Source organism: Triticum urartu, chromosome 2 (assembly GCF_003073215.2).
Source record: "Triticum urartu cultivar G1812 chromosome 2, Tu2.1, whole genome shotgun sequence".
In the NCBI taxonomy this organism is placed as follows: domain Eukaryota; kingdom Viridiplantae; phylum Streptophyta; class Magnoliopsida; order Poales; family Poaceae; genus Triticum; species Triticum urartu.
Window position 1 is genome coordinate 669469426 of NC_053023.1, and position 72089 is coordinate 669541514.

Sequence of the window (72089 nt, forward strand, 5' to 3'; positions counted from 1 at the left end):
GTCCAGCGCCTTGGTCAAAGTGACTAGCCTCGACTCGAGGGCGGTGTTGGAGTCCTTGGCGGCGCTGTGCTCTTCGCCATATGCCTTGCGGTCAGCCTCCAGCTGCACCACCTTCATCTCCAACACCTTTTTGGCGGCCTCGGCAGCGGCGGCAGCGTCCTCCGCCTACTTGAGGGCTCCGCCCAGCTTCTCCTCGCGCGCGGCGAGCTCCTCCTCGTGAGTGTCGAGGTTGACCTTCCGCTGCGCCTGCTCGCCCACTTCCGCGGCTAGCTTCATGGCGGCAAGTCGCTGTAGCTCTTCGGCTTCGGCCTTCACGAGGAGAAAGGCCTTCTTCGCCTCGGCGAGCTACTCCCGCTCCTCTGCCAAGGATCGGACGGCTTCCCGGTGGAAACCCACGAGCTCGTCTGCGCGCCTCTCAATGTCTGCTACCGCCTTCGCGACAAGCGCCTCGCGGGACTCCAGCTTGGCTTGTCGCGCGCGGTAGAGCGACATCAACCTGCGCAGCAACCGCTCCTCTTCGGGCTCGTTGCTACTGCTGCTTGGCGCATCGACCAGCTTCAGACCCGCAGAGGCAAGCACTTCCCCGTCGAAGACCTCCCCCTCGACCGACGCTCTGGAGCTTGATGCCCAGGGGAGGTTGATGAAGACGCCTTCGCCGGCTTTCAAGTAAACACCCGGCTGGGGCTCCTCGATGCTTGGCGCTGCGGCTTCGGCGGACGGGACGGCGGTCGGTGCAGCGCCTGGCGCTCCTGCGGACTCTGGGCCGTCAGTACGATCGCCAGACCCCTCGCCAGCCGCCGCGGCGCCAGCCTTGGCGGCCTCGGTGCCGGCGGCGTCTCCAGCACCGGCAGCTTCGCCGGCGGCGGCCTCTCTCTCCATCTGCTCCCCAGCAGATGGATCTGACGGCCGGCCAAGGGGAGAAGAGTCAAGCAAAATCCGGCAAAAACTCAAAGAGACCAGAAGAAGAAGAACCCAAGGGAAGGTTTGAAGCAAGAAGATTACCTGCGCTGGGCTCGGTGGCCATGGTCTCTGCCGCTGGGGGGATGCTGGTGCCGTCCCTTGGCGGAGAGCTCCCCCTTGCCGGAGAGCCACCCCCTGCCGGAGAATCTCTTGCCGGAGAATTTTCCCTGGGCGGCGTAGTTGAAGTAGGTGGCATGCCGGGGGCTGTCTCCGGACGCTCCTGGTGAGGCTGCTCTGCTCCTACGCAAGGCAACAAGCGGATATCAGCAAAGACAAGTACCCATGCGCGCCTCACCGCGGCAAAAAGTTCACACACTTACGCTGGGGGCTGCCATGGAGGAAAGTCGCCAGGTCCGGCAAGGTTGTCTCGGGCGCACCACCTGTTGTTCTGGTGGGCACGTCCTCGATGATGACCGCCGGAGCCTTAGCTCTCTTTGCCGCTCTCTGGGCCAGAGTCCTAAAAAGGAATAGGCTCGGGAAAAAGGAATTGAGAAGCAAGAACAACCGCAAAAACCGAAGAAATGCGAGTGCAGCAAGAAAAGCTTACTCTTCTTCATCCTCCTCGTCGGAGCTCAGAGCGGAGAAGTCGAAGCCCGGCGCGCTCCCAGAGCGAGGAGGCGGAGGAGAAGCTTCCCTTGGCCGCTTAGCAGGAGCGGTGGTGGCGGTCTGAGAAGACCCCGCTCCGGCTGTCGGCGCGGCACGGGAAGCAGCAGGAACCGAAGCGGCGGTCCGGCTAGACCCCGCTCGAGTTGCCGTCGTAGCATGAGGCGCTCCCGCGGCAACGGTGTTTGCCGCAGTCGAGCGCGTCACGTGGCGTGGCGACTGTTGACCCGCTTGCCGCCCCGCCTCGTCGCCAACCTTGTGGAGACGCCTCATGGGCGGTGCTGGGGGCTCCGCTTCTGGTGGGCTGTCCGGAGGCAAGGAGGAAGAGGAGTCGACTTGCCGCGAGCTGCCCGTATCTTTGATAAGCTCGCTCGGCTCAGCACCCTGCCCGGCAAGCCCCTCCTTGCCGGCAGACTCCCCTTGCTCGCCGCAGCTCGCCACTTCTGCCGTGTCTGCTTCCGCGGTGGTGAACCCAAACTCGCCCGCGGCTGCGGCTACCACCGCCTCCTCCAGCCTGGTGGCGATACGCGCCATCTCCACGTCAGTGGTGTCGCGAGTGAGGCCGTCTTTCTCGTCGGGGCGGACGGCCACTTCCACCAAGTTGTCGAAGAAGTGCTGCACGACCTCGTCGGCAGGCTCCTGCCAAGTTGGCACAATCCCGTGCGAGTCGTATTCCGGCATCATTGCGCGAATGCGATCGAGCGCGGAGTTGTTGCACAAGGGCACGACGCCCCCCGGCAACCTGAACACCTCGGGATGCTGGGGGTCATACCTGAACAGCTCCTGCAGTATCGCGTGGAGTTCCAGAACTGTGAAGTTGTAGTTGAGGCCCGGCCGCAGCCTCATAATGTCCGCCGCGTTCTTGAACTCCCAAGTTGGCCTCCCCCGCTCTTGCAGGGGGGCGATGCGGCGGCGAAGGAAGTCTGCGCCAACCGCGCCGACAGTAAGCCCGGCATTCCGGAGACGCAGGATCCTGGTGACGGCGATCCCCAGCCTGTCGTCCTCCGGGGCCAGGTCGCTCCAGTCATCGCCGCGCGCCACCGGGGTTTGGCGCCGGGCGGTGAAAGGCTGCGGACTCTCCTCGACAATCCAGCACCAGTCAGCCCTCCACTCCTCCCACTTGCCGCGGAACTCTCCCTCCAGATAGGTCTCCTTCTTGCCGGGCCTCGAAATCCAGGCGATCCCGCCGGATAGAGGCTCTCCTCTCTCTACTCGAGGAGTGAAGAAATGGCGGAAGAGGGCCACATTGGGAAGAACTCCGACAAAGTTTTCGCAGAGATGCGCGAGAACTTCCATCGTTAGAACGGCGTTGGGGGTGAAGTCGAGGAGGTGGAACCCATAGGTGTTCATGACGTCGCAGAAGAAATCAGAGAAGGGCGGGCAGAGCCCGCAATAGAAGAACAACGCGAAGAAGGCATACCCATTTGGGATAGTCTCACAGGCGGCGGCGGGGAGAACTCTTGTGCGCGGATGCGCGCGCGTCTCCGCCGACCAGAATAGAGAATAGTCCGCCTTCAGCTCCATCGCGCCGAGCCTGGGGGGGAAAACAGCCCGCGTCTTCCGCAGCGCCGCGAGCCGATGCGCCTCGGTCGTCTTCACGGTCTTCCCCCTGTCGGCTTTCGGAGCCATGGCGGAAGCAGTGGAGGGGGTCGACGGCGTTGGTGGTGCTGGCAGCGGCGGAGGGCGGAGCGCTGCTCTCTCTCTCTCTCTCTGCTTTGGGGAGGCGAGAGGGCGGCAGAGATTTCCGAGATTGGGAACGGCAACGGGCGAATGGGCCAACTGCCCCCGCTTCCCCTGCTCTTAAAGGGGGAAGGGGGCGGACGTTCCACATTTCGAGAGAAGGAACCCCCATGACCTCCCCCACGACGCCGCATCCAACGCGTGCCATTCGGGGGGAGGGCGCGGGGGGAAGCGGAGGAAGGTGCGGCGTGACCTAGGCCGCGCGTGCCCGTGCACTGTTTTGGGCCTGGCCCAACAGCGCTCGGCACCGTGTCTGGCCCAGGCCCGGGGGCTCCTGTCGGTGTACTAGAGTAGGGGTACCCTTGTACCCCGAACTTGTGCACGGGCAGTTGCAGCGTCCCGCGGCAAGGCCTGCCAGGTCACCGCCAAGATTCCTTGTGGTCCCTCTGAAGACCATTCAAGAACAAAGTACCCAAGACAAGACCCCGGCAAGAGGAGCTTGCCGGGAAAAAAGCAAGACCCCGGCAAGAGGAGCTTGCCGGGAAGGCCATCAGAAGCGTGCCAAGACCCCGGCAAGAGGCGCTTGCCGGGAAGGCCGTCCGAGGCATTCCAAGGAACTTGCCGCGGCGCGCTACGCGCCCCGACAAGGCCCGGTGAGCGACAAGCTCCCGGAAGCGACAAGTCGACAGCCGCGGCAAGGCGCTTGCCGCGGCAAGCCCTCACTCCACGCCCGCGCTCCAGCACATCCACCCACGTGTCGCTCCGGGGCCCCTCCCGAGCGCACGTGGCAGAAGGCTGTGCAGCTAGGGGCGTGCGGTGGCACGAAGGCGCTGACAAGACAACCACCGTGGCAAGACGGAGGCGTCCCTAGCGGTCCCTTTCGGTGCTGTCTAGGCGACACAGACGGGCATTTAATGCCCTTGTCCCCTGCCGTCAGGGTTAGGTATGATAACACTGTAGCAGCTAGCTGTGCCTACTACAGCACCTAGCTGTGCCTACCCACGGCACCCTTTCCACTTTTGCCCTTGGCCCCCGTTGCTCTATGTCGGTAACCCCTTGAGTATAAAAGGAGGCCCGTGTGCAATGTAGAGGGGGTCGGCCACCTCGAGAGCCCTCGCGAGGTTTGGCATTTCCACACTCACGCTTGCTCTCGCTCCCGGGCGAGAGATCAATACCAATCCACAAAGCAGGAGTAGGGTTTGACGCATCCTTGCGGCCCGAACCTGGGTAAATCGTTCGTGTGCTCCACCTCGATTTACCCCTCGGGCGATGCCGGGGTTCCTGATCCACGGGCAGTGCTGAACACCGCGTGGGGACACTCGCCGCCGGTGTACTTGTACCATACCTTCCACGGCTTCGCCTGTGGGTCCCATAGCGTCATTGTCCTACTCTCTTTAGGGAGGAATGTTTTCACGAACTTGTCCAAGATGATTTGCAGTTGTAGGTTGATAACAATCAGTCTGAGATCAATGTAATTTTAGAATATGAGTATTGAGAGAAGAAACTAAATTGAGCAATTACCATGAAGTACAAGGCATAGACATTGTTGTGCTTTATTGCCTTGACGGTCGCGCCCTCTCCATGGAGTCTTCCTTCTCCCTTTGAGTTACTGGACACCTCTGCGATGTTAATCCTGGCCTTCTCGTAACCTTGATGACAACTAGTATAAAAAGATGCAGACTATATATATCAGGATAGTTGACTTCAAGTTTGTTCTAATTAGTACTAGAAGGTTGGTTTACAGGAAGGAAGGAAGAAACAAGATTTACCTCTGCCAGGTTGGTTTTCAGCATTGCTCTTGGTGAACATCGTGAACTAAGCCTCCATACCATATTTGTTACCAAAAGATTTGTGCCTGCACATGGATTCTGGCACGAATACACATGTATGAACTATACGCGGGCTCATTAGCTCAATGACAAGAGCATATAGATAGGAATTATTTTATAGTACAAGACCAGTGCTATATCTAGCTACCAGAGTCAAGACTGGCACACCATCTAAGCCATCTCAACCAATATGTATGTGTGCGTACATGTAAAACAAGTACTACTCATTTTGAAATAGATTCTCGATCAGAGGCTTCCTCTTAGTTACCTACCAAATTTCCACTTCATGCTGCCCCTTTAGAAGCACTTTTAGATGCTGAAACAACAGACCTAGTATAAACAGTTAAAGGAGCAGTAGAGCTTTTACTCTCGGCCTTGAATTCCTTGGATGGTCGATTGGCAGACTCTTCTTACAATGGACGTGCACATAGGTTAGGTAAATAACAAGAGCCTATGAATCATTTGACAACATTTATCCATCATAGCAGTTAATTTGAATTCTATCCATTAGATGGTTATTCTTAATTACCTACAAAATTGTCACCTGATGATGCTGCCTTAGAAGCTGAATCACCAAATGGAGACCTTATCTCCTTAGCCTTGGACTTCTTGGGTGGACGATGCTCCGATTCTTCTTACAGTTTGATGTGCACACGGACAATGGTTAGCTCAATAACAAGAGTATGAGAATCATTTTAAAACATCAAGCCAACTCATACCAATATATACGTAAAAGTACTAGAAGTCTTAATAATTTTGAAATAAGTGGATCGGAGGGTTCTTCTTAATTTCCTGCCAAATTGCCGCTTGATGCTGCTCCCTCAGAGGCTGGATCACCAGTTGGAGCTTCAGAAAATTCCCCCTTTGCGAGCTTGGACTTGCTGGATTGATCCACTTCTGCCATGATATCATTAACCTTCCTGACCCTAGCCCTCTTCCTAACCACAAAGCCATCGTCGGTCTTGTGTCGATACTCCTATTGTTGTTACGTTGGATCCAGCGCACCATCGCTGCACATGCGAGATTCACTGTCTTCCTCATTCTCCAGAGATTCTGATAATGCATCTTCTTCTTCCTATGCCTCTTCTTCTTTTGAAGCGTATTGTTCTTCTTCTGAAGCTTCATTTTGCCGTGTACCAACTACACTAGTGTCAGTATGAGCGTCTTCTTGTTCTGGGGCAGTACCATATGCATTAGTGCTCGTGAGATCTTTCTCTTCCTCTTTGTCCACGTCGATGTCCTTGCGATGCAGCTAGGCGAGAGACGCATATGGATCCTCACAGGACCATGGCAAGAAAACCGTCACTGGGAACTGTGATTGCCCGTCGTAATGGAATACTAGCAGCCAGCTGTACCCGACACAATGGTCCAAGAGGAACTCCTTCAATCCACGCACAAAGCGTATCTCCCCGGAGATTTTAGCCAGCTCTACGGGCCATTTATTCCTGCTTCGACCTCTCAGGGAAACCTTTCATCTACACTCTTCCAAGTATTTGTGGAATCCTACTGGAAGTTTCTGCAACATACTCATCATACAAATTAATTAGTAATGGGTGAACATGTCGAGCACAACCCAAACATGCATATATGGCTTTTTACCTTGCCATCCTATAGTCCAATCCAAGCTATCAGTCATTTCTCAATTGGCCTTATATTTTGCAGAAATGTTATATATGTCTCTTTTATTTACAATCTATATGTTTTTGTAAATACAAAAGATATCAACTTTCATGAAGTAGTTTATATTTTGGATATGCTACCTCATTTATCCTTCTCAAAGGTAGAAAACATTATATAGTCCATGTTTGAAACATATGAATCACTAACTTCACAAACAATCTATTGGGTGAAATATACTATATATGTAACTCTATCAAATTAGAGAGCACCATTCCTAAAAGTGAACCACAATGGAAAACATAATCGTCACAGGAGTCATGCAAAATATAGTAGGTAAAAATAGAACAGCTAAAATGAATTAATCTCTTTGTTTATCGATATGATGAAGAAAACCTACCACATGTTCCATAAATGAATGGGATATAAATGCCCTAAAGAAGTGGGGGTAATTATTTTATCTTTCTGGTCCTTCTCATCCCTTTTCTTCGACTCCTCTTCCTCTTTACCAACCTCCTTCTTTCCCTTCTGCTCATTTATCTCCATTGGCTCCTCCAATTTCTCTTTCTGAATTTCTCGCTGCTCCTGCTCTTCTTTCTCATTCTCATTATCCTATCTTCCCTTATGTGACTTCACATTTCCTTTTCTTTTCCTCTGATCCCCCCTCTCCTTCTCCTCATCATCCTTCCTGACAACTCTCGTGTTCTTCTATTTCTCTCCTTGTATTTATCCATCTTCCTCTTTGAGGAATTTTTCTTCTCCTCTGTTTTCTTATCACATTCATCTTCATTTTTCTTCATTTTCTCTTTTGTATTCACATTTTCATCTTCCTCTTCCTTTACTTTGACATTTTGCTTATTATCTACCAAGCCCATAGTGCAATACCGTTTCTTATGATGTACCATGATTGGACCTTTACTGATGGCAAGTACTCCTCCCTTTTCCATACAATATAAGATGGGATAATTAGATTTATGCCCCTAGTTGTGTCCCACTCATCTGTTTTATCCCTAATTCCCAAAAGTCACCGGTTCTGTCCAAGTCACTTTGATCCTCTTATGCTTTCGCCCTTTGACCATTTGACCGTCAGTTTGAAAACTTCATAACCAATTCATACAAAATCAAAAAAATGCAAATAAGATACCAAAATGTTCAGAAAAACATCACCTATATGTCAGTGTCATTTGCATTCATGAAAAAAGTGTTGGAAAGTGCACATCCGAGTTTTAGCTCTTTTGATACCACCACGAATAGTAAACTCCAAAAAAATTCAAAAAAATATGGTGGAAAAGAACGACAAGTTTTCTAAGTGCTTGCCAAGTTTCATTAGGGAACGACATTCGTGGAAGTCGTGGCAAAAAAATAATCTATTTTGGAGTGCTGACTGTTTTTTTTGCTGCGGCACCCACGAATGTTATTCCCTGATGAAACTTGGCAGACACTTAAAACATTTGTCATTCTTTGCCACCAAATTATTTTTGAATTTTTTGAACTTTTTTAGATTTTACTATTCATGGTGGTAGCATAAGAGCTAAAACTCGGATGGGCACTTTCCAACACTTTTTTCATGGATGCAAATGACACTGACATATAGGTGATGTTTTTCTGAACATTTTGGTACCTTATTTGCATTTTTATGATTTAGTATGAATTAGTTATGAAGTTTTCAAAATGATGGTCAAACGGTCAAAGGGCAAAAGCATTAGAGGAGCAAAGTGATTTGGACAGAACCGGTGACTTTTGGGAATTAGGGGTAAAACAGACGAGTGGGACACAACTAGGGGCATAAATCTAATTATCCCATATAAGATATATGATACATTAGAATAATACTTTCCAATGCTAACAATGGCATATAAGACCACTCAAGTTTCACTCGAGAGTTGAATCTATGTATGAAACACTTTCCAAGTTTGGATTTTTGCTATGACTATTCAATGATTATTCCATAGTGTATTAGTTATTTTCAAGAACACTCCATCAAAGGTCCTTCTGTTATAGATCTAACAACCAACATAAATAAAATTTCCATATAAGCTCTTTGGGGAAGAAAGCAGAACACTATTTATCCCATATTTATATTCAAATGTTTGACACACAAGTACACATCATACATCAATGCTAGGAATATATATATAGAGAGAGAGTAGCCACATGCACAATATTTTGGGGAGGCACACTTGCACATTTGTATTTATTCATCTAGCTAAGCAATTTTGTTTTGATACATTATCCGATCTGTCCACTAATAGGCCTTCATGTGCTCCCCATGTTTATCCTTCTAGAGGATTTGCCAAACAAATATTATTTTTTCTTGATGAGGTTTACAAATTTGATGATTCCATTATGAAAATTTAGTAAACCAAGAAACATGCGCATATTTTGTTGATATATTACCATCCCCTTCTTGAGACAAGAAAGGTATGGACCAACAAGTAACCCAACAGTTATCACAAGAGAAAATGTGGCATTGTAATAACCTGCATTATTTCAATAAAACTAAATATACCATTATGAACTAAAAATATAGTTTTCATAGTGGGGTTCTTTCTTCCATATATATAGGGCATTAGATCATTGTTCCCACAAGGCCAAATTTCTAATGCGACGATGATGACACCAACACCATTATTGTGTGTTGCACAAAATATATACCCCCTCCCTCAAAGTGACAAGACGGATACATCAACCTTATCAACAAAACCTCTAGTTATATCCCACATGTTGTTCTAACTACGCTAGCATAGATCGAATATACTATAAGGCTTACCAACATTGTGAATCGATTTAAATCTTGATGGATCTGAATATCAGACCTCTTCAAGGGGCATCCGTTTCAACGAAGAAGGCGAGAGTAGATGACGATGTGATTTAGATGAAGGCCAGCATGGTTGGTTGCGGTGGCGGTGGCTCAATGGACTTTGCAAGATTTGGTGTTTATAAAGGGGGTCGGAAAGGGGAAAACCCTAGGTCTTGAAAGGGGTGGGACTTGGGAGAAGAAAGGAAAGATCAATATTAATATTCCGAGGCCCATCGTCATCAAATGGATCAATATCAATCGCTCTAGGCCCAATTCTAGGCCCGCCAGATTTTCCTTCACATGTCAATGGTAATACTTCTAACGAGGGTCTATTTTAGGCCCGTTGGTTGAGAGTCTTCCATAGAGGGTCAATCTATAGTGTTTTATTTAAAATCTTTAGGCAACATAAGTTGATATACGTTCATCTAGTATGTCTTTTCAATTTTTACTATTGGTTGCTAAACTGAGTTGTATTTAAAAAGGCAAGCTTGTTTTTATGACATTTTACAAAATATATTTTGATATGGGATCGTGTTCTCTAGCAGAAATTACAGAGCGTCGATCAAACCAATAGAAGTTTTGTTGTATTTTCCCCCACCGTTTTTTTATTCTTGTGTAAAAAAAGGAGGGTTGATGAGAGTTATTTTTCCATATAATCAATAGCGTGACATTATGACGTAGTGTACAATACACTTTTATGCGAAAGTGTTTTAATGTATAGTGTTGCCGAAAGGTTACATTGGTAATGATATTATGTATTTAAAAATAAAATAAGACCAATTTTTATAGATAATGATGGCTTGCAAGTACACATGTTTTTGTTGTAGCCTTTACGAAGTAGAAGTGTTGATCCCATAGGGAGCACTTTAATGGGACTCTAGTCCCTCGTAGATACTCATGAAAATGTGCTTTTAAGTAAATTGTAAACTCAAAGCAAAATGTGGGCGGAAGTATAATGATTCTGAGTATAGTGTGGATTAAACATGAATGACACAAAAGAGTGGCACCCCGGCTTAGAGGATCCGCAACACTCTGTATTCTAGCCCACAGATCAAGTCTTCTGGAATACGGCACTGCCTTGCATAGAATAGAACAACTCTTTATTAAAAATAATATGGGTACCAAGGTTCTGATATTGCAAAGGTTACAGGGGCATGACGACACTACACCTGCTAAGGTAGCTCTATGCTAGCAGCGGAACAACTTGTAGCAACGAAACAACAACAATGGTGATTAACTCCACTCCATAGGGACTCTGGCTGGGACACATACTAGCTTGAAAATTTTGGATCCTCGACAAGCAATCACTCACGGCATCACCTACAATCCGTGACGCGCCAGGTGAGTACTTTGAATATACTCACAAGCTCACAGCAACAAAAGCAATCAAGACAACACTACTAGGAAAAGGGCTATAGATAGGATTGATACTAATGGCGCACCATGGAAGCAGTGCGCCACTACTATATACTAATGGCGCACTGGTTGGTGATGCGCCATTAGTGTGGAAGACACTAATGGCGCACCAGAAACAGGGTGCGCCACTAGTATTAAATTATTATTTTTCCATTTTCCCATACATACTAATGGCGCATCAGGTCGAAGTGCGCCATTACTAGTTCTAAGTAGTAATGGCGCACCAAGTAGACAGTGCGTCATTGCTGTAAAAAAAATTATTCTTTTTTTTGCAAAACTACTAATGGCGCATCGTTTCACAGTGCGCCATTACTAGTTTAAACTAGTAATGGCGCACTATTACCTGGTGCGCCATTAGTATATTTTTTTTACTTTTTTGCAAAACTACTAATGGCGCACCACCTGCAGGTGCGCCATTAGTAACCAGGGTCGGGAAAGAAGCGAAAGGCGCCAGAGCCGCTGCTGAAGGTATGGAAAATGAGGTCTATTTTCTGGGACTTGCCGTACTGGAAGATCCACCGTGTGCCTCACAGCCTTGATGTCATGCATATCACGAAGAACGTGTGCGAGAGTCTGCTTGGTACCCTGCTCAACGTGCCAGAGAGGACCAAAGATGGGCCGACAGCAAGGGCAGACTTGAAATCAATGGGCATCAGGCAGGAGCTTCACGCTAATGATGATGATGATGATGATGACGAGGCGAAGCAGGACACAGAAAGTCGTCGCAAAGGCAAAAAGGCCAAGAAGACTGGAAATGACTACCCTCCCGCGTGCTTCACTCTAAGTCAGGAGGAGATCGAGTAGTTTTTCACCTGCCTCCTAGGAGTAAAACTTCCTTACGGTTACGCGGGGAAGATAAGCAGATACCTAGACCCAGCGAAGCAGAAGTTCAGCGGGATGAAGTCTCACGACTGTCACGTGCTGATGACGCAGATACTTCCAGTTGCAATCCGTGGGATCATGGATGCGCACGTCCGTGAAACGCTATTTGGCCTATGCAACTTTTTCGACGTCATATCTCGGAAGTCGATTGGCGTGAGGCAAATCAGAAGGCTACAGGAAGAGATCGTGGTGATACTATGCGAGCTTGAGATGTACTTCCCGCCCGCATTCTTTGACGTTATGGTGCATCTGCTGGTCCATATCGTGGAGGATATCATCCAACTCGGGCCGACGTTCCTGCACAGCATGATGCTGTTCGAAAGGATGAATGGTGTCATCAAAGGATACGTTCGCAACATGTCACGTCCAGAGGGAAGTATAGCCAGGGGCTTTCTGACTGAAGAGTGCATCTCCTACTGCACGAATTATCTAGGCATCGAGAACCCCATTGGTCTGCCCGTCAACAGGCACCTCGGCAGGCTCGCTGGATGGGGTCACCGTGAGGGTCGCCCCGAAATGCATGTCTACTTCGAGGGTCGATTCGCCAACTTTGAAAGAGCAAACCTGTCGCGCTACAACACATAGACGTGGTCGATCCTTGGGTGGTAGAGCACAAAACCTTTATTGAGAAGACATACAATGACCGAGACCAACAGAGGACGGACGGAGATATACTCAAAGAGCACAACTCATGTTTCACGCGTTGGTTCGAGCAGAAGCTTCTGTCGTACCCTTTACATGAAGATTCTTCCGCGGAAGAACAACTCATATTCGCCTTGTCATAGGGCGCCGAGCACAACCTGATGACCTATGAGGCGTACGATATCAACGGCTACACATTCTACACCGAGGACAAGGACATGAAGAGCGATGGTTATCAGAACTCCGGGGTAACGATGGAATCCTACACCGGTAACGACAAGGACAGATACTACGAAAGGATCGAGGAGATCTGGGAGCTGAGCTACGCTGGAGAGAAGGTCCCGATGTTCCGTGTCTGATGGGCCAAGAGCGTCCTAAAAGAAGACCGGTATTTCACCACCATGGTTAGACCCGAAGCCAAATCCAAGACCGCGGGTGCAAACGTCACCGCGAAAAATGAGCCATGGGTACTGGCTTCCCAAGTGGACCAATGCTTCTTCATTACCGACCCATCAAAGCCCAGTCGTGTTGTCGTGAGGAGAGGCAAAAGGAAGATCATCAGAATGGATGGAGTAGCCAATGAGCAAGACTTCGACAAGTACGGCGACCCGAAGATCGAACATGACGACGACGATGAAGTAGCAGCACACACCACAAGAAGAAGCAGGACCACCCTACCTAAAGGACGTCCATTCCATAGAAGAACTCCATTTGCAAAAAAGAAGGACCCACCGCAACCCTCCCCCGCTCCACCGCCGCCGACGAGCACCCGGCCCCCCGCACCCTCCCCCGCTCCACCGCCGCCGATGATGATATTTTCAAGTAACAAATTTGAACATATTTTTTAAAAAATTATTACTGTTTTTATAAAAATTTATTACTGTTATGATTTAAACAAGTTTGAACATATTTAAACACAAATAAATATCAAACAGCATTTAAAATGCATAAAAAAATATTGGGGAGCCTAGGAATCGAACCCAGGACCTCCTGGTGTGTGTGTTGCGTGCTAACCAGTCGAGCTAGTGGGGGGCTTCTGTTGTAGATAGGGTTAGGTTGTAGCTAGGGCTAGTGGGCTAGATTAAAACAAAATTCTAACGGTGCACCAAGGGGTGGTGCGCCATTAGAATAGTCGTACTTATGGCGCACGAGGGGGTGGTGCGCCATTAGAACCCTCCCCCACTCCACCTACTGCCCTCGCACTGTGTCCTCCCTCCCTCCCTCGCCAGATTCCCCTCGATCGACCACCGCCATCCGCCGCCGCCGCAGCCGCCCACGCGCCCCCGCCATCCGCCGCAGCCGCCCACGCGCCCCCGCCGCCTCCCTCTCCCCTTCCTCCCCCTCGAGCACCGCCTCCCCCCGAGCCCCGCCTCCCCCGCGAGCGCCGCCCCCTCCGTCCCCTCCGTCCGCCGCACCTGCACGCCCTAGGGTTCCGGCTCCAAGGTGGGTGGCAAGGTCGACACGCCGCCTCCTCCTCGACGCGACGCCTCCTCCTCGACGTGCCTCCTCCTCGACGCATCGCCTCCTCCTCGACGCGCCGCCGCCCGCCGCCTCCTCGACGCCGGCGCCCTCCTACGGCAGCCTGCCGTTATCCCACAGGTGATTCCTCACCTCTCCCCCCTTCCCCTCCTCCCCCTAGGCTGGTTGTTGCTCGATTCAGGTCCCTTCTGGAGATATGTGTTAAGGCAAGTGCATCATATATATGTTCAGTGACATGGGACTAGTGGATGGCAATTCTATCTTGTTTTCCTACCGTGTTTTTATTTAGTTGTCTTAATCATGCAATGCTCTGTATGTTCGTGACTGCACAGTCGAGATAACTACTCCTCATACGGGTCATGTACTTATGTACAAAGTCTGACACCATGCCAAAGTACTAGTGCAGAGTTTTATAGTTCAAAGAGGCGGCATGAACAAGTTGTAGTGCAGCTTATGCCTATGCTAATGCACCGTCACAAAGGGTGTTAATTAGTTGATGATGAAAATTCAAAAAAAATGATGATGGCGCAAGAAAGCTATGCATGTTTGGTTCAGTCACATAGGACTGGTAGATGGCAATTCTCACTATATGTTTTGCTACCATGTTTTTATTTGTTTGTTTTGGTTGTGCAATGCTCTCTATGCTGATTTGTCATGTAAGATAGTATGTATATGGTTCAACGTGCAGTATCAAGTATACTATGTGCCTGAAGCAGTGTCTGTCAGCCATAAGACATGGCATTATAAATCTGGACACTGGGACTGGGAGGGTATATCCAGTTTAGCACCACATCAGCTATGCTTTGTTTATGTCACTGGTCTTAGTACAACATTAGTCATGTTTTGTCTTCGATGGGTCTCTTGTATGCCTCTTTTTTATATTTTGGCATATTGGCACCCAGTGAACATGTGTTGTTATATTTACATTATTCTTATTACTGTGCATGCTGTGATGTTCTAGACAGTTAAGTATTTGCAACCTGCTGCTAAACTAGATCATGAATATGTCTACATTACTGATCACATTGAGAAAGAGATGCAAAGATGATGATCAAAGATGGGCTGCTGTAGAACTGTTCTTCATCTTTACAGTGTTGTTGTATAGAAATATGCTGAATTTCCTGCTCTGATTGTTGCTCAAAGAAATTTAGCAAAAAAATGGGGTCCTGGGAGACGCCGCTGCTGCTTGAGGCCCTTGAGAGGCCCTTCGTGTCGTGATGATTTTGCAGGTACCCCGAGAGGCCTTGAGTTTGCCGGAATGTCGATTAACTTCCGTTCCGGCAAATTCGGGTACTCCATATGTCCTATTTTCAGCAAAGGTCATGCTAAAATTTTGGTAATCCTGACATCAACCAAGACAATATGGACATTTGGGTCCTTGTTGATACGCCTCCAGTTCTACCGCTATGTGAGTTTCTCAAACATAGTTATTAGCTAATTTATATTGTTTATTTCAAAATAGTTGACAGCTTATTTTTACTGTTCAAAGAATGTGCGGGAGATGGTAGACAAAACCCACTACACCGATGGCTCCGAATTAACAACTTACAAGGAGAAAAATCATTTGGTCGGATTTTGTACTGACATTGAGAATTACAATATCTGCAATCAAACTCCTCAACATTATGGTAAATACGTGCCACTAGTGCATGTGTTCAACTACGGTAACTACCATGGAGATACCCTGGTAAGATTTTTACTATTACGACATCCGTGCATCTTTTGCATACTTCTAAAACTAGTACATCATTGCTAATTATGAAGTTATTACTATGTTTTTCAACTGATAATCCCAGAGAATTGTGTGCCTCATATGATGTATCTGAAAGGTAGTGTTAATGTTTTGAACATACAGCCAGGTCGTCCTACGAATCTCAACTGTCCATACGAGATTTCTAAAAGAAGTGGAGACATGAAAATCAAAGGATGGAAAAATGTATGGACAGTCGTAAGGAGCTTCTTGGAAGCAAAAGGAAGCGAAGCGCAAGAATTGGAGATAGGATGTTCTCCATTCTCCATAATGGAGAGTCAGGGTCTATATTGTTTTATGCTATTTTAGCTTAAATAGGGTATTTAGGTCCTGCCTAATACTGATGATCATGTGCTAAGAAAAATTAAGTAGGGTTGGTTCGAAGACTATCAAGATGATGATCGTATGACTTGTTATGAATAACGAGTAGAAGTTGTATGATGATGATTAGTAGGACTTGTTAGGATTAGTATTACTTCCGACAAACTCGATACTCGCGGTCTTGAGACATGTAATGTTTTATCTTTGTTCGGTCTTTTGAATTCGGAGACTAATATGATGAATTGTATTCGGAGACTAATCTTCTATTGTATTCGATGAATCTGATGTTGCTGTGTGCTGCTGTCTATATTCTGTCCAATAATATATTTTGTAACCTGTGCAAAAATCAGAAAAGCAAAAAAAAATAAAACCTAATATTCATACTAATGGCGCACCACACAAGACACTAATGGCGCACTGTGATCATCACACTAATGGCGCATTAACTGCTGGTGCGCCATTAGAATGCCAAAGCACATGGGTACATATGCCCCCCTGGGAGGCATTCTAATGGCGCACTGCAGGCTATACTAATCGCGCACTACGTGGTGCGCCATTAGAACACCAGATACTAATGGCGCACCGGTGGTGCGCCATTAGAATTTAATTCTAATGGCGTGATGCCAGTGGCCCACCGGTAGTGCGCCATTAGAAGGCAAATTCGGTGCGCCACTAGCATGCCTTTTCCTAGTAGTGCAAACAACATGATGGCATTTACATGTTTATTATCAATGAGAAACATGATACTACTAGAAAAATATGAGGATGACCATGGCATATACATGTTACGCATGATATGAACGTGATGATGCTATGACTAGCAAGAGAGGGAGTCGATGTTTAAGGTCTCATGGACGAACTTACTCATCACGGAGGTTATCTCACAAACACCATATGTATCAATCATACTTACCGTTGTGATCATCACATGATCACCTCCTAGTCAACCAACATCGGTATCAATGATACTATCGTAATCATCACATGACCACAAGGAGCTTGATCATCATCACATGACCACATGAAGATCAACCAATTTCTTTCCTCATGGAACCGGGGTTGTTTATGATTCACGTTATTATTACAGTTGACCTATAGTGTGACCTACTACGAACTATGCCTAGAATGGATCTGGTGGTTCTGGAACTTACGGCGGCTGGAATTGTGTTTCATCGACTCCCCTAGGGTTTTTGGATTTTCTGGGTATTTATAGAGCAAAGATGCGGTGCGGGAGGTGGCCGAGGTGGGCACAACCCACCAGGGCGCCCTTGGGCCTCCAGGCGCGCCCAGGTGGGTTGTGGTCCCCTTGGAGCCCCCTCGGGTACTTCTTTGGCCCAACAGGTGTCTTCTGGTCCAGAAAAATTCTCCAAAAAGTTTCGCTGTGTTTGGTCTCCGTTTGGTATTGATTTTCTACGAAGTAAAAAACAAGCATATGTCACTAGGCACTATGTCAATAAGTTAGTCCCAAAAAATGATATATATATATATATATAGTTGCTATAAAATGATTGTAAAACATCCAAGAATGATAATATAACAGCATGGAACAAGCAAAAAATTATAAATATGTTGGAGACGTATCACTGATCTATGCAGAACTAAAACGTTCAGAAATAACTATGAACATGGATACACCATTTGTTGTGGTGGGAAGCAATACAAAAGCAATATATGCACCATAGATTTATAGAATCCCAAGCCGATTGAGAACCATAATAGTGTGAATGGGCTAAAGATTGAATTGCGCTAGCATAGATCGAATATACAGAATGTAGGGCTTACCAAGCGTAGTGAACAAACTGAGATCTTGATGGATCTTCAGACGACCTCACCAAGGGGCCTTCGATTCAATCGAGCCCTAGGATGGTTGGTTGTTGGCGGCGGCGGCTCGTGGGATTTTTGCAGGATTTGGGGGTTATATGTAAAGGGAATTGGGCAACGGGAAACCCTAGGTTATGAGGGGATTGGGGCCTGGACAAGAAAGGAAAGTACAGACTACATGCTTATATTATGAAGGGGATTGGGCAACGAGAATCCGGTAATTAGTCGTAGCAACAAACATTATAATTCTAGATGTTATGTTTTAACAACGACATGATGGAATGGTGTGCCTCCCTTGTCAACAACACAAGATCAAAATGTCTATGCATGAATTATCACTCATCTATGCGAGGTTTTTGGGAGAGGACACATGGGGTGATCATCAAGAAGACCTTGTGGACGTGCAACTTGATGTTATATTCTTGGTCCAAGAGCTCGAACACGCACATGTCCCACTTCTCCAGGTTGTTCTCCATGGCGAGTGCGCCCCACCCCACGCTCAACACCGCGTGGGGACACTCACCACCAGTGTACTTGTACCAGACCTTCCACGGCTTCGCCTGCGGGTCCCATAGCGTCATTGTCCTGCTGTCTTTTGGGAGGAATGTTTCCATGAACTTGCGAGATGATCTGCAGTTGCAGGTCGATCACAATCAGTCAGAGAGCAACACAATTTTAGAATATGAGTTTCGAGAGAAGAAACTGAATTGATCAATTACCATGAAGTACAGGCATAGACATTGTTGTGCTTCATTGCCTTGACGGTGAAGGGCCTCATGGATTTTAAACTCCGTGCCCTCTCCATGGCATCGTCATTCTCCCATTGAGTTACTGGACGCCTCTGCGACGTTAATCCCATCCTTCTCGTAACCCTTATGAGAACTAGTATAAAAAGATGCAGACTATATATATCTGGATAGTTCACTTCAAGTTTGTTCTAATTAGTACCAGAAGGTTGGTTAACAGGAAGGAAGGAAGAAAGAAGATTTTCCTTTGCCGGGTTGGTTTTCATCATTGCTCTTGTTGAACATCATGAACTGAGCCTCCATACCATATTTGTTACCAAAAGATATGTGCCTGCACATGGATTTTGGCGTGAATACACATGTACGAACTATAGGCGGGCAAAGTTCATTAGCTCAATGACAAGAGCGTATAGATAGGAATCATTTTATAGTACAAGACCAGTGCTATATCTAGCTACCAGGGTCAAAACTGACACACCATCTAAGCCATCTCAAACAATATGTATGTGTGTGTACATGTAAAACAAGTACTACTCATTTTGAAATAGATTCTTGATTGGATGCTTCTTCTTAGTTACCTGCAAAATTTCCACTTCATGTTGCCCCTTTAGAAGCTCTTTTAGATGCTGAAACAACAGACCTGGTATAAACAATTAAAGGAGCAGTAGAGCTTTTCCCATCAGCCTGGGAATCTTGGATGGTCGACTAGCAAACTCTGCTTACAATGGTTCTGCACATAGGTTAACCAAATAACAAGAGCCTATGAATCATTTGACAACATTTATCCATCACAACAGTTAATTTGAATTCAATCCATTAGATGGTTATTCTTAATTACCTACAAAATTGTCACCTGATGATGCTGCCTTAGAAGCTGAATCACCAAATGGAGACCTTATCTCCTCAGCCTTGGACTTCTTGGGTGGACGATGCTCCGATTCTCTTACAGTTTGATGTGCACACGGACAATGGTTAGCTCAATAGCAAGAGTATAAGAATCATTTTACAACATCAAGCCATCTCGTACCAATATATACGTAAAAGGTACTAGAAGTACTAAATATTTTGAAATCGCTGGATCGAAGGGTTCTTCTTAATTACCTGCCGAACAGTCGCTTGATGCTGCTCCCTCAGAAGCAGGATCACCAGTTGGAGCTTCAGAATTTTTCCACTTTGCGAGCTTGGACTTGCTAGATTGGTCCACTTCTGCCATGATATCATCAACCTTCTTGAACCTAGCCCTCTTCCTGACAAAAAAACCATCCTCGGTCTTTTGGCAATACTCCTGTTGTTGTTGTGTTGGTTCCAGCGCATCATCCCTGCACATGCGAGCTTCACTGTCTTCCTCATTCTCCAGAGATTTTGATAATGCATCTTCCTCTACCACTACCTCTTCTTCTTCTGAAGCATCTTCTTTTTCGTCTGAAGCTTTATTTTGTGGTGTACCAACTGCACTGGTGTTAGTGTGAGTGTCTTCTTCTTCTTCTGGGGAAGTACCATATGCATTGGTGCTTGTGAGACCTTTCTCTTCCTCTCTAGTCACGTAGATGTCCTTGTGTTACGGCTAGCCGAGAGATTCATACGGATCCTTGCAAGAAGATTGGAAGAAAACTGTCTCTAAGAACTGTGACTGCCCGTCATAACGGAATACTAGCAGCCAGCCATACCCGACACAATGGTCCGAGAGGAACTCCTTCCATCCACGCGCAAAGCGTATCTCCCCTGAGATTTTAGCCAGCTCTATGGGCCATTTATTCCTGCTTGGACCTCTCAGGAAAACCATTCATGTACAGTCTTCCAAGTATTTGTGGAATCCTACTGGAATTTTCTGCAACATATGTTATCATACAAATTAATTAGTAATGGGTGACCATGTCGAGCACAACCCAAACATGCATATATGGCATTTAACCTTGCCTTCCTATAGTCCAATCCAAGCTATCAGCCACTACTCAATTGGCCTTAAATTTTGCAAAAATGTTACATATGTCTCCTTTATTTACAATCTATATGTTTTTGTAAATACAAAAGATATCAACTTTCATGAAGTAGTTTATATTTTGGATATGCTACCTCGTGTATCCTTCTGAACGGCAGAAAACATTATATAGTCCATGTTTGAAACATATTAATCAATAATTTTACAAAGAATCTATTGGGTGGAATATACTATATATGTAACTCTATCAAATTAGAGAGCACCATTCCTAAAAGTGAACCACAATGGAAAAGATAATCTTCGCAGCAATCATGCAAAATATGGTAGGTAAAAATAGAACAACAATGAGTTAGTCTCTTTGTTTATGAATATGATGAAGAAAACCTACCACTTGTTCCATAAATGAATGGGACATAAACGCCCTAAAGAAGTGGGGGTAATTTTTATCATTTTGGTCCTTCTCAACCCTTTTCTTCGACTCCTCTTCCTCTTTATCAATCTCCTTCCTTAACTTCTGTTCAATTATCTCCATTGGCTCCTCCTATTTCTCTTTCCGAATTTCTCGCTTCTCCTGATCGTCTTTCTCATTCTCATTATCCTCTCTTTCCTTATGTGACATCACATTCTTCACATTTCCCTTTCTTTTCCTCCGATCTTCCCTCTCCTTCTCCTCATCCATCCTTCCTAACAACTCTCGTTTTCTTCTCTTTCTCCTCCTTGTATTTAGCCATCTTCCTCTTTGAGGAATTTTTTTCTCCTCTATTTTCTTATCACCTTCATCTTTATTTTTCTTTCTTTTCTCTTTTGTATTCACATTTTCATCTTCCTCTTCCTTTAATTTGACATTTTTCTTATTATCTACCAAGCCATAGTGCTATACCGTTTCTTATGATGTACCATGATTGGACCTTTACTGATGGCCGGCACTCCTCCCTCTATAATACAATATAAGATGTATGATACATTAGCATAATTCTTTGCAATGGTAACAATGGCATATGATACCACTCAAGTTTCACCCGAGAGTTGAATCTATGTAGGAAACACTTTCCAAGTTTGGATTTCCGCTATGACTATTCAATGATTATTCCAAATTGTATTAGTTATTTTCAAGAACTCTCCTACAAAGGTCCTTTTGTTATAGATCTAGCTAACAACCAACATGAACATAATTTCCATATAAGCTCTTTGGGGAAGAAAGTAGAATACTATTTATCTCATATTTATATTCAAATGTTTGACACACATGTACACACCATACATCAATGCTAGGAATATATATAGAGAGTGGCCACATGCGTAATATTTTGGGGAGGCACACTTGCACATTTGTATATATTCATCTAGCTAAGCAATTCGGTTTTGATACATTATCCGATCTATCCGCTAATAGGCCTTCATGTGCTCCCCATGTTTATCCTTCTAGAGGATTTGCCAAACAAATATTAGTTTTTATTGATGAGGTTTACAAATTTGATGATTCCATTATGAAAATTTAGTAAACAAAGGAACATGCACATATTGTGTTGATATATTACCATCCATGTCTTGAGACAAGAAAGTTATGGCCCAACAAGTAACCCAACAGTTATCACAAGAAAAAATGTGGCATTATACTAACCTGCAATGTTTTAATAAAACTAAATATAACATTTGAACTAAAAATATATTTTTCCTAGTGGGGTTCTTTGTTCCATATATATAGGGCATTAGATCATTCTTCTCACATGGCCAAATTTCCAATGCGACGATGATGACACCAACACCATTGTTGTGTGTTCCACAAGAATCTATACCCCTCCCTCAAAGTGTCAAGACGGATACATCAACCTTATCAATAAAACCTCTAATTATATCCCACATGTTGATCTATGCTCTACTAAAACATTTACGAACAATGAACATGGATACACCCATCCTTGTGTTGGGAATAACAAAAGCATGATGCACACTAGATTTATAGAATAATAAGGAGAGACATAATCATACCAATGGGCTAAAGAACTAACTGCGCAAGCATAGATCGGATATACTATAAGGCTTACCAACATTGTGAATCAATTTAAATCTTGATGGATCTGAATATCAGACCTCTTGAAGGAGCATCCGTTTCAATGAAGAAGGCAAGAGTAGAGGACGACGTGATTTAGATGAAGGCCAGCATGGTTGGTTGTGGCAGCGGCGACTCGATGGACTTTGCAAGATTTGGTGTTTATAAAAGGGGTCGGAAAGGGGAAAACCCTATGTCTTGAAAGGGGTGGAACTTCGGAGAAGTTAGGAAAGTCCAGTCTTAATTTTTCGAGGCCCTTGGTTGAGGGTGTTCCGCAGAGGGTCAATCTATATTATTTTATTTAAAATCTTTAGGCAAAATAAGTTGATTTATGTTCATCTAGTATGTATTTTTAATTTTGACTATTGGTTGCTAAAATGACTTGTATTTAAAAAGGCAAGCTTGTTTTTATGACATTTTACAAAATATATTTTGATATGGGACCGTGTTCTCTAGCAGAAATTACAGAGCGTCGATCAAACCTATAGAAGTTTTGTTGTATTTTCCCCCACCGTTTTTTATTCTTGTGTAAAAAAGGAGGTTGACGAGAGTTATTTTTCCATATAATCAATATCATGACATTATGATGTAGTGTACAATACACTTTTATGTGAAAGTCTTTTCATTTATAGTGTTGCCGAAAGGTTACATTGGTAATGATGTTATGTGTTTAAAAATAAAATAAGACCAATTTTTATAGATGATGATGGCTTGCAAGTACTGATGCTTTAGTTGCAGCCTTTACTAAGTAGAAGTGTTGATCCCATAGGGAGCACTTGAATTGGACTTTTGTCCCGCGTAGATACTCATGCAAATGTGCTTGCCATTAAATTGTAAACTCAAAGAAAAATGAGAGTGGAAGTATAATGATTCTGAGTATAGTGTGGATTAAACATGAATACACAAAAGAGTGGCACCCCGGCTTAGAGGAACCGGAACACCCTGTATTCCAACGCAGAGATCAAGTCTTCTAGAATACGACATTACTTGGGATAGAATAGAACAACTCTTTATTAAAAGTAATATGGGTACCAAGGTTTTGATATTGCAAAGGTTATAGCGGCACGACGACACTACACCTGCTAAGGTAGCTCTATGCTAGCAACGGAACAACAACAATGGTGATGAACTCCACTCCGCAAGGACTCTGTCTAGGACACATACTAGCATGAAAACTCGGGATCCTCGACAAGCAATCACTCACAGCATCACCTGCAATCTGGCATGACATGCCAGGTGAGTACTTTGAATGTACTCACAAGCTCACAGCAACCAAAGCAATCAAGACAAACAATAGCATGTCATTTATAGGTTTATTATCAATGAGAAACATGATACTACTAGAAGAATATGAGGATGAGCATGGCATATACATGTTACGCATGATATGAACATGATGATGCTAGCACTAGCATGAGAGGGAGTTTATGTTTAAGGTCTCGTGGACCAACTTACTCATCGCGGAGGTTGTCTCACAAACACCATATGTATCAATCGTACTTGCCGCTGTGATCACTACACGATCACCTCCTGATCAACCAACCCTGGTATCAGTGATACTATCGTAATCATCACATGACCACAAGGAGCTCGGTCACCATTGCATGACCACATAAAGATCAACCAATTTCTTTCCTCATGGAACTAGGGTTGTTTATGATTCAGGTTATTATTATTGTTAACCTATAGTGTGACCTACTACGAACTCTGTCTAGATTGGATCTGGTGGTTCTGGAACTTGTGGCGACTGGAATTGTGTTTTGTCGACTCACCTAGGGTTTTTGGATTTTCGAGGTATTTATAGAGCAAAGAGGTGGTGCGGGAGGTGACCAACTCTTTTGCCCAACAGGTGTCTTCTGGTCCAGAAAAAATCTCCAAAAAGTTTTGCTGCGTTTGGACTCCGTTTGGTATTGATTTTATGCGAAGTAAAAAAACAAGCAAATGGCACTGGGCACTATGTCAATCAGTTAGTCCCAAAAAATGATATAAAGTTGCTATAAAATGATTGTAAAACATCCAAGAATGATAATACAACAACATGGAACAAGCAAAAATTATAGATACGTTGGAGAGGTATCACTGAACTATGCTGAACTAAAACGTTCAGGAAGAACTACGAACATGGATACACCATTTCTTGTGGTGGGAAGCAGTACAAAAGCGATATATGCACCATGGTTTTATAGAATCCTAAGCCGATTGAGAAGCATATATAATAGTGTGAATGGGCTAAAGATTGAGTTGTGCTAGCATAGATCGGATATACAGAATGTAGGGCTTACCCAGCGTAGTGAACAAACTGAGATCTCGATGGATCTTCAAACGACCTCACCAAGGGGCCTTCGATTCAATCGAGAGGGTGAGAAACCCTAGGATTGTTGGTTGTTGTGGCGGTGGCTCGAGGGATTTTGCAAGATTTCGAGGTTATATATAAAGGGAATTGGGCAACGGGAAACCCTAGGCTATGAAGGGGATTGGGACCTGGAGAAGAAAGGAAAGTACAGACTACATGCTTACCTTATGAAGGGGATTGGGCAATGAGAATCCGGTTGCTTTGTTGCTTCACAACCTAGGGCAAACAGGGTTATTCCTGTAATAGAAAAAGGAATATTCCCGAGAAAAAGAATTTGGGGTTGGGCTAACATGGCAATGACATGATCTTGGGAAGGATTTGAGGGTGATGAAGATAGAGAGATGATATTCCCAGGTTTTCAAGACCACAGAGCCATAGAAAAAGGAATCCAAACCAAAATTCAAAGGAATTCAAAAGAAAAAGAAAGATCCAAAAATCAGGGTGTCACAAAAAGAATGTAAATGAGCATAGTGGTAGAAGTAAATTGCTGGAACTAGAAGAGTACTAAAGCGTTCGGGAGTTTGGAATTCCCGTTAGTATATGTCTATCACAAATACTACCTAGATTTTCTCAGAAAGTCAAAAAGACCTCAAGATTTGACGCATCTTCACGAGTTCATGGATTGGTACTGAATTCTTTGATGTTGAAATTTGTATTCATATCTTGTTCAAGAATTGCGTATGTGAAAATTCATCTTCATTTGTAGTGTATTGTCAATGTACATAACTAAAGGAGGGGCCAAGTTTGACAATCAACCACATCTACAACACGAGATTGTTTCTCCAGTAAGACAACAAAATATTTTATTTTCAGTAAATGCATCCAAAGGTTCGCACATACCTTTTCTTATGCTAGTAAAATGTTCATGTTTCTAAATAAAACACTTTCTATTTCTCTTCAAAGAAAAAATAATTAGCTTGCATTGGTTAGGTTGTTCCTAATAGGGAAAATACATGACTAATTATGGATAACCCACAAGTATAGGGTATCGCAACAGTTTTCAAGGGTAGAATATTCAACCCAAATTTATTTATTCGACACAATGGGAGCCAAAGAATATTCTCAAGTATTAGTAGCTGAGTTGTCAATTCAACCACACCTGGAAACTTAATATCTGCAGCAAAGTATTTAGTAGCAAAGTAGTATGATAGTAGAGGTAATGGTAGCAAAAGTAGTAGTTTTGGTTTTATAGTGATTGTAACAGTAACAACGGAAAAGTAAATAAGCAAATATCAATATATGAAAAGCTCATAGGCAACGGATCAGTGATGTATAATTATGTCGAATGTGATTCCTCATGCAATAGTTATAACATAGTGTGACATAGAACTAGCTTCAATTCATCAATGTAATGTAGGCATGTATTCTGAATAAAGTCATACGTTCTTATGGAAAAGAACTTGCATGACATCTTTTGTCCTAACCTCCCGTGGTAGCGGGGTCCTATTGGAAACTAAGGAATATTGAGGCCCCCTTTCAATAGAGTACCGGACCAAAGCATTAACACTTAGTGAATACATGAACTCCTCAAACTATGGCCATCACCGGTAAGTATCCCGATTATTGTCACTTCGGGGTTAACGGATCATAACACAAAATAGGTGACTATAGGCTTGCAAGATAGGATCAAGAACTCACATATATTCATGAAAACAAATAGGTTCAGATCTGAAATCATGGCACTTGGGCCCTAGTGACAAGCATTAAGCATAGCAAAGTCATAGCAACATCAATCTCAGAACATAGTGAATACTAGGGATCAAACCCTAACAAAACTAACTCGATTACATGATAAATCTCATCCAACCCATCACCGTCCAGCAAGCCTACAATGGAATTACTCATGCACGGCAGTGAGCATCATGAAATTGGTGATGGACGAAGGTTGATGATGACGATGGCGACAGATTCCCCTCTCTGAAGCCCCGAACGAACTCCAGATCAGCACTCCCGAGAGAGATTAGGGCTTGGCGGCGGCTCCCAATCATAAAACGCGATGAATCCTTCTCTCTGATTTTTTCTCCCCGAACGTGAATATATGGAGTTGGAGTTGAGGTCGGTGGAGCGTCAGGGGGCCCACGAGGCAGGGGGCGCGCCCCCACCCTCGTGGACAGGGTGTGGGCCCCTGACGTTGATTCTTTCGCCAATATTTTTGATATATTCCAAAAATATTCTCCATTGATTTTCAGGTTATTCCGAGAACTTTTATTTCTGCACAAAAATAACACCATGGCAATTCTGCTGAAAACAGCGTTAGTCCAAGTTAGTTCTATTCAAATCATGCAAGTTAGAGTCCAAAACAAGGGCAAAAGTTTTTGGAAAAGTAGATACGATGGATACATATCAACTCCCCCAAGCTTAAACCTTTGCTATTCCTCAAGCAATTCAGTTGATAAACTGAAAGTGATAAAGAAAAACTTTTACAAACTCTGTTTGCTCTTGTTGTTTTAAATATGTAAAGCCAGCATTCAAGTTTTCAGCAAATATTATGAACTAACCATATTAACAATAACATTTAGGTCTCATGTTTACTCATATCAATGGTATAATCAACTAACGAGCAATAATAATAAATCCCGGATGACAACACTTTCTCAAAACAATCATAATATGATATAACAAGATGGTATCTCGGTAGCCCTTTCTGAGACCGCAAAACATAAATGCAGAGCACCCCTGAAGATCAAGGGCTGACTAGAAATTGTAGTTCATGGTAAAAGAGATCCAGTCATACTCAATGTAAACTAATAGTAATACATGCAAATGACAGCGGTGCTCTCCAACTGGTGCTTTTTAATAAGAGGATGATGACTCAACATAAAAGTAAATAGATAGGCCCTTCTCTGAGGAAAGAAGGGATTTGTAGAGGTGCCAGAGCTCGATTTTGAAATAGAGATAAATAATATTTTGAGCGGTATACTTTCATTGTCAACATAACAACCCATAGATCTTGATATCTTCCATGCTACACACATTATAGGCAGTTCCCAAGTAGAATGATAAAGTTTATACTCCCCCATCACCAACAAGCATCAATCCATGGATTGCCCGAAACAACGGGTGCCTCCAACTAACAACAATCCTGGGGGAGTTTTGTTTGCAATTATTTTGATTTGGTTTGAGCATGGGACTGAGCATCCCGGTGACCAGCCATTTTATCGTGAGTGAGGAGTGGAGTCCACTCCTCTTGACAATAACCCTCCTAGCATGGAAGATACAGACAACCCTAGTTGATACATGAGCTATTCGAGCAAACAAAACAGAATTTCATTTGAAGGTTTAGAGTTTGGCACATACAAATTTACTTGGAACGGCAGGTAGATACCACATATAGGAAGGTATGGTGGACTCATATGGAATAACTTTTGGGGTTTATGGAATTGGATACACAAGCAATATTCCCGCTTAGTACAAGTGAAGGCTAGAAAGAAACTGGGAAGCGACCAGCTAGAGAGCGACAACGGTCATGAACATGCATTAAAATTAATCAACACTTATGTTAAGCATGAGTAGGATATAATTCACCATGAACATAAATATCGTAGAGGCTATGTTGATTTTGTTTCAACTACATGCGTGAACATGTGCCGAGTCAATCCACTCGAATCGTTCAAAGGAGGATACCACCCTATCATACCACATCACAACCATTTTAATAGCATGTTGGAACACAAGGTAAACCATTATAAACTCCTATCAAATTAAGCATGGCATGAGAAACTATAATCTCTAATTGTCATTGCAAACATGTTTCATACATGATAGGCTGAATCAGGAACGATGAACTAATCATATTTACAAAAACAAGAGAGGTCAAGTTCATACCAGCTTCTCTCATTGCTACCTCTTGAGCACCACGTTGGTTTTCCCTTGAAGAGGAAAGGGTGATGCAGCAAAGTAGCATAAGTATTTTCCTTAGTTTTTGAGAACCAAGGTATCAATCCAGTAGGAGACTACACGCAAGTCCCTCATACCTACACAAACAAATAAGAACCTCGCAACCAACGCGATAAAGGGGTTGTCAATCCATTCACAGTCACTCACGAGAGTGAGATCTGATAGAGATAATAATATTAAGATAAATATTTTTGGTATTTTTATGATATAGATTGAAAGTAAAGATTGCAAAATAAAATAGATTGGAAACTTATATGATAAAAGATTGACCCGGGGGCCATAGGTTTCACTAGTGGCTTCTCTCAAGATAGCATAAGTATTACGGTGGGTGAACAAATTACTGTCGAGCAATTGATAGAAAAGTGCATAATTATGAGAATATCTAGGCATGATCATGTATATAGGCATCACGTCCGTGACAAGTAGACCGAAACGATTCTGCATCTACTACTATTACTCCACACATCGACCGCTATCCAGCATGCATCTAGAGTATTAAGTTCATAAGAGCAGAGTAATGCATTAGGCAAGATGACATGATGTACAGGGATAAACTCAAGCAATATGATATAAACCCCATCTTTTTATCCTCGATGGCAACAATACAATACGTGCCTTGCTGCCCCTGCTGTCACTGGGAAAGGACACCGCAAGATTGAACCCAAAGCTAAGCACTTCTCCCATTGCAAGAAAGATCAATCTAGTAGGCCAAACCAAACTGATAATTCGAAGAGACTTGCAAAGATAACCAATCATACATAAAAGATTTCAGAGAAGAATCCAATATTGTTCATAGACAAACTTGATCATAAACCCACAATTCATCGAATATCGACAAACACACCGCAAAAAGAGTTACATCAAATAGATCTCCAAGAAGTTCGAGGAGAACATTGTATTGAGATCCAAAGAGAGAGAAGAAGCCATCTAGCTAATAACTATGGACCCGAAGGTCTATGGTAAACTACTCACACATCATCGGAGAGGCTATAGTGTTGATGTAGAAGCCCTCCGTGATCGGTTCCCCCTCCGGCGGAGCTCCGGAAAAGGCCCCAAGATGGGATCTCTTGGGTACAGAAGGTTGCGGCGGTGGAAATAGGGTTTCGTGGTGCTCCTGGATGTTTTAGGGGTATATGGATATATATATATATAGGAGGAAGACGTAGGTCGGTGGAGCTGTGAGGGGCCCATGAGGGTGGGGGGCGCGCCCAGGGGGCAGGCGCGGCCTCCTGCCTCGTGGCCGCCACGCTTCTTTCTGGACGTCTACTCCAAGTCCCCTGGATCATGTTTGTTCCAAAAATAACTCTCCCGAAGGTTTCATTCCGTTTGGATTCCGTTTGATATTCCTTTTCTGCGAAACACTGAAATAGGCAAAAAATAACAATTTGCACTGGGCCTTGGGTTAGTAGGTTAGTCCCAAAAATAATATAAAAGTGTGTAAATAAGCCATTAACATCCAAAACAGATAATATAATAGCATGGAACAATCAAAAATTATAGATATGTTGGAGACTTATCACTCATCTGAATCAGTCCATCATATATCGTCATTATTGCCTTTCACTTGCACAACCGAATAGTGTGGATAATAATAATAGTGCACGTGCATTGGACTAAGCTGAAATTTGCAAGCATTCAATACAAGGGAGAAGACAAGGTAATATGGGCTCTTTGTTAGATTAATCAATAATGCATATGAGAGCCACTCAACATTTTCATCATGGTCTTCTTCTCTCAACCCCCAAAGAAAAGAAACAAAACTATTTACACGGGAAACCTCCCAACCAGAAAAAGAAGAACAAGAAATATTTTTGGGTTTTCTTTTTAATTACTACTACTACAGGCATGGAAAGTAAACTAGCTAAAAGCTACAACTAAATTTTTTTGTTTTTCTTAAGGTTTTTCAAACACACAAGAAGAAAGCTTAAAAAGAAAATAAACTAGCATGGATATTGCAATGAAAAAGTATGAGCACCAACAACTAGAAAGGGTGTGTCAACATGAGTGTAATGTCGGTGAGAAATACGCACTCCCCCAAGCTTATGCTTTTGGCCTAAGTTGGTCTATGCCCACGGATCGAAGCTTCCCTCTCCGGTGTCCTGAGGATGATCCTCAGGATGCCACTGGTTGGCGATCTCCTCCGGATCCCACTGATAAACAGACTGACAGTAAGGATCAAGTGGTGGCTTTGGCTCAGGCTCTGCAGCTGATGTCAGGCTCCGATAGGCATGAATGGCCTCCGGCAGAACAAGGTACATGCCTGAAAATATGTTGAACAAAGAAGGAGCGGGCAAGGTAATAGTCTCAAAGTAGTCTTTATCAAATATTAGTCTATAGTTAAACAGCTTCTTCTTATTATTAACAATAAAATCATGTGCTACCATACTCTTATAATCTAGAAAAATATGAGGCAACAACTTTTCCTCTTTCTCATAATGCCTAATAGGTACGTTAAAGTGTGCAGCAAGGCGCAAGGCGAAGATGCCTCCTAAAACGGGACCCTTTGTACGGTTCAGATTTAACCGTTTAGCAACAATAGCGCCTATACTAAAAGTGGTATCACGAAACAAAGCACGACGCAAAATAACAATACCAGGGGCACTAAGATTTCCACAGTTCCCGTGACAATTAAGCATCTACTAGCAAATATTGCGAAGTAACATAGAATAGAACAATGTATGCTACTGATTCTTGCATTGGAAACTTTCCTCGTTTCCCCTACAACAATCATATCAACAAATCCCTGCACATCATTACGATGTGGTTCCTCTATGCTTCCCTCAAAGGGTATCCTACAAACCCGACAAAAATCATAAAGTGACATCTCCTTATGCTCATCATATAAATAAAATTCCACCGAAGGTGGCGATCTCCTAGCATGGAAATGAAAATTTTGCACAAAAATATTGGTGAGTAGGAGATACTATTCACACTAGTCGTGGAGGAAGTCGGTGAGGCCTGCATTCTCAGCCAAATAATAAAAATCTTCATAAATCCCGGCTTCTCTCAAGAACTCATCACAGGGCCATTCACACGGCCGAACCTCCGATGTGCGAGGGAGATTATATTTGGGCTTCTTATTTTCTTCACTTTGCTTATCCTTCGAGCTTCGGCTCGAAGAGCACCTCAAAAATCTCTTCATCTTATTCTGAAAATTTCTGAAATTTTTAGTAACTCAAAAACAAAAGTGAACCAAACTCAACAAGATTGATAGCAACTACTCCTAAAAGTGCCTAGAGGCCATATCATGCATTAAAACTACTTTTGACCAGATAAATTTGACATGCAAGCTCAAGAACAGGGTCACCTAAGCAGCAAAATTTTGCAATAAATAAAGCAATAGAACAAAAACAAATTGGACCGTTGGAGGAGTCACATACCGAAGAACAATCCCCAAAGCAGTTTTGTGAATTGAGCTTTGAGCAAGGAGATCAAAAATGGCAGCAAGATGAGCTAGAACTCGGGTTTGAGGTGGTGGATGATTTTTTCTGGAGGAAGATGAAGTGTGTGGGTGCAAGAATAAGTGGAGGGGCCCACGTGGGGTCCACAAGGCAGGGGGCGCGCCCTCCACCCTCGTGGGCACATGGTGAGGCCCCCTGGTGTGTTCTCAGTGCCAATAATTCTTAAATATTTCAGAAAAAATCATATTAAATTTTCAGGGCATTTGGAGAACTTTTATTTTGGGGTATTTTTTTATTGCAAGGATAATTCAGAAAACACACAGAAAATACTATTTTTACTTTATTTAATCTAAATAACAGAAAGTAAAAGGAGGGTACAGAGAGTTGTGCTCTCTAACTTGATCCATCTCATGCTCATCAAGAGGAATCCACTAACAAGGTTGATCAAGTCTTTTTAACAAACTCATTTCAAATAACATGAAACCGGAAAAATTTCGAATAACACTAAGTTACCTCAATGGGGATATGCACATCCCCAACAATAAGAATATCATATTTCTTATTAACAGTAGGAAGAGGAAATTCAAAACCTCTAATAGTAATCGTTGAAAATTTTCCAATAGAATTGATACTGTGGACTTGAGGTTGTTTCATTGGAAAGTGTACCGTATGCTCATTACCATTAAACATGAAAAGTGACATTGCCTTTGTTGCAATCAATAACAGCCCCTGCAGTATTCAAAAAGGGTCTTCCAAGAATAATAGACATACTATCGTCCTCGGGAATATCAAGAATAACAAAGTCCTTAAAATAGTAACGTTTGCAACCACAACAGGCACATCCTCACAAATACCGACAGGTATAGCAGTTGATTTATCAGCCATTTGCAAAGATATTTCAGTAGGTGTCAACTTATTCAAATCAAGTCTACGATATAAAGAGAGAGGCATAACACTAACACCGGCTCCAAGATCACATAAAGCAATTTTAACATAGTTTCTTTTAATGGAGCATGGTATAGTTGGTACTCCTGGATCTCCAAGTTTCTTTGGTATTCCACCCTTAAAAAGTGTATAATTAGCAAGCATGGTGGAAATTTCAGCTTCCGGTATCTTTCTTTTATTAGTAACAATATCTTTCATATACTTAGCATAAGGATTCATTTTAAGCATATCAGTCAAACGCATACGCAAAAAGATAGGTCTAATCATTTCAGCAAAGCGCTCAAAATCCTCATCATCCTTTTTCTTGGATGGTTTAGGAGGAAAAGGCATGGGTTTCTGAACCCATGGTTCTCTTTCTTTACCATGCTTCCTAGCAACAAAGTCTCTCTTATCATAACATTGATTCTTTGATTGTGGGTTATCAAGATCAACAACAGGTTCAATCTCTACATCATTATCATTGCTAGGTTGAGCATCAACATGAACATCATCATTAACATTATCACTAGGTTCATGTTCATTACCAGATTGTGTTTCAGCATCAGAAATAGAAATATCATTGGGATTCTCAGGTGTGTCAACAACAGGTTCACTAGAAGCATGCAAAGTCCTATCATTTTTCTTTTTCTCTTCTTAGAAGAACTAGGTGCATCAACATTAGTTCTCTGAGAATCTTGCTCAATTCTCTTAGGGTGGCCCTCAGGATACAAAGGTTCCTGAGTCATTTTACCCCCTCTAGTCATAACTCTAACAACATTATCATTTTTCTTATTATTTAATTCATTGAGCAAATCATTCTGAGCTTTAAGTACTTGTTCTACTTGAGTGGTAACCATAGAAGCATGTTTACTAATAAGTTTAAGTTCACCTTTAACTCTAGACATATAATCACTCAAGTGTTCAATCATATAAGCATGAAGTCTTCTTGTTAACCATAAAATTATCAAACTCATCCAAGCATTGGCTAGCAAACTTAGTAGATGGGATTTCACATTTATCAAATCTATAGAGAGAATTTACCTTTACTACCTGTGTCGGGTTATCAAGACCATGTATTTCTTCAATAGGTGGTAAATTCTTAACATCTTCAGCTTTAATACCTTTTTCTTTCATAGATTTCTTTGCCTCTCGCATATCTCAGGACTGAGAAATAGAATACCCCTTTTCTTCGGAGTTGGCTTAGGAGTTGGTTCAGGAAGTGTCCAATCATTTTCATTACTCAACATATTATTCAATAGCAATTCAGCTTGATCAATAGTTCTTTCCCTGAAAACACAACCAACACAACTATCCAGGTGGTCTCTGGAAGCATCGTTAGTCCATTATAAAAGATATCAAGTATTTCATTTTTCTTGAGAGGATGATCAGGCAAAGCATTAAGTAATTGGAGAAGCCTCCCCCAAGCTTGTGGGAGACTCTCTTCTTCAATTTGCACAAAATTATATATTTCCCTTAAGGCAGCTTGTTTCTTATGAGGGGAAATATTTAGCAGAGAAGTAATAAATCATATCCTGGGGACTACGCACACAACCAGGATCAAGAGAATTAAACCATGTTTTAGCATCACCCTTTAATGAGAACGGAAACAACTTAAGGATAAAGTAATAGCGAGTTTTCTCATCATTAGTGAACAGGGTGGCTATATCATTTAATTTAGTAAGATGTGCCACAACAGTTTCAGATTCATAGCCATAAAAAGGATCAGATTCAACCAAAGTAATTAACTCAGGGTCGACAGAGAAATCATAATCCTTAGAAAATAAAGATAGGTGAAGTAGCAAAAGCAGGGTCATATTTCATTCTAGGGTTCAAAGAATTTTATTTAAGCTTAACTAATAATTTCTTAAGATCATATCTACCATTTCAAGCAAAAAAGTCTCTAGCAGTTTCTTCATCCATAACATAACCCACAGGCACAACAGGCAATTCATATCTAGGGGGAGAATCTTCATCATCACTTTCATCAATATTATCAGTTTCAATAATTTCATTCTCTCTAACCGTAGAAAGTTGTTCATCCAGAAATTCACCTAGTGGCACAGTATTATCAAGCATAGAAGTACTTTCATCATAAGTATCATGCAAAGCAGAAGTGGCATCATCAATAACATGCGACATATCAGAATGAATAGCAAGTGTAGGTGTCGCAAGTTTACTCAAAACAGAAGGTGAATCAAGTGCAGTGCTAGATTGCAGTTCCTTACCTCCCCTAGTAGTTGAGGGAAAAATCTTGGTTCTTTTATCTTTCAAGTTCTCCATAGTGATCAGCAGATATAAATCCCAAGTGACTCAAAGAATAGAGCTATGCTTCCCGGCAATGGCGCCAGAAAATAGTCTTGATAACCCACAAGTATAGGGGATCGCAACAGTTTTCGAGGGTAGAGTATTCAACTGTGGCACCCCGGCTCAGAGCAACCGGTTTACCATGCATTGCCAGCCCACATACCATGTCTTCTGGCAACACACAACATCTTGGTACAGGAAAACAACCGCTTTATTGATGCTAGCGGGTCAAAGTTTACATTACAAAAGGTAGCGAGGCCAAGCGGCACGCATGGTGCGGCTGAACAATATGTACATTATTTAGTGAACATAAAGGCCTCGATCATGACAACTACGCGGCAGCGGAACAACGTCGTAGCGGAAGCTCCATAGTATAGGGACACCGATGTGGACAAGATCTAGACTCAGACAGCACTCCTCTGCAACAAGGCTTTTCCTGAAATCTGGCATGACACGCCAGGTCAGTACATTGAATGTACTTGCAAGCTCACAATAGACATAAACATAATGACAAATAATATCATGATATTTAACCAATTATTAATAATGCAACAATATATTCAACATGTTGTGATCATATCCTTGTGAGGAAAAATTCCTCTTACCAACGGTGATCACTTCTTGGATCACCACCGTACCAACCTCAACATCTTAACCAGGAATATCTTGTGATCCTTTTGGCGATCACAACCATGACCCATACTAGGCCTAAAACAATGATCCTTCCGGCGATCACAACCACGACCCATACTAGGCCTAAAACAATGATCCTTCTAGCGATCACAACCACGACCAACACTTGGTCCTATCCAACCCAATGGCCTTCCGGCCATCATCAACAGTGCAGAATTCATAACTTAGTGTGCAAATTTTATTAAATGTTGACCCATGTTGTCACCTACTTTCCAGCGTGTCCGTAACCGTGGACTCGGCTATCGATAGATTAATACACTCTGCAGAGGTAGCACACTGTACCCACACCACGGAACCCATGGCCTCGTACTCCCATTCGGGTGGACCAACGACATTCCGACGGAACCCCTCCATTGCCATGACACTCTCTCGGCCACTCCGACCCACTCCCCAACTGGGCTAGTCTTGGGTGGCCCCGTGTCTACAAAAGACACAACGACCACCATCGTGGCCAAACGTCCCACACGGGGACCGGTACCAAAAATCTCAACAATGGGCTCACAAGGTTATGTATGCTTACCGGGCCAGGGTACCGCACGCCCATAACCTTCCCTAGTTGGAGGCACCGAACAGAGGCATGACAACAGACCGAATAAAGGCCTTCCTATACGGGCAAATGTGGTTGCACTTGGAAAAACTCGATTCAGTGGCACCATGACCCGGTCAACGATACATTCAAGTTGTATTATTATCAGGTTCAACTTAAATTGAAAATACCCGGTGTCATAGTATGCCATGAAGTGCAACAATAACTTATGCATCACATAATACCGGAAAAGACCGAGTCAACTATATCCACACTAATCATGACCATCAACAACTCTTGACACTCCTCTGGTAAAGATTAAACCTCACATTAAACATAATCTTTTCTAACAAGTTTTATCATTATTCTCATGCAAGAAAATAACTTCAATTAATTACTTATATCCATAACCATATTATTTCGACCATAGCGAAAATAAATTCTAGTCTCTTTATCAACTTAGTTGGCTCTAAACTTTCTGTAACACAAGCATATTAACTTGGACTAGCACTTAAGAGAATATGAATAACACAATAATGATCTATATGCATGGATTAAATCATTCATTCAAGTAGGAAAATCACAAATATTGCAATGGCACCATGAAAATGTTTCTTTGGCTTGCCTTAGTGCAGATGAGCTTCACAAGCCTCCTGGTGATCCTCAAGACAAGCCTCACTGCTCTGAAAACAATTACAAACACAAAAAGAAATCATCAAGAACCCTTCTGAAATTCACCAAAAAATCTAGGCAGCAGGGAAAAATCACATTTTTGGTGAGCTGCTAGATTTCTTTGCAAAGAACACAATGCAAAAAGAATAAATTCATTTGGACTTATGGTTGAAAAGTTAAAGCTGTTTGAAGCTCTCTGGATATAAATGAAATTTGAATTTAAATAAAACAGACTGGAGGGGGGTGACGTCGAAGTCGTAGAACCTCGGGGCGCCACCACTCGTACCGCTTCGCGCGTGTACTGAGTGGCTGACTAGCAGGCCCTACTAGTCAGATGAGGGGGAGAGGGGAAATGAGACAGGGGGCGGCGCGGCTTCGCCGGAGCAAACGCCACCGACGAGGGCACCTTGGCCAAAACAAGAGGGATGGATCGAGAGAGGAGACTAAGGCACACCTACCCGTACCCGTAGAGTAGCTAGGGGTGGTCGGACGGTGTCGGAATCTTCCTCTCTAGTGGAGACAGGAAGTAGAGCTCGCTGGAGACGAAGACGACGACGAGCAGAGGCGACTCCAGGGGTTCCAACCGGGCGGAACGGCACCACCACAGAGTGGAGGAGGCCCTGGAAGGTTTGCCCAGGCCTGGGAGGGACTGGAGCTGCGAAAGCGACCTGAGGGTGTTGCCGGCGTGCTCGGGCTCGGGGATGGCGGCCCACGGCCTGCCCGGCCGGGATACGGTCTTCTACTAGGTCGTGGAGTGTGTGAGAGTGGTGGATGATGCTCTAGGAGGATGGGGGAGGGCTCTATTTATAGCCAAGCATTGACGGGGGTTCGGGCTCCGTCGGTGGACACCTGGACACGGCGCCCGGTGACGAGCGGCGTCAGTGAGAGAGGGAGAAGGAGACGGGGCTCACGCGGGGACTGTGGGCGAGCGGGGCAGCAAGCAAGGAAGTGTTTCGTTGACGATGTGCACAGTGCGCACCGCACTGTTTCATTGGCCGGCCCGTGCCTGTGCTCGCTGCGGCGAGCTCCAGCATCGGCCAGTGCCAGGGGAGAGTTAATGGGGCTAAGATGAAGATGGTGGCGAGGTTTGGCACACCTAGGCAGGCGAGGCAGCAAGCACACGATATACAGAGGCTCGGGCGCGTCGCAGAGCGCATCCGCCGCATGCCAGCATGCCTGGACGAACGCGGTCACCGCGTGAACTATGACCTCAGGCTGACCTAAGCTCAAACTTGATGTCTGGCATGTTGTTCATTGTAGTTTTGAACGTTAGCACACTTTGGTTTGGATCCAGACATAGTAGAAAAGATTTCACAAGCCTAGTAAGTTTCTGATCAGTAACTTTGAGAGCTTACTGTGGTCAAACGGCTGGGAGTTGGGAGCTGAGTTTTGGAAGGTAGCAATCATCTACTAGGGTGATGATGCACAAGAAAAGACAGCCCCAAAGGAGCAAGTAAAATGGTAGTTGCTCTAGAAACTACCATTTCTATCCAGAACAGAAAACATTTTCTGTAGCAAAAATATTCCAAAAAGTCATGCAATATTTTTGCTCGGGAAGGTGCCCTAGGGTTCCAAGAATATTTGTGACTTTTCTCAGATTTTTGTGGGCAAAAAAAATTGGGGTTGCTTTGGAGCACATTGATCTAGCTAGGGTTTAAGAGAGGGAAATGAATATTTTTCATTAAGGAAAAATATTCCAAATATTATTTTGAGATGAACCAGAGAGGGAATGATGGTTAGATAGGGAAATGGGACACTTGGGTGAAAGCCAAGGGGTACCCAAGTGTTTAAGTCCATATGAAAGGATTCAAAAACTCCAAATTCAAAATCAATCCAACGGAAAATCAGGCAAATAAAGGAGGGCAAAAACCAGGCTATCACATCAACCCAAATTTATTGATTCGACACAAGGGTAGCCAAAGAATATTCTCAAGTATTAGCAGCTGAGTTGTCAATTCAACCACACCTGGAAACTTAATATCTGCAGCAAAGTATTTAGTAGCAAAGTAGTATGATAGTAGCGGTAACGGTAGCAAAAGGAATAGTTTTGGTTTTATCACTACAAAAAAAGACACATCCGTGACATTTTGGGCCGAACGAATTTTTTTTGATGATAATTGTGACAAAACCCGGTATCATCATAGATGTGGTGGGCTCCTACTTCTATGACAAAAAATCATGATAGAAAATGGGCTTTTCGTCCTGGGCGGGCCGGAGACACAGCTACATGACATTCTTTGGGGCGTCCACGACGAAAAAAACCGTTGTAGAAGCGAGGGGGAGGAAAATTTTGGGGAGTTCCCGGTTACGGTGGGAGGTCAGGGGCCGAGCGATGCACGTTTCACTCATACACGTACGCGCATGTGTGCGAGGCATTGGCTCTAACTGAACCCGAGCGGGGCGTTCGGCTCTAACTGAACCCGAGCGATTGCACTGCAGGCTACGCGTTACTGAACCCGAGCGATCGATCGATGGCTGTTAACAGAACCCGATCGAGAGATTCCTTCGCTACTGCTGCTAACTGAAGCCGATCGATTGGATGAACAGTGAGCATTGTGGGGGGGGGGGGTTGGATGAACAGTGAGCGGTGGCATTGCCTCTGGATGAACAGGACCCCGTGGTGTGGTGGAGGGCTGGATGAACAGCAGACGATGGAGGGTTGCCTGTGGGGGGTGGTTGAACAGGACCCCGTGGTGTGGAGGGCTGGATGAACAGTAGACGATGGAGGGGTGGCCGTGGAGGGGTGGTTGAACAGTAGCCGGTGGAGTAGCGAGCGGTGGAGGCTGGATGAACAGGAGCCCGTGGAGGCTGGAGGAGGTCGACGGTGGAGATGAACAGTATCCCATGGAGTCCTGTTTTGCGGTACGCCACACCCCTCCCGATGAACAGGGCCCCCGTTTCGACCGTAGGAGGTCCGTTTCATCCGTTTTGCGGTACACCACACCCCTCCCGATCAACAGGACCCGTTCGTTTCATCCGTTTTGCGGTGTGCCACACCCCTCCCGATCAACAGGACCCCCGTTTCGACCGTAGGAGGTCCGTTTCCTCCGTTTTTCGGTATGCCAGACCCCTCTCGATGAACAGGATCCCGTTTCGAATGTGGCCGGTCGAACACGAGGCCGTTTCCTCTGTTCTGCGGTACGCCAGGCCTCGTTTCCATTGCCTGTTCCGTCCAAGCCCTCCCGATGAACATGACCACGCATTCCGTTCGGACCCAGCCGGTTGGCTCCCACGCGTTCTGTTGCCTCCCGATGAACCGACGCATTCCGTTGCCTCCCCATGAACACGACGCATTCCATTGCCTCCCCATGAACACGACGCATTCCGTTGCCTCCCCATGAACACGACGACGACGATGTTTCTCCGTTCTGACCCAGCCATGTACACGAGCCCTGGCCGTACGTATGCGTGAGTAGGCGTTTGAGACCCCGCCCGTATGTACACATACGTGGCCATATTTTCTTTCTTGCACCCTGGCCGTTATATGTACGTGTACAAGCTACGTGCGTGCCTCTACTACGACACGTGCGCGCCTCTACATCCACCAGTATATATGTACGTACACGTTTGCGACCAGAATGACAACGCTACGTACGCTTCGACCAGGTGGGTCCCGACTGTCAGGCACTTCCTTGCGTGCGAAGATGTAGCTGGTGGGTCCCAGCAGTCAAGGGGGAAACGTTTTTTCGCGAAATATGATGGCCCGTCCGTTGGGTCCCCGCTGTCGGGTGGAGGAATAATTATTTTGCATGTAATAAGGAGGCACTTCCTTGTTGCGGCCGTCGACCCAGCTGTCAGCCTCTCCACGTACAGTCCACGTCTGATGGAAGCCATTCCTTGACCACGTTGACCACGCTACGCCGAGAGCACCAGGGCGGTGGACGACGGCAAGGCCTAGGAAGGGGACGACGTGGAGCCGGGGAAGATGCGGCAGTGGATGCCCACGCATAGAGGAGTACGAGGGTTCACTGGTTCGCTGCATCGTGAGGCTGCTGTGGCCGCAGAATAACAGTGGGTGTGGGTGAGTAGAGGGATGGCCTGGCCAGCGGTGGGAGTAGGAGGGGGCGGTGAGGCCTTCGCCGCATCGCAGCCGGCCACGGGAGGCAGGAGCACGAGGCACGACCGTCGCTGGTTTGGGCGGTTGGAGCAAGAATACCAGAGGTTGAAGAAGCACTACGGCCGTTGGATGGACATCGTACGGTCACTGGAGCTAGAATCGTGCATATTGACTAAGTTGACAAAGCCCTCCGTCCCTGTCAACTTAGTAGGCCCACAAGTCAGCCTGCCACTGTACTGGGTCCCAGCTAACAGGGGGAGTATTCATTTTTTTGTGCGTAATAAGGAGGCACTTCCTTGCGTGCGAAGATATAGCTGGTGGGTCCGAGCTATCAGCGGCGATAACGTTTTTTTCGCGAAATATAGAGGCCCTTTCGGTGGGTCCCTGATGTCAGGTGGAGGAATCATTATTTTGCGCGTAATAAGGAGGCATTTCCTTGCATGCGGCCGTGGACCCAGCTGTTGGCCTCTCCACGTGCAGTCCCCTTCAGATGCATGTCGATCGGTGAGCACGTTAACCAGGCCGCGCCGAGAGCACCAGGGCGGTGGACGACGGCGAGGCCTAGGAAGGGAATGACACGGAGGCAGGGAAGACTCGGAAGTTGTTTCCCACGCGGAGGGGAGTACGACTGTACGAGGGTTTACTGGTTCGTCTGCCATCGCCGGAGAATAACAGCAGGTGTGGGTGAGTAGAGGGATGGCTAGGCCAGCGACGGGAGTACGGTGGGGCGGTGAGGCCTGCGCGGCAGCAGAGCCGGCCGCGGGGAGGAGGGAGCAGGCAGTCCCACCGGCGCTTGTTTGAGCGGCTGGAGCAGGAAGAGCAGAGATTGAAGAAGCACGACGGTCGTTGGATGGCCATCCAACAATCACTACTTGTGCATCAACCTTTCTTTAGGAAAGCCTCAAATCTATGGAAAACACCATACAACCCATCTACCATTATTTCTAATAATTTACAGCCCATTTGCTAATTATTAAGGTTTTTTTGGAGCCGGTATTCTTTTTGTTAGCATTACAGCCCATATTGTGGCCACAGTTATAAAAATATACGAAATTTTGCATATTTCGGTGCGGTCCGAACTGTTTTTAATCCCGAAATTTTGACTTTCATTCAAACTGATTTTAAAAATAACTGTATATCAATATAAAATCCAACAAATTCTCCACACATAAAAATTAATGTAATTTAAAATCTCGAAATGAAAAAAATGATATTTGAAACTAATTGCCAGTTTGATGTGTTTTAAAAATGTATAGCCCATTTCTCATTACTGATGGGCCATTTTCTCGGCCTGCCGAATGAAAGCTCTCCTTGTCTTGAAAGATTTGCAGCCCAACAGGCCTGACAAAGCGACTTACTTGGCAAATCACAAAAAAACTGGGATGTGGCCGTGGACCCAGCTGTCAGCCTCTCCACGTACATTACTCTTCCGATGGAATGTCGTTGACCACATTGACCACGCCGCGCCGAGAGCACCAAGGCGGTGGACGACGGCGAGGCCTGGGAAGGGGACGACGCGGAGCCGGGGAAGACGCGGCAGTGGATGCCCACGCGGAGAGGAGTACGAGGGTTCACTGGTTCGGCTGCGCTATGAGGCTGCCGTCGCCGCAGGGCCTGGCTAGCGATGGGAGTAGTAGGGGCAATGAGGCCTCAACGGCAGCACAGCCGGCCACTGGAGGCAGGAGCAGGCGGTCTCCCCGGCGGTGGTTTGGGCGGCTGGTGCAAGAAGAGTAGTGATTGAAGAAGCAGCAGGACCGTTCGATTCAAATCCAAGGGTTACTGCTGCTAGAATCGTTTGTTGACTAAGTTGACAAGCCCTGCGTACGCGTCAACTTAGTAGGCCCACAGGTCAGGCTCCCAACTGGTGCGCTCTAGATGTCAGTGGGAGGAATCATTTTTTTCGCGTAATAAGGAGGCAGTTGATTGCGTGCGGCCAGGCCAGCGGAGGGAGTAGGGTGGGTCAGGGAAGCCTGCGTGGCATCATAGCGGGCCACAAGAGGAGGGAGCAGGCAGTCCCGCTGACGCTAGTTTAGGCGGCTGGAGCAGGAAGATCAGAGATTGAAGAAGCACATCGGCCGTTGGATGGACATCCAACAGTCATTGCTACTAGAATCGTGTGTTCACTGACAAAGCCTTGCGTAAACAAGTCAGCCTCGAAATCTGTGGCGTGTACAGCCCATTTGCTATTGTTTTTATAATTTTTACTCATTTTCTAATTCATATGGAATTTATTGCTGCCCGTTTTCCATTTTTAGAATTGTTGGCCATATTCTGGTCAGTACCAGGGTCAAAAAATTAACTACATATGTGGGAAATTTTGAAAAAAATCGCAAATTTTTGCCGGGGAATGAAATATTCTTAATCCAAAAATGAATAGCCATACTAAAACAAATTTAAAAATAAATTAGTACTATGTCATGTTAAATCCAATGAAATACGTATAAGATATCAGTGAAGAACAAAAACAAAAAAAGAAACTTATATCCCATTTGCTATAGCACGTTTGTCATCTGCAAAAGGAAAGAACTTAGGTGAAAGTTGTCGTGCCAAAAAGAAGAATTGGTTATTGTCAATGAACTATCAAAATACAAGAGAAGCCAAATTGAACTGGGCTGGCCCTGGTTACACGCGGGAAGCCCCTGGTATCGTGTATGAGGGTTTGATCATCAAACCCGTCTCATGTACATGTGATGGAACGCCAGACTCGTCTAACCGTGTCCGTGGTCTTGACGACCTGCCATTTTTCTGGTTGGTGAGGTCGTCTAGTTTGTGGCTTCTAAAGCCGCTGCATCCTCTTCCATACGCGGGAAGCGTTCGGTATTTCCGCTAACCGAGATGATTCCACGTGGACAGGGCATCTTAAGCTTGAGAAAAGCATAATGCGGTATTGCGTTAAAACGAGCGAAAGACGTTCTTCCGAGTAGTGCTTGATAGCCACTTCGGAATGGGGCAATGTGAAAAGTTAACCTTTCACTTCGGAAGTTATCGGGAGAACCGAATACCACCTCTAGTAGTAGAGAGCCCGTACAGCGGGCCTCTTGGCCTGGTATTACTCCCTTGAAGGTAGTATTACTGTGGCTTATTTGTGTCAGGTCTATCCCCATTTTTTTTGACTGTGAAGACGGTAGGAAAGGTTCCTACTGCATATATATTACCAAACCTCAGGGGGTATAATTACATGTGTATGTTACATACATGGGTGGTGATGGCACCACTAAAAACACCCTAGTTTACAAAGCACCTATTGTATGGATTCAAGTATGGCAGTAACAATATGCTCTTTGGAGGGTTTCACTCTATATATAAGATTGGAGAAGTCCAACTTAAACCTCTGTTTCCAGGTTGTGACCGAAGGCTTGATTTTCCTGAAGTGGTGGTTGTTTCGCTCCTTCCAGAGACTCCAGGCCGACGTCAAAAATATATCCATCCACATCTTTCTAGGCTGCATGGTTTTTTGATGTAATCATATCAAGTCTGTCATGCTGCGTTGTCCAGGTGAAACCAAAATATTGCCAGCATTCCTGATTGAATGTGCAATGAAAGAATAGATGTTCCACCATTTCTTCGACGTGTTGGCCACATAAGAGGCAGTCAGTGTTTGTCCCAATGTTGTAGTGTCTCCTCTTGAGCATGTTTCTGGTGTTGAGATGATCAACAAGTAGAAGCCACCCGAATGTATTAAGCTTGGGAGTACATTTTGCTTTCCACAACCAGCCGAAGGCTTCATGAGAAGTTACATCTCTGAAGTAGAATTTGTAATATGAGGATGTTTTGAAAGTTTGGTCGCCCCATATGCATTGCCAGGTGTCATGGTCTTCCGTAAGAGTGGTTTCGGCTACTTCAGTTTGGATGGATCGCAGCTCATCACGGGCTTGAGTAGAGAGTGGGAGTTGAAAGGTTTCATGCAGATTGGTGGACGTCAGGAGTTTTTTGACCGAGATGTCTTCCAAAATAGTATATGAATAAGCCCTGGGGCAACTATCAGCATATATGGACTGGCTCCAATTATCTTTCCAGAACAGTGCAGAAGATCCATTCCCAATTTTTATACGTGTCACACCGCGATATGTGGGCATTAGATGGGTTAAGTCCTTCCACCAGAAGGAGCCACATGAGTCATGAGTATGTGGAATGGTGTCGCCATAGTAAGATTCCCAGATTAGATGGACCCAAGGGATATCATGCCTGTTATAAAACTTGTGGAGAAATTTAAGCAGCAAGGCATCATTCTGTATTCTGAGGTTAACAACACCCAGTCCACCATTTTTCTTGGGCATGCAGACCATGTTCCAAGAAGCAAGAGAGTTGCTCTTAACTCCATCATCGGTCCGTTTTTGCCATAGGCAATGTATTCTGATCTTGTCAAGTTGAGCAACAATTTTTGCTGGGAGACGAATGGTGCCCATTGTGAACATGATAAGGGAGGTTATCATCGAATTCATTAGAGCAAGTTTCCCCGCGTACGACATTAGAGACATAGCAGCCGTAATGTTTCTTTCCGCTTTGCAAACAAGAGGAGCCAGATCTTATACGGTCGGACGAGTGGTGCCTAGGGGCAGGCCAAGGTACGTGAACGGCATGGACCCCACAGTGCATACTAACAGATCAGCCAGCTCTTTGCATTTGTCAGGAGGCATGTTAATTGGCACTAGTGTGGACTTATGGAAGTTCATCTTGAGCCCTACTAACGTGGCATAATCCTCCAGAATTTCCTTAACCTTGGTAAGTTGGCGGGTGCAGGCTGGCAGGATGATGAGCGTGTCATCCGCGTATTGGATAACGGGGTAGTCCCCGTTAGTGTTGCGTCGGATAGGTAAGTCCAGGAGATTATTTCTAAGTGCCTCGTTAATTGCAGACTAGAGGAGGTCCGCAGCTATAACAAAAATCAGAGGCGAGAGGGGGTCACCTTGTCATACACCACATTTGCATTGGAAAGATTTTCCCGGAGTACCAATGAGTAGGACTGAAGATTTGCCAGAAGTGAAGAGACTTTGTATCCATTGGAGCCATTTGTCATTGAAAGCCACCTTTTTCATAATGTGGAGCATAGAAGAGTGTTGGATAGTGTCAAAGGCTTTGGTGAAATCTAACTTCAGCAGGATAATCTCATTTTGCGAGGCTTGACACTGGTGTATGTATTCGAAAGCCCACGCCAAACAGTCATGTATGGATCGACCATGTAAGAACTCGTACTGATTACGGTGGACGATCTGCAAGATGATTTTTTGAAGACGATTGGCCAGCAATTTTGTGATCAATTTAAGACAACAATTTAACAAAGTGATCGGGCGGAAGTCATTGACCGTCTCTTGTGAGGAGTTCTTTGGGATCAAGGTGATATATCCATAGTTTAAGCATTCAAGATTCAAATCTCCTCTATGAAATTCATTGCACAAATTGTAGAAGTCATTTTTGATGATAGGCCAACATGCTTTTAGAAAGGCTCCATTAAAACCATCCGGGCCCGGTGCTTTGTCCGGGGGCATCTCCTTAACCACAGCATCAATTTCATCCTGTGTGAACGGGGTAGTGAGGCTATCGAAATCAACTTGTTGTCGGAGCAAAGACGAGAGGTTAAACTTCATGTTTGGTTTCGAGCATGAACCCAACCTTTGTTTGAAGGCTTGGAACAAAATAGCTTCTTTGCCTGCATGATCCTCCACGACATACCCATTTTTAGTTTTTAGGGTAGCAATGCAGTTTCTTCTGAAACTTTCCGTAGCAACAGCTTGAAATTTTTTTGAGTTTTCATCGCCAAACTTGATCCAACGGATTGTGCATCTTTTCTTCCAGTACTCCTTTTGGTAGCTAAGAAGTCTTAGGAGGTGCTTTTTGAGAATGTTTCTGAAGTTACGTTCAGGGATCGAAAGTGCACGTCGCTCTTCAATGCCATCAAGCTCAAGAAGGGTTTTATTTGAATTTTCAATGGCAATTTTTAGGCGAGAGATCTTTTTGCTCCAGTGGGATAGGGCATAGCGGACAGCTTTCAGCTTTTGACAGAGAATGGAAGGGGCATTTTTGTCTTTGCCTAATTTTAGGGGCTTATTCCAAGCTTCCTCAACAACCTGCATGAAGCCTGGGTGCGCAATCCAGTAGGTTTCAAACCTGAAGATCTTGCTCTTGGGGATTTTGGATTGAATGACCACGGAGCAGGGTATATGGTCAGAGACTGGGCGGCCCAAAGGGTTTACCAGGGTATTAGGAAAAGATGTCGTCCAATTGAGCGAGGTGAAAAACCAGTCGAGTTGTTCAAGCAGAGGGTTGAGCTGCATATTAGACCAAGTGTAAGCATGACCTTTAATGGGAAGTTTAGTTAAATCTTGCTCACGGATGAAGTCGTTGAAAGTAAACATATCCTGAGTGTTTCCTCCTGGCAGATTATGATTTTCACGTGATCAAATGAAGTTGAAGTCCCTAAGCAGAAGCCAATCTTTAGACGGTGGGATTGAAAGGTCAAACAGCCATTTAGTGTATGTATTGTGCTGCTCCCCTTGACACGGGCCATAGATGTTAACCAACGTCCAATTATGCACATTTTGGGTGGAAGTGAAGTTGATGCCTAACGCAAATTGTTCCTCAAAAGTTACCGTACCAGTGAAAAGAGCGCTATTCCAGATCGTAACAATTCCCCCCGACGCTCCAACGGACGGGATATACGCAAATCTATCAAAGCATTTAGGGGTAGAGCAACTTGAGAGTGGTAGCATCAAACGTCTGCATTTTAGTTTCTTGAAGACAGATAATTGCACATTCACTAGACTGGATCACATTAGAGAGAGCTAAGCGTTTGTTGTCCGCATTAAGACCACGAATATTCCAACATAGGACGTTCCACGGCTGCAAAAGAACCATTAAACGAAGAAGTAAAGCGAGGAATCAAGTTTAGGTTGATGAAGAAGTCCCCGCCGGGTCTTCAGTGAAAGCAACAATCGTGAGCTCCTCCTCTGGGATGGCACATAAATTTGTGCCAATGGCTTGCATTTCGGCAATGTCGGTTGGAGGAGGGATTTCTTCAGTGAGCACTGAGTTGAAGCAGCAGCTGCGGAGCCAATGGAGGCGGCTGAAGGAACAGTGCGCGGTTTCACCTTGGATTTGGAGGCCTTGGCTTCAGACAGAGAGGTGGTGCGAAATCCATCATATTTGTTAGTACGGTTGCTGCAATGGAGAGTGGAAGTGTCAATGGGAGCTAGCACTTTTCCTTTGCATTTACGAGCTGAGGAACCAACTGCACTGATTGCAGGTTCAGAGATGGCACCTGTCGCAATCTAAAGCAGACCGGACTGAGTTTCAGAGTGATATGCAGCCAGGTCCGTGAGATGTGGATCAGCATCCGTATCAGACCTCAAATGAAGGGATTCAACTACAACATTAGCAGATCCCTCAGCTGCATCAGAGAGCGCATCAGAAACTTCAATGGGGCCCTGAGTCTCCTGCCTGGACTGTCCAACAAGTGATGGCTGGCTGTCAGAAATTTCCTCAATGATCACAGCTGAAGGAGTGACCGGAGCAAGTAGGTTATGCTGTGTGAATTGGAGGCCTGTAGGGCCAGCAGCCACCTGAACTTCAAAGTGCATAACATCGTGTCTGAACCAAAAACGAGCAGCCCATGGACCCCTTGTAGCAAGCAGAGGACGAATAGCATTGAAAAGTGCAGTGTTGAGTTGCTGTCGGGGTATAGGATTGGACAGAAGGATTTCTAAGAGGGAATCACCTTGAGTGGATAAACCAAAACGCATACCTTGGTCATGGATGTCTACAGAGATGGTAACCACGTCAGCAACAGCAGTTGGGGTCACCAGAGCAGCACCATTAGATCCTGGAGGGGTCATTGGCAGAACAATCAAATCTGATTCAGTGGCAACAGAGTCTTCAGAGGAAGTATATTCAGAAGAGGCAGTAACAGCCTCATGCCAAGCTTGCATAGGATCGTCAGTAATATTGTTGTCAGGAACCACTCCATGCATAACAGTTAAACCCTGAGAAGCCAGCCAAGCCTAATAGTTCATTAGATGAGGTGGCATAGGAGGATCTGGAGGTTGAGGCCAAGGAGCCCACCCTCTATTGGGAGCTTCTGCATTGTTGTGATGAACAAGGTGATTGGGGGCAGCATTCTGTACCAACCAATTGTGAACTTGCTACTGATAAAGCTGTTCAGCAGTGAGTTCAGGCCCGAACTGCGGGTGTGGATTGCCATCCGCAGGAGGAGGTTCTTCATTAGGAGGCAGCACTTCAGGTAACAGCCCATTCCAGTCATTGCTTCTTAAGATTCTAACCTAGACCGTCCAGCAGTCTCTCACACCTCCAAGCTGCCAGACAACAAAGCTCTTGGGCATAAGATTTAGGTGGATCACACGAGCCTTGATGAGCATATATCTCCTATCTTGGCGTGGATTGTACCAGTGCACTAGAGAACCATAACCCCCTAAAGCCTTAGTGATGTAGTAATCTGTTTGGTAATCATAGGGAAAACCAAAAAACATCAACCAAATCTTCGAACCAAATGAGGTGGTGCGTCTGTTGAGTGCTTCATTATGAGGCACAAAAGTGATAAGAAAATCCTCCTCCTCTAGCTCTAACAGGGTGTTGACAGCCGTATCCCTCAAGAATGAGTTTGCAAAACCAAAGATCCCAACACCCAGAGGATGATCACTAGTTTCAGTGGTAAAAAGATGTGCTTCATGCAGCAAACCTTCAATCGCAGTTCGAACGGCAGCCCGGCGATGCAGAGGAACATACGCACTTGCTTCCGCAATCGCCAAGTAGTCATGGTTGAGTGGCGCAATCGGCCCGACCACCATCCCTGACCTGACCAGACGGTCCGCAGGTCCAGGCTCCACCGCAAACACAGGAGGCAGGAAGGGGACGGGGTTGAGCGGGTATTTTGCCATGGCGGAGGGCGATGTGGGTGGAGGCGTCAATGGCGAGTGAGGCAGAGTGATGGCATAGGTGGCAGGGGAGGTGCTCTGCAGACTGGGACGAGACGTTTGGGCAATCGAGGTGGAAGGTGGAGCGTGAGGGGCAGAATCGGTAGGTTGAGTGGATTTAGGAATCCATTTCCAATTTTGCGCTTTCTTTCGCTCGAAACATTGTCGCGCCACATGTCCATAGAAACCACACGATTGACATCGGACGGTGCTTCGCTTGCGCCGATTAAAAGGAAGTGGGGCCAGAGCTGCGGGACTGGCGTTGGAGGTGATTTGCTTCCCTAGGCCAGCGCCAACCTGGTCAAAAGTACGCATATTTGAAGCAGATTTGGGGCAATTGATTGCCTTGTGGTCAGGCGTTGAGCAATTAATACAAATGAGGCGTGCAAGGCAACTAGGTTTTTTGTGACCCCATTGCAGACACTTGGAGCAGAGTGAGGCCCATTGGGTGTTAAGTTTCATAATATCCTCCAAGGAGTAGTGGGCTTGGGCCAGATCGGCCTTGTGTTGATTGCGAAGTGTTGGAGGCCAGAACTCATGCGTAGGCGCATATTTGAATGCAGAGGAAAGAAAACACTGGGGCAGCGGTGGATATTGGACATTAAGTAAGCATTTAAAGCTTCCTAAGAGAATAAAATCCGTGGGCTGACTGCCCATCAATTGCTCTTGTCGGAGAAAATGCTGCATTAATTGAATATTTGAACCCAAAGCCGGTGATGTAGGCAAATTACGCTGCTGAATCATGGGATCGTCCAAATTCAAATTATGAAGCATTTGGCCAGAAGATGAAGCTTCGCAAGAATTCTTGTTTGAGAAGACCATATTGTCAATTGGAACAATGTTGAATTTGCCAAGGACCTGAGCAGACTGGGTTCCTGGTGAACCTATCATCGTCGTTGATATAAGGTTGGACTTGATCGCAACAGGAGACCGAGAAGAGATGTCCAAAATTTCTTGATCCATATGCCAGGAGGAGGCCGAGACGGGAGCTCTAGCATATCGGCCATTAAAAAGATAAAAGTGACAAACAAAGTTTGGCCAAACTCGATCTTTCAAACCATATATGAAATGTCCAACTTTGTTGCTTGCAACAGAAAAACGAAAGGTACGATCCTTGATCTTGGTAACATGGAATCCAGAGCTTAAACCCCCAAGACAACATTGCAAGGAAATACCAACAGATTCCACCGAGAGAGGAAAGGAGGCTGAGGAGAAAGTGACCACTAGAAAGAATTCCCTAGATCCTTGGGAAGGGGAAAAATGGACTGTCGTGCCAAACCTGTGCCTCACCTGATTTGCAAGGGCTAGGCCCGGAGCAAAGTCCCAATGGAGAAGACCATCCATGATTCCTAGGTCTAGAGGCCGCCATTGTCGATGGAGGTCGGGTGGAAGGGTGGGAGGTGGGAGGGAGAGGAGAGCTGGAGGAGAGCCATTGTTGATGGAGGTCAATGCAGGACAGGTCTATCCCCATTTTGCGGACTGTGTCCTGATATATCAGATTTAGATCACTGCCGCCGTCCATGAGGACTCGTGTGAAATGGTACCCATTTATTATTGGGTCTAACACCAAGGCCGTCAGTCCTTCGTGCCGGATATTTGTCTCGTGATCCCTACGATCAAAAGTGATCGGGCAGGCCAACCAGGGGTTGAACCTAGGGGTGACGGGCTCTATGGCGCGTGTGCATCGGAGTGCATGATTGCTTCTCCTCTCTATCACTTGGATCACATTTACTGTTTTAACCTCTGGTGGGAACTTTTTCTGTCCTCCGGCGTTTTGCTGGCGAGGTTCATCCTCGTCTTCACTTGGTGTCTCTTCCCCTTTGTGTTCGGCGTTTAGCTTACTGGCCTGCTTGAAGACCCAACATTCTCTATGGATATGATTTGCAGGTTTGTCTGGGGTGCCATGAATCTGACAGGGTTTGTCAAGAATTTTGTTTAGGCCAGATTGTCCTTCTCTGTTGCCTTTGAAAGGCTTTTTCCGCTAACCTGGTCGGGAGCCCCTGAATCCGGCGTTTACCGCAGTGTTATCTGGGCTACCTTCTTTATTTCGATGCTTGTTTTTGTTGCGTCGTGGTTTACCATTGCCATCCCTGACTTCGGATGTGCTTGGGTCGCTGGTGCTGCTACGGGCCAACCAGCTGTCCTCGCCCGCGCAAAAGCGGGTCATGAGGCTTGTTAGGGCTGCCATTGTTCTCGGTTTTTCTGAACCAAGGTGTCTGGCGAGCCATTCGTCTCGGATGTTGTGTTTAAAAGCTGCTAAGGCTTCGGTGTCCGGACAGTCGACTATTTGGTTCTTCTTGGTGAGGAACCTGTTCCAAAGATTTCGGGCGGACTCTCCGGACTGTTGGATTATATGACTTAAATCGTCTGCATCTGGAGGTCGGACATAAGTCCCTTGAAAATTGGCCTGAAAAGCGTCCTCGAGCTCCTCCCAACTTCCAATTGAGTTTTCGGGGAGGCTTTTCAGCCAGTGCCGAGCTGGCCCTTTAAGCTTGAGGGGCAAGTATTTAATGGCATGGAGATCGTCTCCACGAGCCATATGAATATGGAGGATGAAGTCCTCTATCCAGACTCCAGAGTCTGTAGTTCCGTCGTACGCCTCTATTTTCACCGGTTTAAATCCCTCCAGGAATTCGTCATCCAGCACCTCACATCAGTGAAACATAAGGGGTGTGCAGCACCCCTGTATTGGGATGCGCCATGGTGTTCAGACGGTTGTAGTATTCGGTGTTGGTTGTGTACCGTAGCGCGCTTCCTAGATCCATATATAGATCTGGTCACTCCGGATTTTCTGACGCAAGTTCTCACGTGGATCGTGTGTTGACTTATGCGCGACTTTGTTAGCCGCTCTATCGCGTTCACAGGGTGGTGGATCCGGCCGGTTGGCGGTATCACTTTTCGGCTGTATGGGCTCTAAGGCCTCATCGTCGAATTCCGGTAATAGCTTGCGCTTTGGATAGCTATTTTTATGGTAACTTCCACCATACTTTGTTACTTTGTTCCACTTGTTGTTGAGCATATCTTGTGCGACCTTGAGCCTTTGCTTCTGTTTCTTCAGGCTCCTCGCTGTGGCAATAAGCCTTCTGCGGAGGTTCTCTTGCTCCTAGTGTGTTTCTGGGATGATGCGTGCATCTTCGTCCGGACTGTTTTCTTCCCTAGACGGGAATTGATGAGGCTTATCTTTGGCATCATCGTGTTCGAACGTCGGATCCGTACTATGTTTGCAGTTTGCATCATGATCGTGTTCTGCCACTGAGGTGGTGCAGTTGTCGTTTCTTCCAGAGTCGCGTGGACTATTATTATCGCTGTTTTTGCTATGGCGGGACTTAGAGCGGCGCCGCTGACGTCAGCGCTTGGGTTGCTTGGAGGGTGCATCCTCCGCTGTCTCTTCGCCATTGCCCTCTCTGGGTGCATCCACCATGTATACGTCATGTGATGAAGTAGCGGTCTAGCGCCCTATGGGCGGTGGTTCCGGTTCGTCTCCTGCATCGTCATCCATACCGTTGATGTCTTCAGAGTCGAAGTCGAGCATGTCGGTTAAGTCATCAACAGTGGCTACTAAGTGGGTGGTGGGTGGGCAGCGAATTTCTTCATCGTCCGCATCCCATTCTAGCCGGACATAGTTCGGCCAAGGTTCTCCTGACAGGGAGAGAGACCTTAATGAATTTAGCACATCTCCGAAAGGCGAGTGCTAAAAGATATCCGCAGAGGAGAACTCCATGATCGGCGCCCAGTCGGATTCGACGGGCACGGATGTGAGCGGCTCAGAGTCCGTGGCCGGAGATGAATCCAGTGGTTCGGTGACACGGCTCTCGAAAGGGGTGAAGTCAGTATCCGGCTCTATCGCCACTGAGAGTGCGGCCTCCATGGCAGGGTCCATCCCTCCGCTCTCGGATGGCGCGACTTGCTCCGGATTGATGGCCGGAGTAGTTGCGGATGCGATCTCCGGAACATTGTCCGACGACAAAGTTACATCATACTCATCGCGATTGTGCGGCGCGTCCGACATGGGATTGAATTCATTGAAGATCAAGTCTCCGAGGATGTCGGCCGTGTAGTTCAAGTTTCCAAATCTGACCTGATGGCCAGGGGCGTAGCTCTTGATCTGCTCCAGATGGCCAAGCGAATTGGCCTGCAGTGCGAGGCCGCCGAATATGAAGATCTGTCCGGGGAGGTAAGCCTTACCCTGGACCACATCGCTAGCGATGATCGAAGGAGCCATCAAGCCTTATGGTGACGGCATAGTGGAACTCTCAATGAAAGCACCAATGTCGGTGTCAAAACCGGTGGATCTCGGGTAGGGGGTCCCGAACTGTGCGTCTAAGGCGGATGGTAACAGGAGGCAGGGGACACGATGTTTACCCAGGTTCGGGCCCTCTTAATGGAGATAGTACCCTACGTCCTGCTTGATTGTTCTTGATGATATGAGTATTACAAGAGTTGATCTACCACGAGATCAAACAGGCTAAACCCTAGAAGCTAGCCTATGGTATGATTGTATGTTGTCCTATGGACTAAACCCTCCGGTTTATATAGACACCGGAGGGGGCTAGGGTTACACAAGGTTGGTTACAAAGGAAGAGATATACATATCCGTATTGCCTAGCTTGCATTCCACGCCAAGTAGAGTCCCATCCGGACACGGGACGAAGTCTTCAATCTCGTATCTTCATACTCCAACAGTCCGTCCAAAGGATATAGTCCAGCTATCCGGAGACCCCCTAATCCAGGACTCCCTGAGGCCCTGCTGAGCCCGGTGGCAAGAAGAAAGAGTCACCAACCCAGTCCGTGAAATCGACCAGGAAGGTGAACCCAGAGGCGCCAGGGTGGACCAGAAGGTAAAAATGAAATTAGTGTTCCTTCTGACGGGATGGTTTTGACTTTTGCAAGTAATGTCACATATTTTCTATGTATGTCAATGGATGTACTAGCCAATGATTACCTGTGTCAGCTGGTTGTACTCCTAATTATTTTTGTGATAATCCATGTGTACAATTAGCATAGATTGCAATCATGATTGATCGATATACCATTGTATATGAAAGACAAATGCAGCATCTAAAACATCTGAATATGATTTCAGGCTGAGAGTTGGTTGTGCACCTCCACATAGGGTACCCTGCCCTGGTAGAGTCACTCTACTGGAAGAAACAATCCGGAGGTATGCTGATAAACCATCGGACAATGTTGTGAAACCAGAGATTGGGATGAGTTTTGACTCCCTGGGGAATCCTACGATTTTTCTAACCTGTATTCCTGGAGCTTGGATTTGGTATGAGATATGGCAAGAGACATCTGAACGTTGAGAGCGGGCAAAGTGTCTGGATAGTTGGTTAGCATTTGAAACCAAAAAATCACAAAATCAAAGTTTTTTTATTGCTTGCACTGAATTTTACTTCTAAGCTGAACAAAAGATAGATTTCATTTGCAGGGAAAGTCTGAGCAGCAGAATAGCTGGTTTTGCTAGCGCGAGTGCCCTTCAATGATCAGACTTCTTTAGAGTTGCTCACAATTGATGGTTCATCACTGAGCACCGATCAAGCCACATCTTTTATTGTCCCTTACTTGCGGTGAAAAGGCACAAAAGATTTGGTGAAGCGGCTTAGGGGAAACAATGTGAAGCTCAACAAGCTGTACAACATAGTTGGCAGCTTCTTCGGTTCATCTCATAATGTACCTTTCACAAAGAGGTCTACTCTGGAATCTGTGTGGCCGGATAAGTCGAGACCAGGCTGCTGCTGATGTGAACAAGACCCTTGCTGTGTTTAAAGAGATGCAGCGCAACGGCCTAGAGTTCACCTACTGAGTCTAAGGGGATGAGGAATGCAGAATCAAGAACCTTATGTGGGCAAATGGAAACAACAAGCTGCAGTACAAATTCTTTGGTGATGTCATCACATACCGACACAATGTATCAGACTAATTTGTATGGCACGTCCTTTGGGTCATTCGTTGGTGTGAACAATCACTTCCAGAGCATAATCCTAGCTAGCGTCTTGATGCGTTATGAGAAAGTTGAGAGCTTCCAGTGGCTGTTCTCTGAACTTTTGATGTGTGAATTGCCCATGTAGTGTCAGTTTTCAGAAAACAACCTTGTTTATGTGATGGCTCAGTGGTTGAATGATATTATTCTTGACTAACTGGTTTTATAGAAGCAAACAGTTCCCCGAAAAAGGACTCAAAGGTTCAGTTCTCACTTCTTACTCGACTCAAAAGAACCAGAGTGCTGGTATTTTGAGTCCAGTAAGAAGTGAGAACTGAACCTTTGAGTCCTTTTTCGGGGAACTGTTCAGATTCTTTTGATAGGGCCTAGTTAGTGCTAAAAGCATATAGTCATGTTGGAATACTTGTCATAAAGTTCCTCTCATTTCACTCCATTCAAAAAACGATTGCAGATTTATACAGCTGATCAGACCGTATACTTTGTTGATTGTTTGTGGAGGGACAACGTGACAGCTTTCTCTTTCCTTGATCATTTCATTGCAATTGTTCGGGAAATTGCACAACATACAGCAGATTTCTATCTTGTAGCTTGCTTTAGTTTTCTCTATGCCTTCTTAAAGCTGCTATGAAATTTTCAAACTGGTAGCTAACTTAGAAAATAGTAAGATTGGAATCAGTACTTGTTAATGCCCGACAATTCAGGTGGAGACCGGTGTTCTAAACTTAATTGCTTTTCGCACCTAACAGGAAAATATGTGAGAAGTTTAACTGTCCATATCAATCCTGGTCATACTGGTAAAAGTCCCTTTCAGGTAAAAGTAGACATATTAAGCCACCCATCCTTTTCTCTTTCAACAACGAGTGCAAACCTTTCAAAATATACAATAGCCGGTGTAGAAAAAAGATATACACGAGTTAAAATATAAGACCCTAGACTCCTAGTACACTTCATTCAAAACTCTTGTGCTAATTAAACTGCCGTTTGTGAAGACATAGTATAGCCGAGCATTCATATGATGATTTCCAACTACTGAATTATCTCTTAATTCACATCCTGGAAGAGAAACGTTCTCCAATCCTCATGCTCGAATTAAATTTGGTATGCACAAGTAATTACTCCCTCCGTTCCACAATATATTATTATTATTCAATCTATGTTTGAAAAACGATCTTACATTGTGGGACGGAGGGAGTATTTACCAACTGGATTAAAAAATGTGAGCACGACCATCTGTCTACAATATTTTCGATTACGGAGCTACAAAATCTCAGTCGATGAGTCAGCCGTTCGATCTTTGTTTGCCTGTAGATTCCGCTGGGGTGTTTTCGCCTTATTTTGGCCTGTCTAAGGCGCGGCCCAGCCCGTTTCCTTTTTCTATTTTTTTCATTGGGTCATCGTCCCTTGCTGGGGGGAGGGGCCGAATGTTTCTCTTTTTTGAGTTGGACAACCGTTCAGATGGTTTTTGTTTGTTCTGTATTGTTTTTTGGGGCCTCTTTTTTTAAAATTTACTACGGAGACGCAAGGGGGAGCAACCACCTGTGGTCAACAAGAGGAGGGGAACTCGCAATTACTGACACTCCACTTCATCTCTCTCCATTCCCCTCTATCGAATCCAAAGAACTCCATAGAGGAAAAAGAGTCTCCGAGCTGCAGGATTTCTTTGGATGGATAGATCGGCGTGCTACTGCACTCCCAGTGAGAGAGGATGAGCGATGCTCCTGGTGGAGTAAGTTATCCCTAACTTGTTTGTTATTTTTCCTTGGCTCTATACCATAGATCTGAAGAGGGGGATTGTTTTTGTGGGTTCCGATTTGTTTGGATCAAGTACTGATTAGTAGTTTCAAGCAGAGAATCGCCCCAGAGTTTAGCCCTTTTTATTTTGATTTCATTTGTGTTTGTGTTTCAAGAACGTTGTTCGATTTTATTGGTATGTAGGTATGCATGCATCCATATAATGTAGATTCATTTTTTTCATGGACAGATGTTGAATACAGTTTTTTAGTGGCACTCTAAATGTTTCTTGGTTTTGTTTTTGGTTTTTATACTATAGATTGTGTGGGGTGGGTATGATTACTAAACCCATTTGTGTTACTAGCAGTATGATATATTACTGAACCCATGCGACTCAGTAGAATGTTGAAATCATTCTCAGGGAAAGAAGAGTACGCTTTTTACTGAACCCATTTTACTAGCAGTGGCATGTTGATTGTTTGTCTTGCCCCCTTTTCAAGTAGTATGTTGAATATTTTTTTTCAGTTTTCACTGAACCCATTTACTAGTTTGGTACTCTCCAGTAAATCTTTTTTACAACTAGTAGCAGTACTAAAGTCCAGTAGCTCTAGGAGACTGACATGAAGTTTCTCCTTGGACTGACTAGAAGTAGTACTACCGGTACTACTAATTTTTATGCTTGTAGGTACTTAGAGAAGTTCCTTAGGATTTTAGCTGAGAAGGTCTGGTCTAGCATTTGAGCAAAAGTACTACCCTGCACTGATAATCTTATACTATGACTTTGTGACACTTAGTAAAACAGGTGCAATTTCTTTGCAGGATAACAAAAATTAAATAAGCCATGTTAAACCAAGGAGATACAAGTTTTTATTTTTTAGTTTTTGCTTTGCGCTGATGTAAACAAGCACTCTACCTACACATGTCCTGCACAGAGATTAAACAAAGAGTGTGTTTTACCCCCTCTATATAGCAGGAGCATGTGTTTAGGCTGCCTAAGTTAACCTTTTTGTTAGGATATAACCTCTGCTAGTCATTCTTTTTTGACAAGCTGATATGTTGTTGTTTTCTGCTGAGTGTTAACACAGCAGGGAAATTTGATGGCACATGCCCCTGGTAGTTTGTCACCACTTCTGCATTAGATTAATTAGGGACAGCAATAGTACTTTTTGTTGTGTAAATAAATGGGGTTTAGCATCTGGTAAGCAGGGTCTTTGTTCACACAGTCATAAAGCTGCATGAATATTGAGATAAAAATAGCAAAATAAATTCTCTAGATGTTTCAAAATCGTTCTTTTTTATTATGCTTTTCTGAATCCATTTTCTTACTTTTTATGTAGTGTGTTGTTAGTGAGTTACCCATTTATTTATTTTCTTCCTTTTATGTGCACAGGAGATGGTTTGTGGAGTCTGTTTGAGGGAAGTGGTTTCAGCATGTTTGTATGGCAGGACTTCAAGAACACATGGGTAACTCAAGAGTTTCTGTTTTAATTGTTTTTGTATCTTCCATTTTCTTGATCCTTTGTTTCTTTTATTTAGTTTTTTGTCATGATACCACTCCTGAATTTATTTTTTATTTTTGTGTTCGACCCAAATAGGTTGTGCCATGCAATTAAAGGATCCGTTTCAACACATTACTGGAGAAGAGGTGATGTTTGTGGCAAACAAACGGACGTACACTGTAAAGTGTCACATGGGTTGCACACAAAGCACAATGTATGGGAGAGGTTGCAGGAAGTTTTATGCAAACAACAAACTGAGGAAGGGTCAGCTGGTGTTGTCCTACTTGGATGAGCCTCCACTAGGGTAGTTGTTTGCGTGATCCAGATTGGCAATGGATCTGGAGATGAGCAGTCTATGTATGAGGATGATGCCATGGAAGCTTCAGATGAAGATGATGAAATGGAGAAGCTTCCAGCGACGATGATGAAGGCATCATTCGCACTAGGGGGCTTCAACTGAATGAGGTTGAGGACTTGGAGCTCCAAGGCCTGCTGACTCTCAACGATGGATTCATAGCTTTGCCTTTCATTCACCGCCTCACGAGGACAGATGTCCATTTGGGCATGATGGTATGTGTCTCTTCTTCATTCTTTCTCTTTTTGTATGGATATGCTACAAGTAAGAATACGAGTACCAAATGTGCATCTGAGCGGAAGGGAGGGGGTGTAACATGAACCTGAACTGAATTTACATCAGTGAAACTATAAGCTTTTTTGTTGGTTTTTTTAGTTTTGTAATACTGAAGTGTATCTTTCAATTATGGATGTACATGTTTTTCCTATTCTATTTTATCCATTTATGTGTTTTGGTATGTGATAACCCACAAGTATAGGGGATCGCAACAGTTTTCGAGAGTAAAGTATTCAACCCAAATTTATTGATTCGACACAAGGGGAGCCAAAGAATATTCTCAAGTATTAGTAACTGAGTTTTCAATTCAACCACACCTGGAAACTTAATATCTGCAACAAAGTGTTTAGTAGCAAAGTAATATGGTAGTAGTGATAACGGTAGCAAAAGGTAACAGTAGTAAAATTAATGTTTTTGGTATTTTGTAGTGATTTTAGCAATAGCAACAGAAAAGTAAATAAGCGGAGAACAATATATGGAAAGCTCGTAGGCAATGGATCGGTGATGGAGAATTATGCCAGATGCGGTTCATCATGTAACAGTCATAACCTAGGGTGACACAGAACTAGCTCCAGTTCGTCAATGTAATGTAGGCATGTATTCCGAATATAGTCATACAAGCTTATAGAAAAGAACTTGCATGACATCTTTTGTCCTACCCTCCCGTGGCAGCGGGGTCCTTACGGAAACTAAGGGATATTAAGGCCTCCTTTTAATAGAGAACCGGAACAAAGCATTAACACATAGTGAATACATTAACTCCTCAAACTACAGTCATCACCGGTAAGTATCCCGATTATTGTCACTTTGGGATTAACGGATCATAACACATAATAGGTGACTATAGTCTTGCAAGATAGGATCAAGAACACTCATATATTGATGAAAACATAATAGGTTCAGATCTGAAATCATGGCACTCAGGCCCTAGTGACAAGCATTAAGCATAGCAAAGTCATAGCAACATCAATCTCAGAACATAGTGGACACTAGGGATCAAACCCTAACAAAACTAACTCGATTACATGATAGATCCCATCCAACCCATCACCGTCCGGCAAGCCTACGATGGAATTACTCACGCACGGCGGTGAGCATCATGAAATTGGTGATGGAGGATGGTTGATGATGACGATGGCGACGGATTCCCCTCTCCGGAGCCCCGAATGGACTCCAGATCAGCCCTCCCGAGAGGTTTTAGGGCTTGGCGGCGGATCTGTATCGTAAAACGCGATGATTTCTTCTCTCTGATTTTTTCTCCCCGAAACACAATATATGGAGTTGGAGTTGGAGTCGGAGAGGCAACAGGGAGCCCACGAGGTAGGGGGGCGCGCCCCCCACCCTCGTGGACAAGTGGTGGGCCCCCTGGCCATCATCTTTTGTAGGTATTTTTCATATTTTCTGAAAAGTTGCTTCGTGAAGTTTCAGGTCATTCCGAGAACATTTGTTTCTGCACATAAATAACACCATGGTAATTCTGGTGAAAACAACGTCAGTCTGGGTTAGTTCCATTCAAATCATGCACGTTAGAGTCCAAAACAAGGGCAAAAGTGTTTGGAAAAGTAGATACGACGGAGACGTATCAACTCCCCCAAGCTTAAACCTTTGCTTGTCCTCAAGCAATTCAGTTGATAAACTGAAAGTGATAAAGAAAAAGTTTTAAAAACTCTGTTTGCTCTTGTTGTTGTAAATATGTAAAGACAGCATTCAAGTTTTCAACAAAGATTATAACTAACCACATTCGCAATAACGCATAGGTCTCGAGTTTACTCATATCAATAGCATAATCAACTAGCGAGCAATAATAATAAATCTCGGGTGACAACACTTTCTCAAAACAATCATAATATGATATAACAAGGTCGTATCTCGCTAGCCCTTTCTGAGACCGCAAAACATAAATGCAGAGCACCTTTAAAGACCAAGGACTGACTAGACATTGTAATTCATGGTAAAAGAGATCCAGTCAAGTCATACTCAATGTAAATTAACAATAATGAATGCAAATTACAGCGGTGCTCTCCAACTGGTGCTTTTTAATTAGTGGATGATGACTCAGCAAAAAAGTAAATAGATAGGCCCTTCGCAGAAGGAAGCAGGGATCTGTAGAGGTGCCAGAGCTCGGTTTTGAAACAGAGGTGAATAATATTTTGAGCGGTATACTTTTATTGTCAACATAACAACCAAGAGATGGTGATATCTTCCATGCTACACACATTATAGGCGGTTCCCAAACAGAATGGTAAAGTTTATACTCCCCCTTCGACCAACAAGCATCAATCCATGGCTTGCTCGAAACAACGAGTGCCTCCAACTAACAAGAGTCCCAGGGGGAGTTTTGTTTGCAATTATTTTGATTTAGTTTGCATAAAGCATGGGACTGGGTATCCCGGTGACCAGCCATTTATCTCGTGAGTGAGGAGCGGAGTCCACTCGTCTTGAGAATAACCCGCCTAACATGGAAGACACAGACAATACTAGTTGATACATGAGCTATTCGACCATACAAAACAGGATATTTATTTAAAGGTTTAGAGTTTGGCACATACAAATTTACTTGGAACGGCAGGTAGATACCGTATATAGGTAGGTATAGTGGACTCATGTGGAATAACTTTGGGGTTTAAGGGATTGGATGCACAAGCAGTATTCCCGCTTAGTACAGGCGAAGGCTAGCAAAAGACTGGGAAGCGACCAGCTAGAGAGCGACAACAGTCATGAACATGCATTAAAATTAATCAACACCAAATGCAAGCATGAGTAGGATATAATCCACCATGAACATAAATATCGTGAAGTCTATGTTGATTTTGTTTCAACTACATGCATGAACATGCGCCAAGTCAAGTCACTTAAATCATTCATAGGAGGATACCACCCTATCATACCACATCATAACTATCTCAATAGCATGTTGGCACGCAAGGTAAACCATTATAACTCATAGCTAATCAAGCATGGCACAAGAAACTATGATCTCTAATTGTCATTGCAAACATGTTTATTCATAATAGGCTGAATCAGGAACAATGAACTAATCATATTTACAAAAACAAAAGAGGTCGAGTTCATACCAGCTTTTCTCATCTCAGCCAGTCCATCATATATCATCATAATTGCCTTTCACTTGCACGACCGAACGATGTGAATAATAATAATAGTGCACGTGCATTGGACTAAGCTGGAATCTGCGGGCATTCAATAAACAGGAGAAGACAAGGAAATATGGGCTCTTTTGTCAGATAAACAATAATGCATATAAGAGCCACTTCAACAATTTAATTATGGTCTTCTCCTATCGACCCCCAAAGAAAAGAAAAAAATAAAACTATTTACATGGGAAAGCTCCCAACAAGCAAAAGAAGAACATGAAATCTTTTTGGGTTTTCTTTTAATTACTACTACAAGCATGGAAATTAAACTGCTTAAAAGCTACAACTAAATTTTTTTGGTTTTTCTTAAGGTTTATTAAACACACAAGAAGAAAGCATAAGAAGGGAAATAAACTAGCATGGATGATACAATGAAAAAGTATGAGCACCGACATCTAGCAATGAGTGTGTAAACATAAATGTAATGTCGGTGGGAAATACGTACTCCCCCAAGCTTAGGCTTTTGGCCTAAGTTGGTCTATGGCCACGGCTGGCCTGGCGGATATCCATAATAATAGCTGGGGTCGTAGTGCGATGCAGCGGCTACCGCCTGCTGAGCTGCAGCATGGCGACGAGCGGCCTCCGCTCTCCTCTCGTACTCATCTGCCTCCTCTCTGGTAATAGTATATCTTCCTTTTACCTGATGATCAAAGAAGGCAGGAGCAGGGAGAGTAATATGGACAGCACGGCATCTGTCAAAGATTAGCCGATACTGGAGAGGTGATTCATTCCTCTCGACAAACTGGTGGTGAACCATAGCATTAAAGTCTATGTAAGCAGGAGGTAATTCAATATCATCTTTGCATATGGCTATACCAAGAAAATTAGCTATGCGGGTTGCATAAATTCCACCAAAGAAATCTCCATTAAATCTATTAAGATGCAACCTACGTGCAACAATGGCTCCCAAATTATAAGATTTGTCTCCTAACACAACACTCAGAAGAATACTGAGGTCAGGGACACACATGTGGCATGCCTCATCTTTACCATTAATGCATCTACCTATGAAGAGAGCAAAATAATGTATAGCTAGAAAGTGAATGCTCCCTATGGTAGCTTGTGTTATATCTCTAGATTCTCACACAGTTATACTAGCAAGAAAATCTCTAAATTCAAATTTGTGAGGATCCCTTATACTCCCCCATTGTGGAAGTTTACAAGCAGTGGTAAAATCCTCTAAGTCCATAGTGTAAGAATTATCATAAAGATCAAACAAGACAGTTGGAGAATTATGTGAAGTTGAAAATTCAAACCTCCTCACAAAGGTACTGGTGAGGTTGTGATACTGGCTGCACTTCTCTTCCTCGAAGCTCACGAGATCAGCGTTACGCAAATATGCGTTGAATTCTTCCTTAATTCCCGCTCGATCCATAAAGTTCTCAAAAGGCCATTCACAAGGACGCACTGGAGCGTCTCTTGGTGGCTCGTCATCAGCATCACGCATTGCAATCCTGGATCCTTGCTTCCTTGAAGAACCACCTTGGAACATTTTCCTAAGCATATTTCTTCCTCTGAAAAATTCTGAAAATTTTTAGTAACTTCAAAATAAAAGTAAACCAAACTCAATAATATTGATAGCAACTACTCCTACAAGTGCCTAGAGCCTATATCATGCATCAAAACTACTTTTGACCATATAAAGACATGCAAGCTCAAGAACAAGGTCACCTAAGCAGCAAAAATTTGCAATGAATAAAGCACTAGAACAAAAACTAATTGGACCAATGGAGGAGTCACATACCAAGGAACAATCTCCCCAAGCTGTTTTGTGAGAGGTGCTTTGAGCAAGGTGATCGAAAATGGCAGCAAAGTGAGCTAGAACTCGTGCTTGAGCTGGATATTCGTGTTTGGGGGAGGAAGGAGTGTGTGGGTGCAGGAATAAGTGGAGGAGGGTCACCGTGGGCCCACGAGGCAGGGGCGTGCCCAGGGGGGTAGGCGCGCCCTCCACCCTCGTGGGCAGGTGGTTGACCCCCCTACTGTGTTCTCAGTGCCAAATATTCTCAAATATTCTAGAAAAAATCATATTTAAATTTCAGGGCATTTGGAGAACTTTTATTTTCGAGGTATTTTTATATTGCACGGATAATCAGATAACAGAGAGAAAAACCTTTATTTTTATTTTATTTAATATAAATATCAGAAAGTAAAAGTGGGGTACAGAAGGTTGTGCCTTCTAGTTTCATCCATCTCATGATCATCAAAAGGAATCCACTAACAAGGTTGATCAAGTCTTGTTAACGAACTCATTCCGAATAACATGGAACTGGAGAAATTTCGAATAACACTATGTTACCTCAATGGGGATATGCACATCCCCAATAATAAGAATATCATATTTCTTCTTGACAGTAGGAAGAGGAAATTCAAAACCTTCAAATATAATCGATGGCATTATTCCAATAGAGTTGATACTATGAACTTGAGGTTGTTTCCTCAGAAAGTGTACCGTATGCTCATTACCATTAACATGAAAAGTGACATTGCCTTTAGTGCAATCAATAACAGCCCCTGTAGTATTCAAAAAGGGTCTTCCAAGAATAATAGACATACTATCGTCCTCGGGAATATCAAGAATAACAAAGTCAGTTAAAATAGTAACGTTTGCAACTACAACAGGCACATCCACACAAATATCGACAAGTATAGCAGTTGATTTATCAGCCATTTGCAACGATATTTCAGTAGGTGTCAACTTATTCAAATCAAGTCTACGATATAAAGAGAGAGGCATAACACTAACACCGGCTCCAAGATCACATAAAGCAGTTTTAACATAATTTCTTTTAATGGTGCATGGTATAGTTGGTACACCGGGATCTCCAAGTTTCTTTGGTATTCCACCCTTAAAAGTGCCATTAGCAAGCATGGTGGAAATTTCAGCTTCCGGTATCTTTCTTTTATTTGTAATAATATCTTTCATGTACTTAGCATAAGGATTGGTTTTGAGCATATCAGTTAATCGCATACGCAAAAAGATAGGTCTAATCATTTCAGCAAAGCGCTCAAAATCCTCATCATCCTTTTTCTTGGATGGTTTGCGAGGAAAAGGCCTGGGTTTCTGAACCCAAGGCTCTCTTTCTTTACCATGTTTCCTAGCAACAAAGTCTTTCTTATCATAACGTTGATTCTTTGATGGTGGGTTATCAAGATCAACAGCAGGTTCAATTTCTAGGTCATTATCATTACTAGGTTGAGCATCATTATGAACATTATCACTAGTTTCAGGTTCATTACCAGATTGAGTTTCAACATCAGAAATAGAAATATCATTTGGATTCTCATGTGTTTCAGTAATAGGTTCACTAGAAGCATGCACAGTCCTATCATTTTTCTTTTTCTTCTTTTTAGAAGAAACTAGCAATGTGCCCGTGCGTTGCAACGGATCCAAAGTAGAATAATACATGTTCACAAACTTGAAAGAAAAACACTCTAGTAAGGAATGAGGTGAGGGAGGGATGTGGTTGGTTTCAAGATAGTAAGGGGTTTTCTGCAAATTGGAGCAGAGAAGTGGGGCCTTGTTGCAAAAATGCCACAACTTACCTCACAATCGTTAGATGCAGATCTGATGGTTAGAAATGACGGATGGCAGACACACCATCATCACCAATTGATTCTTTTATAAGAGTAGAGATAGGTACATCTATATTATTTCTCTAAGAATCTTGATCAACTCTCTCAGGGTGGCCTTCAGGATACAAAGGTTCCTGAGTCATACTACGAGTTCTAGTAGCCACACTAACAGCATTATCATTATCTTTACAATTCAATTCATTGAGCAAATCATTTTGAGCTTTAAGTACTTGTTCTACTTGAGTGGTAACCATAGAAGAATGTTTACTAATAAGTTTAAGTTCACCTTTGATAGTAGCCATATAATCACCCAAGTGTTCAAGCATATTTGAATTGTATTTCAATTGTCTACCAAAATAAGCATTAAGGTCTTCTTGCTTGGCCATAAATTTATCAAACTCATCTAAGCATGGGCTAGCAAATTTAGTAAATGGGATTTCAGCTTTATCATATCTGTAGAGAGAATTTACCTTTACTACCTGTGTCGAGTTATCAAGACCATGAGTTTCTTCAATAGGTAATGGATTAAGATTGTATGGTTCTTCAACAGGCGGTAAATTAATACCATGTATTTCTTCAATAGGAGGTAAATTCGTAACATCTTTAGCTTTAATACCTTTTTCTTTCGTAGATTTCTTTGCCTCTTGCATATCTTTCAGGACTGAGAAATATAATACCCCTCTTCATCGGAGTTGGTTTAGGAATAGGATCAGGAATTGGCTCCAGAGGTGTCCAATTATTTTCATTTGTCAACATATTATTCAATAGAATCTCAGCTTCATCCGGTGTTCTTTCCCTGAAAACAGAACCAGCACAACTATCCAGGTAATCTCTGGAGGCATCGGTTAGTCCATTATAAAATATATCAAGTATTTCATTTTTCTTAAGAGGATGATCAGGCAAAGCATTAAGCAATTGGAGAAGTCTCCCCAAGCTTGTGGGAGACTCTCTTCTTCAATTTGCACAAAATTATATATATCCCTTAAAGCAGCTTGTTTCTTATGAGCAGGGAAATATTTAGCAGAGAAGTAATAAATCATATCCTGGGGACTACGCACACAACCAGGATCAAGAGAATTAAACCATATCTTAGCATCACCCTTTAATGAGAACGGAAATATTTTAAGGATGTAAAAGTAACGAGTTCTCTCATCTTTAGTGAATAGGGTGGATATATCATTCAATTTAGTAAGATGTGCCACAACAGTTTCAGATTCATAACCATGAAAAGGATCAAATTCAACCAAAGTAATTATATCAGGATCAACAGAGAATTCATAATCCTTATCAGTAACAAAGATAGGTGAAGTAGCAAAAGTAGGGTCAGGTTTCATTCTAGCATTTAGAGATTGCTTACGCCATTTAGCTAATAACCTTTTGAGTTCATTTCTATTTTTGCAAGATAAAATAGCTAAAGAAGCTTCTTGATCAAAAACATAACCCTTGGGAATAACAAGTGATTCTTCATCATTGCTTTCATCAGTATCATCAGATTCAATATTTTCAATTTCTCTAGCTCTAGCAAGTTGTTCATCAAGAAATTTACCAAGTGGCACAGTAGTATCAAGCATAGAAGTAGTTTCATCATAAGTATCATGCATAGCCGAAGTGGCATCATCAATAACATGCGACATATCAGAACGAATAGCAGAAGCAGGTGTAGGTGTCGCAAGCTTACTCAAAACAGAAGGTGAATCAAGTGCAGAGCTAGATGGCAGTTCCTTACCTCCCCTCGTAGTTGAGGGATAGATCTTGATTTTTGGATCTCTGAAGTTCTTCATAATGATAAGAAGATATATATCCCAAGTGACTCAAAGAATAGAGCTATGCTCCCCGGCAACGGCGCCAGAAAATAGTCTAGATAACCCACAAGTATAGGGGATCGCAACAGTTTTCAAGGGTAAAGTATTCAACCCAAATTTATTGATTCGACACAAGGGGAGCCAAAGAATATTCTCAAGTATTAGCAGCTAAGTTTTCAATTCAACCACACCTGGAAACTTAATATCTGTAGCAAAGTGTTTAGTAGAAAAGTAATATGGTAGCAGTGATAATGGTAGCAAAAGGTAACAGTAGTAAAAGTAATGTTTTCGGTATTTTGTTGTGATGATAGCAATAGCAACGGAAATGTAAATAAGCGGAGAACAATATAAGGAAAGCTCGTAGGCAATGGATCGGTGATGGAGAACTATGCCGGATGCGGTTTATCATGTAACAGTCATAACCTAGGGTGACACAGAACTAGCTCCAGTTCGTCAATGTAATGTAGGCATGTATTCCGAATATAGTCATACGTGCTTATGGAAAAGAACTTGCATGACATCTATTGTCCTACCCTCCCGTGGCAACGGGGTCCTTACGGAAACTAAGGGATATTAAGGCCTCCTTTTAATAGAGAACTGGAACAAAGCATTAACACATAGTGAATACATGAACTCCTCAAACTACAGTCATCACCAGTAAGTATCCCAATTATTGTCACTTCGGGGTTAACGGATCATAACACATAATAGGTGACTATAGACTTGCAAGATAGGATCAAGAACACTCATATATTGATGAAAACATAATAGGTTCAGATCTGAAATCATGGCACTCGGGCCCTAGTGACAAGCATTAAGCATAGCAAAGTCATAGCAACATCAATCTCAGAACATAGTGGACACTAGGGATCAAACCCTAACAAAACTAACTCGATTACATCATAGATCCCATCCAACCCATCACCGTCCGGCAAGCCTACGATGGAATTACTCACGCATGGCGGTGAGCATCATGAAATTGGTGATGGAGGATGGTTGATGATGACGATGGCGACGGATTCCCCTCTCCGGAGCCCCGAATGGACTCCAGATCAGCCCTCCCGAGAGGTTTTAGGGCTTGGCGGCGGCTCCGTATCATAAAACGCGATGATTTCTTCTCTCTGATTTTTTTCTCCCCGAAACACAATATATGGAGTTGGAGTTGGAGTCGAAGAGGCAACAGGGGGCCCACGAGGTAGGGGGCGCACCCTAGGGGGGCAGGCGCGCCCCCACCCTCGTGGATAGGTGGTGGTCCCCCTGGCCTTCATCTTTTGCAGGTATTTTTCATATTTTCTGAAAAGTTGCTCCGTGAAGTTTCAGGTCATTCTGAGAACGTTTGTTTCTGCACATAAATAACACCATGGTAATTTTGCTGAAAATAGCGTCAGTCCGGGTTAGTTCCATTCAAATCATGCAAGTTAGAGTCCAAAACTAGGGTAAAAGTGTTTGTAAAAGTAGATACGACGAAGACGTATCAGTATGCTCCAAATGAAAATTTGAAAATGTTTACTTGTTTTGTTAGGTTTTCCTTTATGTTGTTTTGATATGACGCAAATACCAAAGAAAGTTGATAATTGACAAAACACTCATATATGTTGTGTTGTTATGTTGTTTTGAATTGCATGCCTACACACCCAGTTGCAAACATTCGTGATCAATAGTTGTCTTGCAACGGGCATTTTTGTTTTTGTAACGGGGTGGTGGGATTTGTAAGTGGGCGCTGAAAGAGGGGTGCGAGTTGCATGTCCGATACTAGACTTGCAACTGCAAGTGTCGCTCTAGTCCGCAACTGCATGTCTCTTCGCCGACTGCAACCGCCTTTAGGTTTTTTTTGTCAGAGAGGAGGGGAAGTTGCATGTCTAATAGTAGGCTTGCCACTGCAAGCGTCACCCTCGACCGCAACTACATGCCCACACATATGACTGCAAATGACATATTTTGTTTTTGTAAGGGGCGGCAGGAGAGGTGCGGGTTGCATGTCCAATAGTAGACTTGCAACTTCAAGTGTCGCCCTCGGCCACAACTACATGTCTCCTTGGCCTTGCATTTTTTGTTGGAGAGGGGGAGGGGCAGTTGCATGTCCAATAGTAGGCTTGCAACTGCAAGTGTTGCCCTCAACCGCAAGTGCATGCCTACACACACGGCTCCAACTGCATGCCTACACACCCGATTGCAGAGGACATTTTTTTGTAAGTGGGCGGCGAAAGAGCGGGATGCGAGTTGCATGTGTGATAGTAGGCTTGGAATTGCAAGTGTCGCCCTCGATTTCAACTGCAAGTCTCGCTCCCAACTGTAACGAGCCTTGCATTTTTTGTTGGAGAGGGGGAGAGGGAAGTTGCATGTCCAACAGTAGGCTTGCAACTACAAGTGTCACCCTCGATCGCAATCACATGCCCAGACATTCAACTAGAACTAATAATTTTGTTTTTGTAAGGGGATGACGGGACAGGGGTGTGAGTTGCATGTCCGATACTAGACTTGGAACTCCAAGTGTCGCCCTTGACAGCAACTACATGTCTCCTCTCTGAGTGTAACTGGCCTTGCTTTTTTGTTAGAGGGGGCGCAGTTGCATGTCCAATAGTAGGCTTGCAATTGCAAGTGTCGCCCTCAACTGTAACAACATGCCCACACACCGAGAGGCAACTGGACATTTTTTTGTTTTTGTAAGGGGGCGTCGGGATATGTAGGTGGGCACCAGAAGAGGGTGTGAGTTGCATGTTCGATACTAGACTTGCAACTACAAGTGTCGCCCTCGACCACAGCTGCATGTCTCCTCTCCGACTACAACTTGCCTTTAGGCATTTGTTGGAGGGGGCAGTTGCATGTCCAACAGTAGGCTTGCAACTTTAAGCGTCGTTCTCGACAGCAATTGCATGCCCACATACCCAGTTGCAACTGACATTCTTTTGGTAAGGGGCGGCGAGAGAGGGGTGCGAGATGCATGTCCGATACTATACTTGCAACTACAAGTGGTGCGCTTGACCGCAAATGCATGTCTCCTCCCTGCTGCAACTGGCCTTGCGTTTTTGGTCGGAGAGGGGAAGGGTTTAGTTGCATGTCCAATAGTAGGCTTGCAACTACAGGTGTCGCCCTCAAGTGCAAATGCTTGCCTACACACATGGCTACAACTGCATGCCCACATACCCGGTTGCAACTGACATTTGTTTTGTAAGTGGGGCGACGGAAGAGCGGGGTGCGAGTTGCATGTGTGATAGTAGGCTTGCAATTGCAAGTGTCGCCCTTGATTGAAACTACAAGTCTCCCTCCTGACTGCAACTAGCCTTGCTTTTTTGTTAGAGAGGCGAAGGGGGGAGTTGCATGTACGGCAGTAGGCTTGCAACTTCAAGTGTCACCCTCGACCACAATCGCATGCCCACACAGACAAATGCAACTAACATTTTTTAGGTAGGGGGAGGAGAGGGGTGCGAGCTACATGTACGATACTAGACTTGCAACTGCGAGTGTTTCCCT

The 72089-nt window shown here is 44.3% G+C and overlaps 2 pseudogenes; both read right to left on the minus strand.

The window, feature by feature from the left end:
* Positions 1 to 7564, minus strand: part of LOC125533992 — an 11217-nt pseudogene extending 3653 nt beyond the window's left edge.
* Positions 7565 to 18135: 10571 nt separating this feature from the next.
* LOC125537773 lies at positions 18136 to 50250 on the minus strand (annotated as a pseudogene).
* Between the last annotated feature and the right edge of the window lie 21839 nt (positions 50251 to 72089).